Here is a 72,089-nt window from a genome sequence, read left to right on the forward strand (position 1 = left end):
TTATGGCTGGACTTCAGAATGAAGTTGCCTACGTATCCCAAACATGGGAATCAAGCCTTACGTAGTTCGGGGTTAAGGTACACTCGGGTATTTAACCTCTCCTTTTTAGGCTCTAACTTTTGCCAAGGCGCCCGATGCGGGTTTTCGACCTTGCGAGCTTTGTTTTTCTTTTCTTTTCAATTCTTTTCATTTCTTTTCTTTTCATTGATTTTCCTTTTTTGTTCTTTTCTTTCTCTTTTTTTTCTTTTTTCTTTTTTTTTCTTTTTTTGTTCTTTTTCTTCTTTTTCTTGCTCTAACTTTTGCCTGGGTCGCCCTTCCGGGTTTTCGGCCCAGCGAGCCTCTCAAGGGTAAAAGTGTAGCTTGGTCCATGCCAAATGGTTATAGGGTTTCGAAGCCATCCGTATCCAGGAGAGTGGCTGTTGATTTGCAAGAGGACTCATCTTCAGCTCTTCGAGCATATCTGACATTTTTGCCCCTAGTTCCAGGGATACTTCTGATCTAGCTTTGCAAGCTTCTTTTGATGACATCTGATCTTCTTGGTCTGACTTCCCTGCCCCTAATTCATGGGCTGCTTCAAATCAGGCCACACAGGCTTCACATTGTGGTTGATCGTTGAACCTTCTGAATCCAAGTTCAAGGTTTGAAAATGAGGGGTCGAGCCTCGAGGCTGAGAGCGATCCTAAGCTGCACAATCTCAAGAGCGATTCCACACAAGTCTTCACAGGACTGCGCAAAACATTTTTTGAAAGTTTTTAAGAAAGCGACAAATCGCTCGCGCTGAAGACAGTGTGGGACCAATCTGGATCAAGCCAGGATCCTTCTCAGTACTCACATTAACAGACATGATTTCAATCATTAAGGGCTTAGCATGCCTCTCTTTCTCTCAATTGATCAAGTTTGCAAAACCTGAGGAATTCCTTCCTCTTCGTTTTTATCACAATGTTTCGAAAAAAAGTTTTGAAAAACTTAGGTCATTACAATGACTTCAAAGGCACAGAAAAGGCAGGCGAAGAACACTGTCATGTCATTCAAACTTCTGGCACAACTGGCACACGGCAGAAGCAAAGACAAGAGTGTGAAAATCACTGCTGTTCATTCAAATCTGTTGGTGTAACTGGCTCCATGGCAGAAACAGACTCAAAAGAAGGCAAAAAGACAAACGCAAAACAAGATAGTGATGTCCGAGGTAACACCCCCGGAATCACCCGACTCTTAACAAAACAGGACTGACTCGATACAACAAGACAGACCTGACTGACTCAGCATGAAAGGACTGACCCAATACAAAACGACAAGACTGACCCAATACCCAAGTCAGAAAGTACAAAACTAACATTCACAAATGCTCAAAACAGTGCGTGCCATACACCATATCTGGAGTAAACTGAGTGCCGCCCGCAGGTGGTCCAACCTCTGATCACATCACATTATCCCCCCACAAGTTCACTGATCAAGTGTCGATAGACTTCGCAGGACCTGGTGCGGGGATGACCCCGTTGTCAATCAAATTTTGTATCTCGTGGTGGAGACGGAGGCAACTGTCGGTGTCATGACCGGTTTGTTGATGGAAAGCACAGTACTTAGTCGGGTCATGTTTTGGAGCGAGAGGATCGGGTAAAGGCCGTTGCTCTAACGGTTTCAGATGTCCTTTCCTGAGTAGGACCCCCAGGGCTTTAGACAAAGACATATAGAGTGGGGTGAAAACCCTCTTGCCTCGGGGCAGATAGTCTGAAGTTCGGGGGTTTGAAGTGGATGCACCAACAAAGGGGGTGGCTGCTCTTGGTGTGGTGGTGGTGACCATGCCCACTTCAGATGATCTTGCAGCTGCGTCACCGCTGGTGGTCACATTCGAACTACGGGAAAATGCCCTCCTGGGCTGCTCCTTATCCTGGTCAAACAGACCTTGCCTCATTGCATCTTCGATTTGTACCCCCATATCGTGTAAATCTGAGAAAGTGGGAAAGGGGATTACAATCATTCTCTGCATTAGCTTAGGCTGGAGATTGCGCACAATCATCCGTATTTGATCCTTATCTGTTGGCCTAATGGTCATCATTGAGGCCTTGGCCCTCCAGCGGGCCACGAATTCTGAGAAGCTCTCCTTAGGCTCCTGCCTCGTCGTCTCAAGATCACGGGTCGTAACCTCGATTTGGGTATTGTATGAATATTGTGCGACGAAGGCCTCAGCCATCTCATCCCAACTTCTCTTGACGTCATCCTCCAATTTGGCATACCATGCGGCCGCTACACCCGACAGGGTCCGGCCAAACAAAGACAGCTTCTGCAATCTAGTGAGGCCCATTGGTCTTAGGACGTCTGAAAATAGTCGCAGGTGTACCATGGGATCCTCAGATCCGTCAAAACGATCGATTTGTGGCATCTTAAACCGATCTGGCAGCGTCACAGCTGCGTCGATGTATCCGTCTCCAATGTCCGGAATGGACTTCACACCTTGAGATTTTTTGAACAGCTTTTCAAGCTTGTGCATTTTTAATGCCACGGGCTCCACCTCGGGCTCGAAGGGAGAATCTGATTGGTTGATAGGAGTGGGTGCCTTGGAGAGTTGAGGCAGAATCGGGGGTGGAGCTGGCCCGACTGGAATGTCCGTATCATCCTGGACATGGGTTGCCTCTCCGAGTGTGGGAACGCTTGGTGGGGGAGGAGCCTGGTGCGAAGTAGATACTCCAGTTTGCTGCTCCAATCTGGCAATTGTCTCTGCCTGTTGGGCTATGACCACAGCCTGTTGCTTGGCGAATTCTGCTTGACGGACAGTGTCTTGCTGCATGGCTTTCATACTATCCTGGAGTTGGCGTACCATCTCTTCCAGACTCGACATACTGTTCTAATCTAACTGAGCAACCGGTATATCTGTCTCTGTGGCAAAAGCAGATATCTCAACCTAACTGCACACAGGCGAGATGGATAATGACTGTTGATCTGAAGACTGTTGAACTGATGATCTGTGCCTGACTAGCCTGCTCTAGCCCTGATTACCCTTGAACTGAGTCTCTGACCTGACAAAGTCTATCAGCACAAGTCCGATGAACCTCGGGAGATATCAGAGCCTTCTGAAGCTATGGTTCCAGGACTACCTTGCAAAAGGGAAAACAGAGAGCATCTCAGCCTAATTTCACTGGAACAGATTTGAGCATACTAGGATGAATGTACCCAATACTGATCACTGTTTCCAAAATATCTGCCTGTAAACTGATACCCTCAGGTAAAACTGATTCCCCAAATACTGATGCTGATGCCCACAAGCCTGATGCCCAGACTTGTAAACTGGTATATGCATTCCTGTAGAGATACACTCTAAAAGCACATAGCAAGTAAGAGAGAGCCAAAACACCCCTATGTTGGGGTAGGGTTTCCCTGTCCTATTTTGTCAGGAGCTAGGGTTTCACTACGCACACAGCGGTTTCAAACAACCTATTGGGTAAGCAACCTGTCCTAGTTTGGAATGGTCACTATGGATTCCGAATATGCACTAGGTCGAATGGTCAAAAGGGTGCCTCGGTAAACCGGGGTTTGTGTTCCCATACTGTCAGAGCCTATAGCCGGTCAGCCTTATGGACATGCCTTGACAAGACAAGCCTCCGGCAAACCGTTCAGGAATGGCAGATGGCAAACACTGTGTTCCTAGGCGCACCAATGCACATGCAATGCAAAGAAACACATAAATGAGATCAAAACAGGATATCACGAGTTCAAGTCAAGCTCTCTAAAATCCCCAGCGGAGTCGCCAGAAACTGTAGAAGCGCCCGCGTGGGAGGCCTCGTGCCACAGTTCGGACTCGATTTGTGTCACGGTTCTTAATCTGAACCAAAGAGTCCAAATCTGGCAAATCGTTTTGAGAAACAGATTTTTGAAAAAGTAGTGCCAAACATGGACTGCTTTGCCAGATACAGAGTCGCCACCTAAATATTTTTAAAATGGGGAAATTTAGGAAACCCTGACTCGGTGCCGAAGGCCACATGTCCGTCATCACCGGAGTTGTCTCGGCTCGGGAGCTTGGGTACGATCGGGGAAGGTCAGCTATGAGCACCCCCTTTCGCCCGGTCCGAAGACCGGCCTCTACTAACCGTGATATCCGTTTTTGAAAACTTTATGTGTTCTTAAACCAATTGTTAGCCTAGAATTACTATGTTATGCGCGCAGCAAACAAGTATAGACCAAATCACCCAAATTGGAACAAAACATTTCATGTTTGTTTTGAAAATGGTTTGCTACTCGCAAGTATGCTAAAATGCAGATTTTGCCACCCTCAAGTGGGCTTTTAGAAAAGATGATTTTGCCACTATCTAGTGGGCTTAAAACTCACAGTTTTAATGCATTATCCCAATTTAAGCAATTTGACCTCCACCCACAGGCATTCAAGCAGTTATATCACATAAGCATTTAGCCGCATGGCAAGCATACTGTCATGTTAACATTCACACGCATGCGAGATGCTAAAGCGAAAACACTTACATTGTACTCCGAGCCAAAACAGAAAACTAGTTAGCAAACATGCATGCCCTAGTTCATGTTAAAAATGGCTAATGCATCACATGCAAAAATGCAATCTAGGCAGGCTCGGCTAACCCTAAACATGGCATGTGAAAATGCACAATTATCACATATTCGGTTTAGAATTTGAAATACAAATGCAGTTAGCGTGATGTTCCGAGCCTGATGCATGTCAACAAATGCATGAATGCACGCATGCATAGCCTAAGGTATGCTAAAATAAATGTGCCCTAATCTACCATCATAAGCGGGTAAATAAAAGGGAGAAAGAAGTGGGGGTTGGAAGACATACACACACGCACCCACACTTATTACAAGTTTGCCCTCGCTCGGAGGGACCAAATAAATATTACAAATTAATTAACTACGCGAGCTAATTAAATATTACAAATTAATTAACAAATTAATTATTCTAAGAAAACAGTAAACCGCCTCGGGAAATGCGCCGCCATGCATAGGCTGCCTCTGTTTTCTTTCCTCTGCTCCTCTGAAGGCTACCAAAACCTCAGGACTGCTTCCTTGGACACTGAGGAGTGCCACCGGCTGAGTAGAATTGCCACCGGCACTGAGATGTTGCCACCGGCACAAAATTGAAGCTGTCGGCAGAGAAAAGATTGCCGGCCGGCACCTTACACTGCCGGTCGGCAGAGTATTCCTGCAGAACCTGCAACCCACAGCAACAGAGGACAAGGCAAAGCATGGCAGCACATTTCAAGGCATATATGCACCAATCATGTCTCTTATCATTGTAATGACTCAAAGGGACATGTGCCTCGATTCTCGGACCACCAATCACGCATTTCCATGCATGATGGCCCAAAGAACCAAGTATGCAACTTTGATTTCAAATGTATGCAAACCAATCAAACAAAACTCCCAATCCCTATCACCCAAGTCAAGGGACAAGGAATGCATGCAAGATGCAATGCAACCTAGGCATACAAGCAAAGGATGCAACATGCTGATACAAGCAAACATGCAAGATGAGCATGCAAATAAGCAAAGGATGGTCTTAAACATGAATTAGGCAGCTCTAGTTAGGCCCAAAACAGTGGCCAATGGAAGAAAATGAAGTGCCTCGAAATGCGTGCGCACGGGCACGCAAACCGAGGCAAAGGCATATGCAATGCAATGGCTAAAATGGCATATAGAATGCAACATGGACTTATACTAACATGAGAGAGCCTCAGCCACACTCACATAAGAGGCCGATGAATTGAAAATGAAGACATGGCACGCAAACCGAAACAGCGTGCACGCAAACCGAGGACCGAACCTACGGCACGGAATGCCACTCTAACAAGACATGGCAAGATGATATGCTAGCATGCAAATTTCAGAAGCTAAACATGACCCGAAACAGCCTCGAATCATGGCAAAATGGCACCCGATGCATGACATGCGACCCGAAATGCAAAATTAGGCATACACAATGGCCTACAGCTATACAAAGCATGCACAATACGGACATGGAGCATGAAGACAGAAGCAAGGCATCCCTGAGACAAGCATTTTTACAGTTTATGACATGGACAAACAGCAAGCAAAGATAGGGCTAAAATGGCATACGAAAACGGCCCTAAACATGAGGTTATGAAGCAAGTGGTAGATGAAAAACCCAAACAGGAAAATACCCTTCTACAACACTGAAGAGGGACCAAAAATATGATGTTTTTCAGTAGATGACAAGGCTCAAAAACAGATACAAGAATGGCAAACAATTTATGCAAGATTAAGGCCACAAGAGGGCTATAACATGAAGTGCACAAAATATTCACCAAACAAGAAAATATCCTTAATAAAACATGTTCAGGAGATCAAAATAAAGCCACTTTTAGTTCGGACCAAGGTCCAAAAACAGCAACATCAGGGGCTGCCAAGACATACAAAAATGGGACCAAAAAGAGGATATAAAGGGAAGTACAATATGGAAGTCCCAAACAGTGTTGAGCCCTTCTTCAATGTTGAAGAAGGGCTCAAAATAAGCCTATCTACAGTTTACTACAGGCTCTAAAACAGATCATACATAGGCCAAAAAATACATGCAAGATTATGGCATAAAAGGAGGATATTGAAGCAAGTGCAAGCTACTGTCCTCAAACAGCAAGAGGTCCTCAATCAAACATGAAGAGGACCTCAAAATATGATGATTTGAAGTTTAGGTCGGAGCCCAAAGATGCAAGAAACTATGGCTTATGTATTGATCAAGAAAAGGCTAGAAAAGAGAAAAAAAAGGAGCTCACCCTTGTAGACCAAGTCTTGACAGCCTCTTGGCTTGAGTTGCAGCACTCTTAGCTCTGAAAATCAGCCTCAAGCTTCTGGAATGGATGATGGAAGCCTTGTGCTATGAGTTGGTGTGTAAATGGCCAAGGATAATGGACTTTTTTGAGCTTGGAAGAGGAGGGTTGAATGTATAGATATAGGTTTGTATGTATAATGGTGCCTCAGCTGGTTTTTCCTCTAACCTAGCATAAGGAAGAAGAGGGCTTCCTTTATAGAGCCAAAGCCAAGTGCAAAGCTTCTTGAGGAAGCTAACAAGAGTGCATATCCTCCATACACGTGTATGGAGGATCCTGTCTGTGCCCTCCAGCTGGCACAGCTGGCATACACTCTATCTGTAGAATGCTCCGGAAGGTCGTCGGCTAGCAAAATATGCCGGTCGTCTACTTTAAATTGCCGGTCGGCACAATAAATGGCCGGTCGGCACAATAAATTGCCGGTCGGCACAAACATAGTGCCGATGGGTGGCCGGTGAGGTCAAAAAAGTGCCGGTGGATGTCCAGATTGAAGCGTCGGAAGTTATCTTTCCAATGGCGCAAACCTTGCATTAAAATTCCTTCTGTGTAAAAAGTTATTCCCTTTTCCGTGAAGCCGCGCAGATTCGATCCAACCGGGATGATGCCCGACTTCAACTGATCATATCTCCCCCACCCGGACTTGGCTCTAGGAGATTCTTGAGTGCAAAATGAAGCCCCGGAAGTAAGCTTTCCGACGGTGGTGGCCCCATAGCTAAACTCCAAGCGTACAGACAGATAAGCCCGATTCAGCGAGGGCTGCTCGACTTGCTTCTACCCGGATTCATGCCGAACTTTTCCCAGACCAGTTTTCTCCTCTCCTTTCCTCTTTTCTTCAACTCCAAACCCCTAAACAAAGTGTTTTGAAGGATTTTCCTCTCTCCTTGCCGAAGAAATTGAATCTTTGCCCTGCACATCTCTCAACACCGAGCAAACCATCAGTGGTGCCCAAGTCTTAAGGGCGGTCAAAAATGGGGTGTCTACAGAAATATCCGGACATGTTTATTGATTTGTAATCTTGTAGTTAGATTTTGTAATATTGTCGAACTTTAAAGCTTTTTATATATGTCTTAAGCTGTAAAACATTTAGAATGTTTTGGTTAATGGAAATATTTTGGAACTTGCCTCGAAATGGAAGTTTAATGGAACATTGTATATATTGAATATATTGAAAATTGTTGAAATTGAAAGAAAATTGCATAGTGTTAATGCAGGTTGAAATATATGGTTGTTTTGCATATTGTGGCATGCCTCTTTGTTAAGAGATGGAATGGCCGGTGTTGGGTCAAGTTGTTTATTAGTGAGTTATCATATTGTTGGAATTTGAGAAAAACTTGTTTTCGAAACCTTGTGCTTAATTTCGGGGACGAAATTCTTTTAAGGATGGGAGGTTATAGCGACCCCGGTCTTTTCTCTTTAAATTATTGTATCCGGACTTAGGTTCCGTGGATTCTGTCATTACTTATTGGTTGTTGTTGTCCTTTAATCTCTTTGTATTGGAAGTATAGGTTGTGTTGGGCGGGTCTGTTACAGGTTGGTTGATTTTAGGTGCCAATAGGTGATGCCCAGATTTTGGCCTTCACGCTCGAGCGGAAGTTTTAACGCTCGAGCGGTCCCTTCGTTGTTGCTTCTCCGCTCAAGCGGGAATTTTGACGCTCGAGCGTGATTTTCCATCTCCCAGTATTTTGCTCTGCAGTTCTTCCGCTCGAGCGGTAGTTTTTACGCTCGAGCGTGATCCCTTGTTTTTGCTCCTCCGCTCGAGCGGGGAGTTTGACGCTCGAGCGGGTGCCAGCGCCTGCAAAACTTCTGGAAGGGTGCAATCGACGCTCGAGCGGCTTTCTTCACGCTCGAGCATGATTCTGTGTCTTACGCTCGAGCGGGGCTTTCTACGCTCGAGCGTAGAGTCGATTATATCAGTCCGTGATTTCACTTTTTGGATCACTTTTTGACCTACTTTTCCTTCATAACTTTTTAAAAACCGCCCCTGGAGTGTTTTTTTTTTTTATCTCTCTCTCTCTCCCTCTAAACACCTTCTCTCTTTCGATTGATCTACTTAGAGTGAGTTTCTACCTTAGATCCTTTATTAAAAAGTTAGAGTGAGTTGAGGGCTTCATTTTAATCTGAGAAACTTAGGATTTGGAGCACGTTTGTAACGCCCTCAAAATTAACCCATTATATATATATCATTGACATTCATTATTGAAAGAAGATAATCTATTAATTCATTCATCAGAGTATTACAAAATAAAGCATTACATGCATCATCGAATAAAATGCCCTACAAGCTTACATCTTTCCAAGCCAACACTTGGATACAAAAATATGAGTTTTAACTCAATACAAGAAAAGCCCTAGGCTTGAATGTTTACATGTACTAATAATTTAAGACAGTTAAGTAAAAGTTGTCTTCTTCAATCCAGAAGCCAAACCCTCCCAAGCTAATTCCTTGGAGGTAGTTTATCACCTGAACCTGAAAATGATGTTCCCATAAAGGGTGAGCCACAGCCCAGTAGAAATATACTAAACCACATATAAGCAATGAATAAAGCAATAGCATTCAACAGATGGTTAACCAAGATAATCAATTACTTTATTTTACCGTTTCATGACACTATTGTCTAAGATACATTTTACTTTCCAATTTTATCAACATGGCCCAGAATCTGGCCAAACTTACAACTGTGAATCACATATATCATATTCACATCCTTCCAATATCAACTAACAAATGAGACTCAAGCTCAAATCAAACACTTCATACTTCCAGATTGATACACATTTTAGTGCTGTATCAATAAAACACTTCTATATAAATAAGCACACATAAAAGTGATGCTAATGGAGTCCATCCCCTATCTCCTCCCAAACAAAATCCGGTTTAGAGGTCCATCCCCTATCTTCCCCTAAACCGTGGAGTACATCCCCTATCTCCTCCCACACACAAACAATGTATGCAAATGCAATGCTCAATCAATACACGTATTTTCTGTATCAATGCCACACGTATAAATTAATGAGATTTATCCAATGTGATTAGTTCCAGTTATTCCTAATCCACATGCAATGTCTACAACAATCATGACTATCCTCCACCGATAGCCCAAAACAGTTATTTCTAAACTGAAAATAACTATGTCCACAATTCAATAGACAAATGATTCAAATTATCCAATTATGCCATTTAATCAATGAATTCCCCAATTCCATGAATTTAACCATCTTTTCCCAATTTCATGAATTACTTATACAAATCAATTCAATAATTCAACTAAGGTTTTTCCCAAAATTTACCAAAGTATTCCCAACATATTAAAATACCAAAACTTAGAACATAACCTATAAAATGGAGTAGGAAATCCCTACCTCAAAGAAAACAACCCAAAAAGGTGAAGAAAGAGATGAGTGCCCAAAATACCAAAGTGCTCCAAATCGTCAAATGCTCAGATTAAATGGTAGCCCTTGCCTCACTCTATCTTTTTAATGAAGGATCTAGGGTAGAAACACACCCTAAGTGGATCAAATCTAAGAAAGAAGGTGAGTAGGGAGAGAGAGAAGTCGAACCTGGGGTTTTGAATCAAAAGAATATGAAAAAGACTGATCAAATCCCGCTGCTGTGTATATAAACTGGACAGGCTCGCTCGAGCGAAGACTTGGTCGCTCGAGCGACCAGACACAGAGAAACTACGCTCGAGCCAAGGAAGCCTTGCTCGAGCCAACAACTCAAATGCTCGCTCGAGCGAAAGAAAGCTCGGTCGAGCGAAGAACTCAAACCCTCAGGTCTGAACCCAGACACACGCTCGAGCGATGGAACTATAGCTCGAGCGAAGGATGAACTAACTCGCTCGAGCGAAGAAAAGCTCGCTCGAGCCAAGAATGCACAGCTACAGGTCCAAATCAAACACTACCTCTCGCTCGAGCGAACAACTCCTCGCTCGAGCGAAGAACCAAAAACCTGGACAGCAACACTTGGTTTCTAAACCCAACCAACCTGAAACAAACCTGCCCAACACATCCTATAATTCCAAAAGAGAAAATAAGGAATAACAGCAACAACCATTATACACTGACAGAATCTACGGAACAGTCCGGATACAATAATTAAATGGGAAAAAACCGGGGTCGCTATAACCTCCCCCCCTTCAAAGAATTTCGTCCCCGAAATTAGGCACAAACTTGAAAACAGGTTTTTTTTTTTTTTTTTTATACCCAAAGATAGTATATAACAATAATAAACAACTTGACCCAATACTGGTCACTTCATCTTCTTATCAAGAGGTATCCCATAATATATATAAAACAACATATATTTCAACCTGCACCACTATTATGCATTATTCCCTTCAATGTTAACAATTTCCATATCATATTCAATTGCATGATATATATAACACATCCAACAATGTAACTAACATATACAATGTTACACTAATCTTCTATAATGAAACAAGTTTCAAGATACAACCAATTACCAAAACATACTCAATGTTTTACAACTTAAGACATATGTAAAGCTCTTAAGTTCAACAATATAACAGAATCTAGTTATAAGATTACAAATCAACAAACATGTCCGGATATTTTTCGCGGACTTCCAATTCACGTTCCCAAGTGGCTTCCTCCACTCCATGGTGTTTCCACAAAACTTTGACCAAAGGGATGGTCTTGCCTCGCAAAACTTGATCCCGCCTATCCAAGACTCGAATCGGTCTCTCCTCATATGAAACAACCTCATCAACTACTAAATCGGTCCAATCCAACACATGTGATGGATCCGGCTCACACTTCCGAAGCATACTCACATGAAACACGTCATGTACTCCGGACAACTGCGGCGGCAAAGCTAAACGATAAGCAGCCTCGCCAATCCTCTCAAGGATCTCAAACGGACCAATGAACCGAGGGGACAACTTCCCACTCTTCCCAAACCTCATCAAACCCCGTCTAGGTGATATCTTCAGAAAGACATGATCACCCACCTCAAACACCAAAGGTCTCCTCCTACGGTCGGCATACGATTTCTGACGACTCTATGCTGTAACAAGTCTCTTACGGATAAGCTCAACTTTCTCCGTCGTTTCCCTCACCAACTCTGGACCCAACAGAGGTGCATCACCCACCTCGGCCCAACACACAGGAGATCTACACGGTCGGCCATACAAGGCCTCAAATGGTGCCATACCGATACTAGACTGGAAGCTGTTGTTGTAGGCAAACTCTACCAACGGCAAGTGCCTCTCCCACGACCCACTAAAGTCTAGAACACAACCCCGAAGCATATCCTCAAGTATCTGAATAGTACGCTCGGACTGTCCGTCAGTCTGAGGATGGTAAGCCGTGCTAAAGGTCAACTTAGTGCCTAAGGCACTCTGCAAACTCTGCCACAACCTAGCAGTAAAACGAGGATCTCTATCTGAGACGATCGTCACTGGGACCCCGTGCAATCTCACTATGTCCCGAATATACAAGTCGGCAAGATGATCTACCGAATCTCTCATGCGCATAGAAATAAAGTGCGCCGACTTAGTCAACCGGTCTACAACCACCCAAATAGCATCACTACCCCGCTGAGTCCTCGGAAGACCTACAACGAAGTCCATAGTGACATGCTCCCACTTCCACTCGGCAATAGGCAAGGGTTGCAACAAACCCGCTGGCCTCTGATGTTCGGCCTTCACTTGCTGACAAGTAAGACACTTAGATACGAAAGCTGCCACATCTCTCTTCATACCCCGCCACCAGAACTGACGACCCAAATCCCGATACATCTTAGTGCCTCCCGGATGCACCGCAAGGCGTGAATGATGAAACTCTCGGAGTACCTCCTCTCGGCAAGACTCCGGCACAAACAGACGGTCTCGGTATCTCACACTCAGGTCGGAATACACCGTCAAACCTTTCTCAACCTTTCCACTGGAAATCTTCTCACGGAGAGATTCTACCTCAAGGTCACCTCTCTGAGCCTCTAACACTCGAGTCACAAGTGTAGGCTGTGCAACAACAGAAAACAAGGCCGCAGCCTCAACGGATTCGCCCATAAGTAAATCAAACTCCCCAAGTGCACCCAACATCTCCCACTCTCGGATGGCTATGCTAGCTATGTCACCAACAGGTTTCCTGCTAAGGGCATCGGCCACCACATTGGCCTTTCCCGGATGATAATGCAACTCAAAGTCATAATCCTCTATGAACTCCATCCACCTCCTCTGCCTCAAGTTTAAGTCTTTCTGTGTAAATAAATACTTCAAACTCTTATGATCCGAGAACACCTTGAATTTCTCACCATAAAGATAATGCCTCCAAATCTTCAAGGCAAATATCACAGCTGCTAACTCTAGATCATGTGTAGGGTAATTCTGCTCGTGAATTTTCAACTGACGAGAGCCATAGGCAACCACTTTCCCTTCTTGCATTAACACACAACCCAGACCCTCTCGTGAGGCGTCACAATAGACTGCATAACCCAACCCTCTCTCTGGAATAATCAATACTGGAGCGGTAGTCAGTCTAACTTTCAACTCCTGAAACGACTTTTCACAAGTCTCACTCCATACAAATTTGACTCCCACCCGAGTCAGTTTAGTCAACGGTGATGCTAACCTGGAGAAATCTTTCACAAACCGACGGTAATACCCAGCTAACCCCAGAAAACTGCGGATCTCAAATACACTCTTAGGCTGTGCCCAATCCTGTACTGCCTCTACCTTGGATGTATCAACAGACACTCCTTCACCGGATACCACATGGCCTAAGAATTTGACTTCTTTCAGCCAGAACTCACACTTCCCAAACTTGGCATACAGCCTATGGGCTCTAAGTAACTCAAGTACCACCCTCAAGTGTGCCTCGTGCTCCTCCTCAGAAGGCGAATAGATAAGGATGTCGTCCACAAAAACGACTACAAACCGATCCAAGAATTCCCGGAAGATCCGGTTCATCAAATCCATAAAAACTGCCGGTGCATTGGTGAGCCCGAATGGCATCACCAAAACCTCATAATGGCCATACCGCGTACGGAATGCCGTCTTCGGAATATCCTCTTCCCTGACCCTCAACTGGTGGTAACCCGATCTCAAGTCTATCTTAGAGAAACAACGGGAACCCTTCAACTGGTCAAACAAATCATCGATACGAGGCATAGGGTACTTATTCTTAACCGTAGCCCGATTCAATTTCCGATAATCTATACAAAGTCTCAAAGCACCACCTTTCTTTTTAACAAAGAGGGCCGGTGCTCCCCACGGTGAAACACTAGGACGTATAAAGCCCTTAACTAGCAACTCCTGAAGTTGGATCTTCAACTCAACTAACTCGGCTGGGGCAAAACGATAAGGTGCCATGGAAATCGGCGCCGTGTCGGGCACTAGGTCAATAGAGAACTCAATCTCCCGATGCGGTGGCAAACCAACAAGATCCTCGGGAAAGACATCCGAGTACTCACAAACCACCCTTGGCAACACAATCTGAGTCTCATTATCCTCACTAATCAAAAGGTTAGCTAGTAGCCCACTAAGCTCACTCCTTCCTCGCCGAACATACCCCGGTGGCAACACATCACCAACCCGGTCCCCCAGAAAATGAAAATACTCTCCGCTCACGGTACAACAAGTGACCCTCTGGCGGTAGCAATCAATCACTGCCCGGTATGATGATAACCAATCCATACCCAAAATAACATCGAAACCCCTCATAGGCATAACTACAAAGGAAAATGGGATTCTATGATAATCAACCTCTATATCACAACCCCTAACGCCTTGTTTCAAAATCAATTCACCCCCAAGAGGTGATACTACACATATAGGAGATGCTAACTGTGCTAATTCCAACTCCAAAACAGATGCAAATGCAGCAGACACAAAGGAATGAGATGCACCCGTATCAATCAAAACATTAGCAACCGAGTTGCAAAACAAGAAGGTACCTCTCACAACTGATGGTGCTGGCACAAGATCCTATGCGGTAACAGCATACACACGCCCAGACGACCTCTGATCAACCTGCTCAGCCCTAGGAGCATAAGATTGCTGCACCGACTGAGACGATGAAGCCCCCTGATTGGCCTTTGAGGCCTGACCCGACTGAACTGGCTGCTGACCCTGAATCGGCCTCAAACCAGATGCACCAGATGTGCCACCCAACTGCGGGCAATACCTCTTCATATGCCCTGGCTGACCACACTGATAACACGAGAGTGGCTGACCTCTACCCTGACTCTGGCTCTGAGATCGAGCCGAAGAAGATGCTGCTCTCTGAACTCCTCCCCTCTGAGGACAAACTGGAGACTTGTGGCCTAGCTGGCCACACTTGAAACAGGTAATGTCTCCCTGGCTGCCTTTCCCCGAACTAACACTCGGTACAGGAAAAGTCGATCGAGAAAAGCTACCCTGAGACTGCTGGGGATTATAACCCTTCTGTCTCCTACCATCATTCTGACCATCCTGACTCCTCTTGGAGCCCTTCTGCCCTTCCTCCTCCTCCTGCATCATGATCTCCATATGGGCTGCAGCATCAACCATTTGCCCATAATCTCGAATCATAGTTCCCCCAACTCTCAGCTTGAGGCCACGCCTCAACTTCTTCTCAAACTCAATACAACGGCGTTCCTCAGACGCCACCAACTCAGGTGCAAACCTGGACAAACTAGTAAATGCAGCCTCAAATTCGGCCACTGAAGAACTCGCCTGCTTAAGCTGACAAAACTGGTCTCGCAGCTTCTCCCTGACTGCCGGAGATAAAAACTTCTCCTGGAATGCATTCACAAAAGCCTCCCATGTACCTCCTATACGCCCCTTAGTAAATTTCCACCACTGACCTGCATCCCCCTTCAACTGGAAAGATGCCAAGGTCACTTTCAACCCCTCGTCTTCGATGCCAAGCATCTCAAACGTCTTCGTTGTCTGTTCGAGCCATTCATCAGCCTTAAGTGGCTCTTTAGGATCACCCACAAATTCATCCGGATTGGACCGGAAGAACTCCCTCTTCAGAAAGGAAGGTCCTGCATCCGCAATACCAGCCTGAGCTTGATTCTCAGCTCTAAGAATGCCTACTGACTCCCTGAATGCCCCTGCTATCTCTCGGGCAAGAGCGCCCATAGCCTGCTGGCCTACTGGCTCGGCCACATTGGCCTGGCCAATTCCCTCTTGAACTGCCGGAATATCCTCTGGCACAGGCACCTCCTGCCTACCCGGCCTACCACGCCTACCGCGTCCGCGTCCTCGTCCTCGTCCTGACATCCTAATAAAGGAAACAGAGACATTAGCACATTAATAAATGTGCCGAAGCTAAACACTCGCGTCCTAATGCAATGGACAACAATAATTCATTCCACATAAGCACATAATCACATAAGCACCTACGAATTTCATTCCCGGATAATGATAGTCCCAATGCGTTACTATAGTTCCAGTTGGAAGCAGCAGTGATCAAGTGCCTTTCCAACAAGACTACTAGAAACTCAAGGGTCCAATCAGCATCCTAGAAACTACATTCCATACCCACATAATCACATAAACATGTTATCACATAAGCATATAACATTACACTAAGTCTCTATCAAACGAGACGAACCCAATGTGATACTAATCACTTCCCACGTACCCAAAGTATTCAAACCCGGTACGCTCTGATACCAAGTTGTAACGCCCTCAAAATTAACCCATTATATATATATCATTGACATTCATTATTGAAAGAAGATAATCTATTAATTCATTCATCAGAGTATTACAAAATAAAGCATTACATGCATCATCGAATAAAATGCCCTACAAGCTTACATCTTTCCAAGCCAACACTTGGATACAAAAATATGAGTTCTAACTCAATACAAGAAAAGCCCTAGGCTTGAATGTTTACATGTACTAATAATTTAAGACAGTTAAGTAAAAGTTGTCTTCTTCAATCCAGAAGCCAAACCCTCCCAAGCTAATTCCTTGGAGGTAGTTTATCACCTGAACCTGAAAATGATGTTCCCATAAAGGGTGAGCCACAGCCCAGTAGAAATATACTAAACCACATACAAGCAATGAATAAAGCAATAGCATTCAACAGATGGTTAACCAAGATAATCAATTACTTTATTTTACCGTTTCATGACACTATTGTCTAAGATACATTTTACTTTCCAATTTTATCAACATGGCCCAGAATCTGGCCAAACTTACAACTGTGAATCACATATATCATATTCACATCCTTCCAATATCAACTAACAAATGAGACTCAAGCTCAAATCAAACACTTCATACTTCCAGATTGATACACATTTTAGTGCTGTATCAATAAAACACTTCTATATAAATAAGCACACATAAAAGTGATGCTAATGGAGTCCATCCCCTATCTCCTCCCAAACAAAATCCGGTTTAGAGGTCCATCCCCTATCTTCCCCTAAACCGTGGAGTACATCCCCTATCTCCTCCCACACACAAACAATGTATGCAAATGCAATGCTCAATCAATACACGTATTTTCTGTATCAATGCCACACGTATAAATTAATGAGATTTATCCAATGTGATTAGTTCCAGTTATTCCTAATCCACATGCAATGTCTACAACAATCATGACTATCCTCCACAGATAGCCCAAAACAGTTATTTCTAAACTGAAAATAACTATGTCCACAATTCAATAGACAAATGATTCAAATTATCCAATTATGCCATTTAATCAATGAATTCCCCAATTCCATGAATTTAACCATCTTTTCCCAATTTCATGAATTACTTATACAAATCAATTCAATAATTCAACTAAGGTTTTTCCCAAAATTTACCAAAGTATTCCCAACATATTAAAATACCAAAACTTAGAACATAACCTATAAAATGGAGTAGGAAATCCCTACCTCAAAGAAAACAACCCAAAAAGGTGAAGAAAGAGATGAGTGCCCAAAATACCAAAGTGCTCCAAATCGTCAAATGCTCAGATTAAATGGTAGCCCTTGCCTCACTCTATCTTTTTAATGAAGGATCTAGGGTAGAAACACACCCTAAGTGGATCAAATCTAAGAAAGAAGGTGAGTAGGGAGAGAGAGAAGTCGAACCTGGGGTTTTGAATCAAAAGAATATGAAAAAGACTGATCAAATCCCGCTGCTGTGTATATAAACTGGACAGGCTCGCTCGAGCGAAGACTTGGTCGCTCGAGCGACCAGACACAGAGAAACTACGCTCGAGCCAAGGAAGCCTTGCTCGAGCCAACAACTCAAATGCTCGCTCGAGCGAAAGAAAGCTCGGTCGAGCGAAGAACTCAAACCCTCAGGTCTGAACCCAGACACACGCTCGAGCGATGGAACTATAGCTCGAGCGAAGGATGAACTAACTCGCTCGAGCGAAGAAAAGCTCGCTCGAGCCAAGAATGCACAGCTACAGGTCCAAATCAAACACTACCTCTCGCTCGAGCGAACAACTCCTCGCTCGAGCGAAGAACCAAAAACCTGGACAGCAACACTTGGTTTCTAAACCCAACCAACCTGAAACAAACCTGCCCAACACATCCTATAATTCCAAAAGAGAAAATAAGGAATAACAGCAACAACCATTATACACTGACAGAATCTACGGAACAGTCCGGATACAATAATTAAATGGGAAAAAATCAGGGTCGCTATACGTTGGTCTTTGGTCTTCATCTCCATCTTCTCTATACGGGTTATTTTCTTCGAGGTAGGGATTTTCCTACTCCATTTTATATGCTTTGTTCTAAGTTTGGTATTTTGATAGGTTGGGGACACTTTGAAAATTTTGGGAAAAAACCCTAGTTGAATTGCTAAATTGATTTGAGTAATTAATTTAAGGAAATTGGGGAATTTGGTTAAATCCATGAAATTGGAGAATTTATTGATTAAATGGTGTAGTTGGATAATATAAATCACTCGCCTATTGAATTGTTAGTATATTTATTTTTCGAGTCTAGAAATAACTGATTTGGGCTATCGGTGGAGGATAGTCGTGCTTGTTGTAGACAGTGCATGCGGATTAGGGAAAATTGAAACTAATCAATTTGTTAAGTCATAAATTTAGACTATTGAATTAATACAGAAATTACATGTATTGATTGAGCATTGCATATGCATATTGTTTGGGAGGAGATAGGGGATGTACTCCACGGTTTAGGGGAAGATAGGGGATGGACCTCTAAACCGGATTTTTGTTTGGGAGGAGATAGGGGATGGACTCCATTAGCACCATTTTTATGTGTGCTTATTATATTGAAGTGTTTTTACATGATTATTGATACAGCACTAAAATGTGTATCAAATGGGAAGTATGAAGTGTTTTGATATGAGCATGAGTCTCATTTGTTTTGTTGATATTGGAAGTAATGTGAATATGATATATAATTCATTGTTGTAAGTTTGGCCAGGTTCTGAGCCATGTTGATAATAATGGAAAGTGAAATGTGTCTTAGACATTAGTGTCATGAGACTGTTTAATGATAAAATTGATTATCTTGGTTAACCATCTATTGAATGCTATAGCTTTATTCAATGCTTATATTTGGTTTAGTACTTTTCTACTGGGCTGTGGTTCACCCTTTATGGGAACATCATTTTCAGGTTCAGGTGATAAGCTACCTCCACGGACTTAGCCTGGAAGGATTTGATGTTTGGGATTTTGAAGACTTGTCTTTAGTTATATGTTTTATTTTGTTATTTTTGAGATTTCATGTAAACATTCAAGCCTAGGGCTTAACTTGTAAATGAGTTAGTACTCATCCTTTTTGTGTCCAAGTGTTAGCTTGGAAAGATGTAAGCCCTTAGGGCATTTATTTTGATGTTGCAGGATGTTACATGTGATGTCTTTCAATAAGAATACTCTGATGAATAACTCAAATGATTCGTTTTCTTTTATAAATGCATGTTAATGTTATGGTTATTATGGGTTATTTTGAGGGCGTGACAATATTAATTTAAAAAATAAAATAAATTATCAAATTTGACATTACATTACAGTGTACTACTTACAAAATCCATCCAATGGTCTGCATGCACTACTACAAAAACAGATAAAGATCACACTTTTTTTGTGTGATTTTTGTTATTTAATCACACCTTTTAAGTTTTATTGAAGTATGATCTTTGGGAGTGTGATTAAAAAGGGTTATTTTTAATCACCTTTTAAGTGTGATTAATAATATTTAGGTCACACCTTTTAAGTGTGATTAAAAACATTTAGGTCACATTTTTTAAGTGTGATTAAAAACTAATAAAACCTGTGATAATAAACTTTAGATCACACCTTTTAAGTGTGATTAATAACATTCAGATCACACCTTTTAAGTGTGATTAAAAACTAATAAAACCTGTGATAATAAACTTTAGATCACATCTTTTAAGTGTGTTTAAAAACATTTAGATCACATCTTTTAAGTGTAATTAAAAACTAATAAAACCTGTGATAATAAACTTTAGATCACATCTTTTAAGTGTGATTAATTACTAAAAAGATTCGACATATTTGAAGAATAATCAAATTATTTTTGTATGCGCATTTCAAGAATATAATACACAGTAGGAAAATGTTTGGTGGCCACAAATTCTGTGGCTCAAATTGCCCGAAAATGTCAAAACAACGTCGTTTTGGCATTTTCAGAGTTGTTTTGTACCAAAAACGACGTCGTTTTGGCATTTTCGGACCATTTGAGCCACAAAATTTGTGGCCACCAATCATTGCCCTACACACTATATACTATACTTTGAATCATAACCACATATTCAATGGAATAGCGCCATATATTTCATAAATGAAAGTTAAATATGTTCAAAAGTATATACAAAGGAATTAAATAAAAAATTTTAAACTGTGCTTACATTTATTAAAAAATAAAAATAAAAAAAACTTGAAAAATTAAGTCATTGAATTCTTTGATCATATTTTGCATCTCTCCAAAAAATTTCTAACCTGAAAAATAAAAACACAAATTAATTCAACAACTCGGATGAAAAGCCACACCAAACTAAATTAAATAAATTAAATTAATTAATGATTGACTTACAATGACAAAGAGATCCCAACAATGTCAAATATAGTCGGATTATTATAGGGCAGCCACATAAAATTGGGCAAATGAAGTCACTATCTAAAACTTTCGTAACAGATTAAAGAAGCATGAAGCTTAAATATACTTCATTTGACTTTGCATTTGCAATTCCCATGAAGGGCTGCTAAAAGGGTTAATTATGTAATGACGCCCCCAGAAACCACCAATCCATCAAATAATATAAACCTTTACTTATAGTAAATAAGTAAGAATTTCACATTATGATAACGAATACTAATAAGCTGAGAAAAGATTTCAATCTGCATAACCCGCCAAAGATTTGATGATCAAATTTACCCACCTAGAAACAATTGGATAGCAATTATGAAATGATTAATGCCACAAAAAAGGGCAATCTTAGAACCTCATAAACCAACAAAATCAAATGAAACCCAAATCATTAAAATCACAAATCAATACAATACTCATGAAATATGACTAATAAATAGATCAGCTAAAGTTTCAAGACCCATCACCCAAAGACCTTCAAAAGATTCAACTGTGTGCCCGGAAAACAAAAGCTAATGATACAATCAAAGTTCATTCACTAGCAAGTATAAACCACAAAAGAGAAAAAATAAAGAGAAAGAAAATAATTAAAAAAAAAATCAAGAGGTTTACTATTACCCTCAAAATAAGACGAACCCATAGCTGTTGTTGAATAACTAAACCACTTTCACTACCACATTACCACCAAAGCCCAACTTTTCTATACCTGAAATAGACAGATCAGGTAAAAGGTGAATGAAAATATGTGCTGAAAAACAAAGAAAGCATATGAGAGAGAAATGTGATAAATTTTTTGTGAACTCAAGATTATGTGAAGTCCCAACATAGAAATGTGATAAATTTTTTGTTTGAGCACTCTATCTAAACACTATGATCAGATTATCGGATATTTTGTTCAACATGCTTTTTGATTATTTTGTTTAAATTTTTTATTAGACATTGTGCTCGACCCAATTTATTAAGTCAATATGTTCAGTTCATAAATTAGGTCATTCTAATGGAGATAATCTGAGAGAACCTCACTGGTTTATTTAAATAATGCTGATCACACCTAAATATGGCACTATCCCACAAATCCACAATGCTTTGTTATCTCTTCATTGATCACTCACATTAATCAATTTAGAAAACATTACGTAGAAACAATATCTACAAAGAGAGTACTGTATTGAATAAGAAAATATTTCAAACACCTAATTTATCACTCTTAAAAATTACCTCTAATGATATGTTTGACAAGTGTCAAATTTTAAACATTCCATCATGTGGGATCTAACCTCAATATCATATCATTAGATGTAATAAACTATGAGGATGTCGCATTATTGATTAAATAATAAAGAGAGTTTTGTATTAAATAATAATGCTACATATCTACGAAAATTAAAAATGAATGAAGTATTGTCAACACAACATTCTCAATATATTAAAAACAGAAAGTATATACTATTTTCCAATAATAAAATTAAGGAATAAAAATGAAAAAAAAAAAAAAAAACTTTGCTTAGGGAGATGGTAACCATCCAAGTTGAGTTGAGTTGGGGATGCCTTTTAACAAAGAGAGGGAAACAAAACGATAAAAGACAGCTTATCTCCACATGCACTATCCTTTGTTTAATCTTATTTAAGCACTATAACAAGTTTTCTTGTAAATTAAAAGTTGATGTACTCAGTAACATCAAATACAAGCTCGAATAAATTTTTTTAAATTGCTTCATTTTAAATCGGATAAAATATTTACATTTATTTGTTAGTGAATAACTCAAGTTTACAAAAAAAAAAATCGGTCCAATATTGTTGGGTATTTTTTGAGGGGGAGTAAAAATGAGGTATCAACATGTATTATGCATTAAAAACTGGATATGGTTTTACCTATGTTTACATGAACGTCGTCATCAATTTTGAGATAGAAATCTGCATCCCACAAAGCAACAGCGGTAGCAAAATTTATCTTTGTTTTCGCTGACAATTCATTGTAGCCCTCTACATGTTTCTGCCCAAAGAAAATAAACAAAGTCAAGTGCGTGTCTAACAAACACGCTTTTATTTAGTCTTTAACATTCATGCTACTCAAAACAGTTATTGGCAATGGCAATAGAGGAAGTAAAGAAAAAAGAACGCAACATCACCAGCCGCAAGAAGTCCTTGTGCTTTCTATCCTCTGCTTCAATAGCTTTGTCAAGAATACCATCGGATGTTGAACTAGTGACAAAAAACAATTAATAAATTCATTTTCACTTGCAAAATTCCTAGTCCACCGCTCACTGATATGCAAAATGTTACTAGTGACAGAAAAACAATTAATAGATTCATTTTCATTTAGTGCAGAAACCAGCCAAATGTTACATTGTTTGAGTCATGGAATTCCATGCTATGTTAAACTTATTGTGGTTGGTGTTACTATTCTAGGAAACACGGTCCAGACTTCATCATTAAATTGATACAATTTAAAAAAAAAAAACTCAATTTTTTCAATCACATAAGTTGTAGAGAATACATAAAACCACAACTAAAAACCACATACGTATGCAATTAGCTAATATCAGCTCTGAAAAGCATATACTAATTCATACCTGTGACCAATAACAAAGCGTATGACAATGCCCTTCTCTTCCTCTAGCTTCCTTCTTTTCTCACCTTCAATTTTTTTTATCAGAGAACCCATTACTCATTGATCATATACAATAACATCAATCATGAAATAAAAACAAAGCTGCAAGATCAGCTAATGCACCTTGGGGCATCCACGTCTCCCGCAGGGAATCTCTTCGCTTTTGGCTACTAAAAGCTGTATTAATTCCCATAACCATGAAATATTTTTTGTTAGACTTTGCAACCTTTTGGTTTATTGACTTGGGAGAGGCCCTCGGTAGAGATGTATTCCTTGTTTTTACAGCTGCTGATTCATCTTGTGTTCTGCATTCCATAATCAGGAACAGGATGTGAATTTAGTTGACTCCATGCCATACATGAGGGCATCACTTGTAAATTGTATCCAACTCAAACAAGCATTGGGATTGCTTACCGTTTGGGATGATGAGCCTTTAAAACTTCATTGCTTACAAGCTTCTGATGAAAACCAAGGAAAACACAAAGTTTGAAGTATGAACACATCAGTATTATGAACTTGATAATTAAATGAAGCAACAAAACATAAAATGAGTAAATAGTTGATGATGATAAGTCTAGAAAAGAGAATAATTTCCATCAGAAAATTTGTTTGCACACTGTATTTGGATAAATGCTACATTTTTTAATTTCTTGAAAAAAAATATATAGAAGTCAGAGAAGTTGGAGGTTTAAACTGATTCAAGTGGAGGCTGCTTGAGATTATGAAAAAATAACTCTTTGTAGTGATTGAAGACTCATATACCCATGAACAATCTGAATGATCTTTCAGGCCAACCTGATCTATCTCATGAGCTCCAAGTTCAAGCTTTGCTTGAAAAATTTTAGAGTTGAGAAACAGGATTTATTTTCTGCTCGTAAATCTGACAAATATTTTGTGAAACTCCAAAATCAAGTAGATCTTGTAGTCACCATGGTTGATAATAGCTATTCCAAATGAGGAAAAGCCAAATAATGTATCGCCAAGTAAGCTTTTAGCAATTATATTCTAATGGTCACTGAAACCAATCCTTTCTTAGGTTGTGTTTGGATCTTGGATTTGGCGAGGGATTTGTGTGAAGGGAAAAGAAAAGATCCAAACACAGACTGAAAATTGGCTTACAAATGCAGCTAAACGTTAGGTTTTGTTAAAATGGAAGATGCACTCAAAAGTTTGGGATTATAAGCCTCAGAAACTAAGTGTCTTCTTTCAGCTTTGACAGCAGTTGTCCTTGCAATAACCATTGTTTCAGGCACCAGCCATATCCTAATACCAAGTGCTCCAAATCAATATGACATGCAAATATTGTTAATGCTTCATCTTTCATGCATAAAACTAGGTATAGAAAAATTGTACAAGTTGCTAACAACTAAAATAAGATCCATATAAAATATCAAATATGTGGACTTTAGTCCCCACCCCATCGGATGGGGTTCTGGAGGGGTAGATTGGGTACAGGCCTTATAGGGGTCACTGGTCCAGTGGTTAAAACTTGATCCCTCAATCTTGAGTTTGTAGGTTCAAACCTAGAAGGCGGATAAGAATGTCCTGTTTATTTAAGAAATGTTTGATCCCTCAATCTTGACTTCACATAATCTTGAGTTCATTGTTTAAAAACAAAACAATTGCAAAATATAAGAATGTCCTGTTTATTTAAATGAAATGAAATCAGATGAAATCGTCAAAATATATTCAGATAGACAGAAAGATATAAGAAATTAGACCGCACCAGGAACACCGGCAAATCGGAGAGTCTCTTCAATCATGTGAATCTAAGCGGACCAATGTTCTTGAAGCTGAAAGCTTCGAGCCTGCTATTAATGGCTGTGGTGGTCCCTAAGCAGCTCCTTCACCACTGGAATGAGAGCAGCAGAGGGAAAGCCAACGGAGTGAGAAACAAAAGAGTGAGGCTCCTTAACCCCGTCACTCGACGCCATCGTTTGCCGTGCTCACAGTCGCGAGAGAGAGAGATGGGGATTTTTGGTTCAAAAATTAGGGATTTGGGGATTTTTGGTTGGGGGGGGAAACGAGCGGGAATCAGATTTTGTGGTTTTTTTTTTTCGCCACATCAAGCATAACTAGCTCAAATGAAAATTTAAGGTACGATTTGATAACATTTATATTTTTAATTTATGTTTATAAAAATTTTATAAATTAATTTTTATTTATTTTTAAAAAAATATAAATTACAAAAACGTTTGAACAAAATATTTAAAAAAAATTAAAATTATAAACTAAAAAATATGTTTATCCAAGTCTAAAATATTTATATTTATTTTTTTATTATTTATGACAATGAGATCATGCACATTTTAATTGAAAAAAATTAATTGAAAAAATTTTATATAAAAAAAAATATTTAAAAAAATTAATTTAAAAAAATATTTGAAAAAACAATTAATTAAAAAAAATTGTTAGTCAAATTTTTAGATTTTTGTTTAAAAACCAACGTAAACTCATTTTTTGAGAGAGATGAGTGAAAGAGAGGGAAAAGATAGATGAGCGAGAGACACGGGGAGAAAGAGACAGAGAGAGAGAGAGACCCATTTCATTTTTTGACTTTTTTCTCTTTCAACAACAATGGGCTCAGAGAAAAATATGAGTGTGAATGAGAGAAATGAACGATTGAGAGAGAAGAGAGATGAGGGAGAGAGAAATAAAAATAAAAATAAAAAAGAGAAACAAGATGAGCGAGAGAGAGAGAAAGACAGTAAAAAGAGATGAACAAGAGATATAGAGAGAGAATGAGAGAGAAGAAAGATGAGCAAGAGAGATGAGAGAGCCAGAGAGAATAGTGATGAGTGAGAGAGCGAGAGACACACACACACACACGCACAGAGAAAAAAAGAAGAGAGAAACAAGATGAGCGAGAGATAGACAAAAAGAGAAAAAGAGAGAGAGAGAGAAACAGCAAAAAGAGATGAACAAGAGATATAGAGAGAGACATAGAAAGAGAAAGAAAGATGAGCTAGAGAGATACGGAGCAGAGAGAGATAAGAGAGCTAGGGAGAAGAGTGATGAGTGTGAGAGAGAGGCCCATTTCATTTTTTGACTTTTTTCTCTTTCGACAAGTGATTAAGAGAAACGAGAGGTGAGCGATTGAAAGAAGAGAGAGATAGAGAGAGAGAAAAAAAAGAGATCAATAATCGAGAGAGAGATCGATAAATCAATAAGAGGGGATGGAGAGAGTGAGTAACGCGAGCACAGTGTGGGATAGAGAGAGAGAGAGAGAGAAAGAGAAAGACACAGATAGAAAGGCAAAAGTGAAGAGTAGGGGTAATGAAAAAAAAAATATTTTTTATTTTTTTTAGTTACTAAGGTTGAAAATTTATTTGTTTCATATTTATTTTAATGATTTTTTTTTTTTTTTTTTTTTTTTTTGTAGAAGTAAGGGTAATATTTTAATGAAAAATATCTTTCATTAAAAATAAAGTTAATTTTTTTTTGTCAATGAAAAATATTTTTCTACGGCCCCTTTTTTTTTTGTTACTAAAATGAGAGTAGCAGAGAAGGAGTGGCAGTAGTGGTGAATGTGGTGGACAAGAGGTGGTGGTGGTGGTGGTGATGGCGAAGGAGATTAGTGGTGAAGTTGTAGGAGTGGTAGAGGAAATGAAGTGGCGGTGGTAAAGGAGATGTAATGGTAGTAGTAGTTACAGTAATGATAGTGGTGGTAGTGGAGTGGTGGCGATGGTGGATAAGAGGTAATGGTAGTAGTGGTGGCAGTAGTGGTGGTGGTCATAGTTCCACCCATTGATTTAAGTATGATGTTTGTTTTGAGCTTTCAAATCATAATTTTACATCCATTTTTCAAAACTCAATTCAAAATATAATCATTACTTTTCAAAACTCATAACCAAACACATAATTCAAAACTCTTTTCAAAACTTAATTAAAAATATATATATAATCACATTTAAATAAAAAGTGTGGTTAAAATATATATATATATATATAATCATACTTAATTAAAAAGTGACATAAAAAATAAATATGGTCACACTCAATTAAATTAAGTATAATTAAAATATCAATCTAATTTTTTTTATCACACTTCTAATAAAAGTGAGATATTTTCATTTATCAAAGTGTGATCTTTAACTGTTTTTGTAGTAGTGATGTGAAATTGAAGATTCCGGACCTTCCTCCTGCAGGGGAAGGGAAAGATGTGACTAAGGAATCTTGTACACTTTGAAATGTAGAATATTTGTTTGCAAAGAAAAGGAAGCATTTAAGAGACTCTAAAAACAATTCAGTTAGCTAAATGAGCACATAATGCAATAAAAAAAATACAACTTGACGTTTTGCTTTGCTTTGCTTTCTTTCTTTCTACTATAGAAGCTCATGCCGAGAAGATAAACAACACATTATTTTATCCTCAATTCAATAGTTTATTCATTGTATCTTTGTGGATCTTATAATTTTAATTATAACAATTTACCTTTTAATTTTACATTTTGTGTCACATTGATATTGATAACAACCGTGAGGAAATAACTCAACTACATACTCCTCATATGCCATTCTGACAAAATGAAAAACATGAACAAATAATAGTTGTAGCTTCATCTTGTATTAATTTTTGGGAGATTTACGGGTAGGTCCTGATAAGTAGATTTATTGTCCAATAGGTCCTATGATAATTAATGACATTTTTCCTTCAACACTATTAAAAAACGTCACTAATTGTTAACTTTCAGCGACAATATGAAAATTGTCACAAAAAAATGTAACTAATTATAAGTTTTAATGACAGTTTAAAAAAATCGTCACAAAAAAGTGTCACTAATTCACAACTTTTAGTGACAATTTAAAAAATTCGTCATAGAAAAACATCACTAATTATAAGTTTTAGCGACAATTTATAAAAATCATGACCAAAAAAAGTCACTAATTATTAATTTTTAGCGACATATGTAAAAAATCGTCACAAAAAAATTATTAGCGACGATTTTACCAAGACTTATTTTCAATAGGACTTGATGAGAATTAAGTCCAATTATTAGGACCTATTGGTAGTTTACACTTAATTTTTTTAGTTCGATTAATTTCGATTTCAAAAAATTAGCGCTTTAATTTTTGTAATTTGTGTTTAGTTGGTCAAAAAAGCTATGAATTTTATGCAGAATAGGCACATGAGGACGTAACCATGTTCCATTATAATAGGATCAAATATGCACAAACTAAAAGATTAAAGGAAAAAATTGTTGGTCTAATGGATTATTCGGTCCAATGGGCCAGATACTACACAGTAGTTGATGATTTATTAATAAAATGAGTCATTTGTTATATAATTAAAAACTTTAAGAGGCGTGACGTACTTTTCAAAATCACAAGGGACAATCTATATTTTAAACAAATTATATTTTTGTAATTTACCCTATTAAAAACACACTTCTCATCTATTTTCTAATTTTTTTGATAATTTTTTTTTCTTTTAAATTTAAGTTATCAAAGGAGTACAATTCTGCATACATGTAAGAAAGGAGAGAGGGGAGTTAATCAATCAAGATTAGAAAGACATAAAAAAAATGCCAATTTGTGAGTTGGGGGACTAACCTCAGGACAATTAAGCAAAACCCCCAATCATAGTTGTCGTCCAATAGAAATTCCTTTGAGGACGCTGTTGAAACTATCTCAAGTACACCAACACATAAGTGGGTAGAAGGATCAAACAGTGGGATATAGTTTAAATGACCACGTCAACACTAGGTGCATATGCAACATGTCATAACAAAATATTACATTTTTTGTTTATGTTTATAGCATTTTTCTTTTAAAAACTAGTTAAGTTAGTTTAATTGGTTAGCTAAAATAAAGAGTATGGTCAGAGCACATACTAACCAAGTTAGTTAGGCAAAATAAAAGGAGTACTTTTTTTGGGTATTTTACAAGGCATTTTGTCTAACAATCTTGGAGTTGCTCTTAAGAGCATCTCCAACTCACTAGGCACATAATATCTGTTAGTTAAAATGCATAGTATAATTCATTTGTTTAAACTCGAATGCACTAGGTTTATTATTAGACATTTTATCTCAACTCACATTCACTAGTTAAATGAAACTAACTTTCAAAGGCTAAGCAAAATATTTTTGACCTTTATGATTTTTTCCCTCCATCTTCATTACTGATGTGACATTTCTTAAAGTGAGTAATATTTGGATGAATAATTAAAATAAAAAGCACAGTTAGAGTGCAAACATAAAAAAGGTAGATAGGTAAAATAAATTATATACATTGTAATAACTTTTAGATAGATAAAATACCTAATATTATTGAAGATAATCTAACATAGTGACATTTCACATTTAAACCAAATTTATATGTTTTTGCCATTTGCCCTATGGTTCATTTTATGATTGTCATCTATTGAGAAAAAAACAAGTATGATGACAAAGATAATAATACTTCCAGTGACATCCACAGGGCCACGTTTGCACAATGAAGATCATTTAGCATATAGGGAAATTGCAACCATATATCCTATTATAAATTGGTATAATATTATCATAAAAATTCTTAATATCAATTATAAAATATGTAAATTCGTCATAAATTAACGTAACAAAATGTTCAAAATTTAGTGGTTCATGTAACAAAAGTTTGTGATTTGGTTATAATATTTTTTGTTACGTCAATATGTGACAAAATTACACATTTTGTAATTGATATTACGAAATTTTGTGATAAAATTATGCTAATTTGTGATAAGGTGCATATGGTACACAACCTTAGAGGGGTGTGTATCATAAAATTTCCCACAAATATATATATATATATATATATATATATATATATTGTAACACAGGATCCTATAATTAATATACAACAATACTATAAATTCATAAAAAATTACCTAAAAAACTAAATCATTGGATTACATTTATTGTGAGTGATTTTAAATTTACACTATTCAATCACTAACTTTTCAGGATAAAATTTAGATTATATTTTCATAATGCATAACATTTCTTTTTTCTTTTTTCTTTTTTTTTTTTGTTTGTTAACAATGATACTCTATTCAAGTTCTGAACATTTATTTTTGAGTAAGAGGTGTTGGATTTTTTTATTAATAGTTTGTAATATTAAGTGTTATTTTTAATTTGAATGATGTTTTTTTTTTTTAATTGAAAAAATGTTTTTACAAACTCTTACTCTAATTTAATTTTTGGATAGAGGTTTTTTTAAATAATTACACTGACTTCATTTTTAGTAAAATTAAAGAGACCAAAATTAATGCAAATGGTATAAAGACAAAAAGATTTACAAGGCAATATATATATTTTAATGTAAGAGAGATGAAAATAACATTTTTTTCATTTATACGACTAATCAATTTCTTATGAAAAAAGAGGTAAGAGTGATATGAATTAAAACTATAAAGGAGTCCAGTATAATTATAAGACTTACTATATTTTCTCCAAAACTTAGTAGAGGTTAGTGTAATTTGTTAGGATTAAAACTGTGTGTTGAATTCCTAAACCCTATGAATCTTGGAAACTATGAATCACAAAAAAAAAAAAATAGACAGAACACACAAATATACGAAATTCAGCAACGTGCCTATGTTCTCAGGAGCCACACCAATTCACTATGTTGAGTATAGAATTACAAACACTCTTCTTCTTTCTCACACTAAACAACAACATCAATATCTCTTTTCTCTCTAATCCTAAAATGTATAAACACTGTTACATTATATAGGGTAAAACTCTGAGAAATTCTATTTCTATACACCTACCTACCTCTGTGCACACACTTGATGATTTATTTTTTTTATTATAGTTTTGCCCTAAAATAAAATTACTAAAGTGCCCTTATCTTTTTCACCAAAACCCAATTTCTTAACCCTAACCCTATCTCCCACCCATCGCTATTGCCGCCGCCACTGCCGTCAACTCCACTACAACTTCTTTGCCGCAAAACCACCATCCCCTCCTGAGGATTTAGATTGCGTTTGGCTAGGTTTATTGATAGGAAACAATGCATGTTGATTTGAACAATTTTTTTTTTTTGGTGAATAGATTTGAACAAATTTAATCCTACAGAATATTTACAAAAAAATTCATTTACAAATAGATGCATAACACATGGTAATTAAAACATATGAACTACATATCCAGAAACATAAGTGAAATATGATTAATTAAGCTCTGTAATAGGTCTATCAATGGCTGTGTATTTCAAATATCAACCAAATTTAACCCAAAAATCAAAAACAAACCAAAAAAAATTTAATAACTTATAAATCCATAATTAAACCATAGCTCTAACCAACATGCCATTTACAGTGCCTCAATGTAACAATTTTTTAAAAAAAAATGAACGAAAATTCTTTTCAAGACCGAAGCAGTGGAGAAGAAACAATACTTACCAATGGGTGTTGGTTTAGGGTTTCAATGTTAAAGAGAAGGATATTTTTGGCAAAAATGATTGTGCATTGAGTAAAATTACAAAATTCAAAATTAATTGGTGTGTGCATTGAAAGAGGATGTTGAGTAAGATGTTTTAGCGTGTGGAAATAGAATTACTTCAACTTATGGGCCAAAAATAGCCTAACAGGCCTGGAAAAAAATTCTGTTGCGGGGGCCCACCCCCAGGCTTGGGCTTTCTATTGAAGGTTGTCTACATACCCAACATAATTTACCCTAAATTTTTTTGCAAGCTTTGGTCTCAACCATAATCAATTTAAGCTGTTTTTGTGCTTCACAGTATGTTTTGCCTCTGCATTTAATTGAGTTTGAATTTTTATGGGGCTTTTGTATACTGCCTTTCATTTCTGTCCTAGCTATAAAAGGTGAAAATGTTGATGATGGAATCAATTGCTTGACATGCCAACTCAATGAACACTTCTGCTATTCTGCATTTTCCATACAAACAGGAAATAACTGCATCATTTGAGGTTCATTCTGATGAAGTGAACGTAATTTTTTTTTTTTTTTTGATTGATCAGCAAAGAAAGTAACATTTTATTAATGCCAATAGAACATTACAAAAGGGGAGAATGAAATAGTTGGCCAGAATCCAACTGCCAAGAGGAAACCAAAAAAACCCAAAACACTCCCAACCTTCTTGAAACAGAGGAAACAAGGCATGATAGTCCAACAACTATCTCTAGAATCAAAAGATAGAACAAAAGAAAACATAGCAGCAACAAAAAACTGAGATGATTCAAGTTGGTCAGTGGTAATTGACTACTTTGGATCAATCAATACCACGATGGAAGTTCCCAGCAATCTGTAAGTGCTAATACAATCCTGCAAGTCGTCATCGCAAGCTATTAGAATTGTTTGATCTTCCTCATCTTTATACTTGACATAATAACTTCCAGCTTCTAAGTGCAGCCTCTTTGCTATTTGTTGTTGCAACTCAACTAGTCCTGATGACAAAGACAGCCGAAACTTTATTGTAATATCATTTATATATTTTGCCCTTATGGTCACAGTATTTGCATCTTCGATTGCTATATTATGTGGGTTTGCATGAACAACAGTAGCTGAGGCTTGAATGAAAGGCAGATCAAAACTTAATTGTGATATTTGTTGATGATCAACACCCCGGGAAGATTCGCTAGGCTGAGATTGACCAGCCATATTCTTCTTGCGTGGTGGCCACCTCGAGAAACCATAATCCCTACAAACACGCTTTAGTGTAGATCGACTAACTGCAAAAGGAAAAATCTAGTTAAGAGACACAACTTAATGTTTGTTAGTGCAAAATGTCAAATATTTCTTTACGAGAAGAGTGTCAAGTTGAAAATAATAAGTAAAATCACAAGCAATATTTTATTTTAATTTGTTAAAGAGTGTAGATACCTTTGAGGTTATCTGCAGCAACCTGGATGCTCTTTTTTGAATTTTGTAAGATATCATCTAAAGGAATTTCAATTTTAACTCCAGTCTTATTGTGCACTCTTTTTGGCCTCTTTGTTTTGCCTTTCTCCCGTGAACAAGTAACATTAATGTTGCTTTGTTCTGCCCTTACAACATTGCTTTCATTGCTTAATGCATCCATTGATTGTTGATTCGATAAATTCAGCTGTGTCATCTCTCCTCCACTTTGTAACGGCTCCAGCCTAGGCAAAGATTTAGTAGTTTGGGACATTTGAACAGAATCAATTTCTTCAATATATAAATGTCCCCCAAGTTCTTCTCCAGAAGCAAGCTTAAAAGTATGAAAATTTTTCTTCATCGTTTCCAATATTTTCCTCAATGCAGTCTGTTGATTACCATAGTAGTCTTTGTTGCTTGGCGGCATAAAGCACTCTAACACGTAAATGTCATTTCCGGTGCAACTACTTTGCAAGCATATTGCGAAACAACAACCTAATTTATCATATCGTGCATAGTGCGCCAATGGGTGGTCAATTATGCTAAGTTGGGTTACATCCTTGCACAATAATACATTAGGGGAGTAGAATGCTCTCCCAACAACTCCTTGCCCCTTTTTTAAGTGAAGTTCAACATTGACCATACCGAGTAGTTTGTAGCAGTCAACTTTATCGAATTTGAGTATCGCATGGAAGATGTCACCCTTAACCAGAGCCCTGCATCTCCAGGATACCCTGCACGGGGCCCATACTTGAGCAAAATGTAAACCATGAACTTCCCGCACAACTTCCAACACCTTGCTGATTTCATCTAAGGCTTCACTTTTTTCCACATTCTGAAACTGGTTGAAAGTATTGTCACGTCCAAGTGTTGTCAGAAATATTCCTCATCATATTAATTAAAAAAATAAAATAAAATACCAAATTTGACATTACACTACAATGTACCACTTACTAAATCCGTGTCATCTGTGTCATGGTCTGCATTTGAAATTGAAGATTCCAGACCTGCCTTCTGCAAGAGAATGGAAAGATGCTACTAAGGAATCTTGTACACTTCGATATGTAGAATATTTGTTTGCCAAGAAAAGGAAGCATATAAGAGACTCAGATATAATGGAAAAACCATTCAGTCACAGCTAAATGAGCATGGAATGCAATAAAAAAATACAACTGGACGTTTTGCTTTGCTTTCTTTCTTTCTACCATAGAAGCTCATGCTGAGAAGATAAACAACACACTATCTTATCCTCAATTCAATAGTTCATTCATTGTACCTTTTTGGATCATATAATTTTAATCATAACAATTTACCATTTAATTTTACATTTTGTGTCACACTGATATTGATAACAAACGTGAGGAAATAACGCAATTACATACTCCTCACATGGCATTCAGCACTGACAAGTTGAAAAAAATGAACAAATAATGGTTGTGCTAATGGTCCATCTAGCTTCATCTTGTATTAATTTTTTTAGTCCGATTAATTTTGATTTCAAAAGACTAGCGCTTTAATTTTTGTAATTTGTGTTTAGTTGGTCTAAAAAACTACGAATTTTATGCAGAATAGACACATGAGGAGCACGTAGCCATCTTCCATTATAATAGGATCAAATATGCACAAACTAAAAGATTAAAGGAAAAAATTGTTGGTCTAATGGATTAGTTGATCCAATGGGTCAGATACTACACAACAGTTGATGATTTATTAATAAAAGGAGTCATTTGTTATATAATTAGGAACTTGAAGAGGCGTGACGTACTTTCCAGAATCACAAGGGACAATCTGTATTTTAAACAAATTATATTTTTGTAATTTACCCTATTAAAAACACACATCTCATCTATTTTCTAATTTTTTTGATAATTTTTTTTTTCTTTTAAATTTAAATTATCAAAGGAGCACAATTCTGCATACATGTAAGAAAGGAGAGAAGGGAGTTAATCAATCAAGATTAGAAAGACATAAAAAAATGCCAATTTGTGAGTTGGGGGACTAACCTCCAAACAATTATGCAAATCCAGCAAATCAAAGTGGCAGTCAAATAGAAATCCCTCTGAGGGCGCTGTTGAAACTATCTCAAGTACACCAACACATAAGTGGGTAGAAGGATCAAACAGTGGGATAGCCCAAGATAGTTTAAGTTGGCAACGTAAAGCATGGTCGCGCAATGGATACTCTTTGATAGAGTAATATTCTACATTGGGAGAGAATTCGGGAAATCCATGGTTGAACACACGGCCAGGAACCCCAAGTTGTTGATCAGAACTCTCTCTATCCATGTAAAATTTATAGTCCATAGAGATCATCCTATACCCACAAACTCCTTTAACATCATCATCAAATCTTGTATCAAATGTAGAAAGAGCGAAAGGTTGGTTTTGAGTTGTAAGATAAGACCGGCCCTCCATCGTCATCGTGGGTGCCCAAAATTGAATTAGTGTTGGATATTTAAACCAATAGGGTAAACACTGTCGAAGGACATCTTTGATCTTCTGTTTTAAATCCAATATATCTGATTAATAATAACAAAAAACAAAATTGGAGGAGAGAAGTGAGATTTGAAAGGCAGGTAGTAGGTAACTGTGTTGATTTAAAATTGACTTATAAATAAAACTCCATTATTACAAATTAAATAAATAAAACCCATATTCAAAGGAGGAGGAAGAAGAAGAAGAAGAAAAGAGACATAAAAGTCCCACTCACTCGGAGGATGTTCGGATTGGTCGTCTTCGCGGCTCCAGAAAACCCATCCACATAAGATATCTCTACCATCCACCACTGGGCAGCGGTTGAGTTGGGTGTCCACATATTGCTTGAAATCGTCAGGGAAATATGCTGGTACTCTTCCTTCTTCATCGCTACTGAAATCAGAAGGGATATATCCATCAGATTCGGCCATTTTCTGAGAATAACTTATCAGGGAACCTCAACTCAACTCAACTCACACAAGCCAGCCCAACCCAACCCTACCCTACCCTAACCAGGGTCATTAGCTTTATCTATAGATAACCAAGAGAGGGGGCCACTATATATACATTAGTGGTTGTCATATATATATATATACTAGCATTGGCCACACGCGACGCGTGTGCAAATTCGTTTAAAATTATAATATAAATTTGATATTATTTTTCTTAATAATATACATGTAAATCATATGAATAATTATATATAATAAAAAATTGCAATATTAATATATTTGATAAATAAAATATATGCACATTAAAATATGTATACATCTTTTAAAAAATGCAATATTTACTAATCTTAACTAAAAAAAATGTACAATGAAACTTCATATAAAATATAAATTTGATAACATGAGACTTGAAATCCTGCAAATCTTGCCAAAAAAAATATGTATATATAAATAAGATATATGTAAAAATTAGTTTGCTAATAATAAACATTGATTAAATTAAAATTTTATGTTTTTAAAGTGAGCCATAATTATACATATGCATATTTTAACAAATACACTACAATAATAACATTGGTTTTGTAATTGGCTTATTATGTATAAAGACACACAAAGTAATTATTTTGTTAATTTTTTATAAACAAAATTAAAAAATTAAAAACTTACATATTGACATAGATTGACATAGTCCATATCAAATGTCACGTTCAATAATCTCTTCAAATTGTTTTGATGCAATTTTTGCTATAGATCTATGACAACATTAAATTACAAAAAATAAAATAGAATTGACAAAAAATGAAGTACGTAAATAGGTGTCGATAGAGAATAATCCGAAAAGTTTATTCGGAACAACATAAAGTTATAAAGCAACCTGCAAAAAATATAAACAAAGGAAAATAATAGTCAATTTTTTTCTCCAAGAAATCTATTAACATAATTTTTTCTCTTTTACTTTTTAATGAAGAAAATAAAAAGTGTAAATAATAATGGTGCACACAAAATAACAAAACAGAAACCCATATTCTTGGAACATTTACAGTGAAAAAATTTGATATAATTATAATATGAAATTCATATTTTTTTTAAACACACGCAAAAGTAAACAAACAAATCATTTTTATTTTTTTTATTTTTTTATTTTTTGTAAAAACAAATAAAAGCTTGAAAAAGTGAAACATGAAAAACCCCAAACTATTTAAGTCTAAGTCGGTGTTTGAGAAGTGAGTTTTTTTTGTAGGTTTTTTTAGTTATAGGATATTATTGAAGAAAAAAAAATTTTGTGTTTAGGAAGATAGTTGAGTTTTTTTGTGGTTGGATGTGATATTTGTGAGAAAAAAATTAAAATAATTATGGAGTTTGATGTAATATTTTGTTTAGATTGGTTTTTTTTTTTTTTTTTTTTTTTTTTGGTTTTGTAACCAATTTGTCTTTTAGTGAAAAAAAATAAAAAATAAAAACCACAAACCAAACTTCCCAAAAGTCTAAGTCTAAACAATTAAAGTTGATATGACAAAAAAATCGAAGATACTCATTTTATATAATTTTTTTAAGAGCAATGAGTTTTATTTTAAATAAAAAACATAAAAAAACACATACACAAAATTAAGCAACCAAACAACCTAATTTTTTAGGAAAAACTATTGATAAATCCCATTTAGAAGTGTTTTAACTCAAGAAGTTCATCAATGAATTTTTTAACCCATTTAGTCCCATATATGTCTAGTGTTATTCTATCAAGTCATTTTTCTTGATTTATACTATTTTCTTGGACACTTATGCCCTTATATTTAATTTTGATACCCTTATAAATATTTTTTGAACGGTTAGTAATTTTATGATTTGAACATTCATATTTTTAAATTCACAGTGGTAGGAATGTAAAATTGGCCCGTGGGCGGCCCGAAACCCGTCTGCTAGCTGGGGCGGGCCCGGCCTGTTGACAATGTGAATATTCACATTGACATGTGAACATTCACATTAATAGGAGTGTAAAATTGGCCCGCGTCCCGTGGCGACGCGAAACCCACCCGCGGCCCATGGGCGGCCCGGGGTGGGCCCGATCCGGGCCGTTGACAATGTGAATATTCACGTTGACATGTTAACATTCACATTGATAAGAGTATAAAATTGGTCCGCGGCCCATGGGCGCCCAAAAGCCCGTCCGCGACCCCGGGCGAGCCCGGCCCGGCCCGTTGACAATGTGAATATTCACATTGACATGTTAACATTCATATTGATAAGAGTATAAAATTGGCCAGCATCCCGTGGGCGGCCAAATGCTCGCCCGGGGCCCGGGATGGGCCCGGCCTGTTGACAATGTGAATATTCACATTGACATGTTAATATTCACATTGATAGGAATGTAAAATTAGCCCGCGCCTCGTGGCTGCCCGAAACCTGCCCACGGCCCGTGGGCGACTCGAGGCGGGCCCGCCCCGTTGACAATGTGAATATTCACATTGATAAGATTATAAAATTGGCCTGCGCCCCGTGGCTGTCCAAAACCCGCCCACGGCCCGTAGGCAGCCCGCGGCGGGCTCGGCCCGGCCTGTTGACAATGTGAATATTCACATTGACATGTTAACATTCACATTGATAAGAGTATAAAATTGGCCCGTGCCCCGTGGCTGCCCGAAACCCGCCCACAACCCGTGGCGCGGCTTGAGGCGGGCCTGGCCCGGCCTGTTGACAATGTGAATATTTACATTGACATGTTAACATTCACATTGATAAGAGTATAAAATTGGCCCGCGACCCATGGGCGGCCAAAAGCCCGCCTGTAGCCCGGGGCGGGCCCGGCCCGGCCTATTGACAATGTGAATATTCATATTGACATATTAACATTCACATTGATGAGAGTGTAAAATTGGCCCGCAGCCCGTGGGCGGCCCGAAGCTCGACCGCAGCCCGAGGCGAGCTTGGCCCGACCCGTGACAATGTGAATATTCACATTGACATGTTAACATTAACATTGATAGGAGTGTAAAATTTGTTCGCTGCCCGAAGCTCGCCCGCGGCCCGGGATAGGCCCGGCCCCGGCCCGTTGACAATGTGAATATTCACATTGACATGTTAACATGCACATTGATAGGAATATAGAATTGGCCCGCGCGCCCGTGGGCTGCTCGAAGTCCGCCCACGGCCCGGGGCAGGCTCGTTTGGGTCCGGGCTCGAGCATGTTCGAGACCCTAGGCTAGGGCTTAGGCCATCACTTTGAAGCCCGGCCCGGCCCGGCCCATCGGCCTGCTTAAGGCCCATTCAAGGCTCGGTCCGAGGCCCAGCCCACTTGAGGCACAACATCTTTTTTTGTGAAAAATGATAAAATTTTGGTAAAAAAAATTAAAAAGAATTAAAAAAAATGGCCAAGCCCGGCCTAAGCTCGAGCATAGGCCTAGGCCCACCGGCTCGACTCGAGGCTGTCGTCTTCGGGCCGCGGGCCAATTTTACAATCCTATCAATTTGAATATTAATATCTCAATGTGAATATTCACATTGTCACGGGCCGGGCATGCCCCGGGCAGCGGACGGGCTTCGGGCCATCCACGGGCCGCAGGCCAATTTTACACTCCTATCAATGTGAATCTTAATATGTCAATGTGAATATTCACATTGTCACAGGCCGGGCCGGGCTCGCCCCGGGCCGCCCATGGGACGCGAGTCAATTTTACACTCTTATCAATGTGAATGTTAACATGTCAATGTGAATATTCACATTATCAACGGGCCGGGCCCGCCCCGGCAACGGGCAGGCTTCGGGCCACCCACAGGTCGCGGGCCAATTTTACAGTCCTATCAATGTGAATGTTAATATGTCAATGTGAATATTCACATTGTCACGGGCTGGACCGGGCTCGCCCCGGGCCGCCCACAGGCCGGGGCTATTTTTAAACTCCTATCAATGTGAATGTTAAGATGTCAATGTGAATATTCACATTGTACATGGGCCGGGCCCCTACACATTGACGGTGTGAACATTCACATTAGGGGTATTTCGGTAATTATGTCACCCATAAGATTTATTGAAACATAAGAAAATAATATGAACTAAATAGAATATAAGTAGATGAAAATGGTATTTTGGTCTTCTTATCTCAAATAGGACCTAATGGAATAGTCAAAAAGAATATGAATTGGATGGAACATAAGTAATTAAAGATGGATTTATAGAAAAAGCTCCCAATTTTTTACCTATATTTTAAATATATTTTTTTTATCCTTTTAAATTTAGAAACCGCAAACAACTTTAAACTTTTCTATTTTCTTCAAAATTGGAAATTTTTTTATTTTTTATTTTATTTATTTGTCATATTGGGCAAAATCAAATCCTTCAAGTTCTAGACACGTCCATCCATGCTCTTAACATTCGTATATTTTTACAAACGATTAAAACGCTGATTATATTAACAAATAAATCAAACCAATAATTTTTTTTAAAAAATTATGAACACTGATTGTATTAATAAATAAATCAAAGTAATAATTTTTTTTTCTATAAATTGTTTTTTAGAAAGTATGATTACACAAAAAATTATGAACACTGATTGTATTAACAAATAAATCAAACTAATATTTTTTTTTAATTGAAAATATGATTACAAAAAAAAAAAAATCCAAGACACTCATTATATATATATTTTTTATGGGCTCTGAATTTTATTTTAAATAACAAATACACAAAATTAAGTAAACAAACAAATCAAATTTTAAAATACTGAATTTATACACACACAAAAAAAAAAAAAAAAAAAACCTTAAAAAAGTGAAATGAGAAAAAATCCCAAACTGTTTAAGAACAATGAATTATTGAAGAACATTGAATTTTTTAAACACACACCAAAAATTTAAGAACAATTTTTTTTTTCTTTCTTTTTTAAACACACAAAAGGAAGACAACAAACAAATAAATACTGATTTTTTAAGCAGACACTGAAAATTTTAGAACCATGATTTTTTTTTTTTAAACACACAAAGAAATTTTATGAACATTGATTGTATTAACAAATAAATTAAACTAATAATTTTTTTTTTTCCTCATTTTTGGGTTTTAATTTCCAGAGCAGTACATCCTAACTGGTTGTTCATGCTATTGTTTCCATTCCCTATTGAACAGCTTTGGCCATTAAGAGGCTCTGTTTGGATCAATAATTTGAGGGAAGGATTTTGTGATGCGAAGAAACAAAAATGAAGAGAAAAATGACTGAAATAGAAGTTAAATCTCTATTTGAATATTGCATTGGTTGTAAAAAAAAATAAATATAAATAAATAAGTAAATAAACTACCACTGAATTTTATTTTAAATAACAAACACACAAAATTAAGTAAACAAACAAATTTAATTTTAAAATACTGAATTTATACACAAAAAAAAAAAAAAAACAAAAGCTTAACAATAGTACACTTACAGTGTTAGATGATTAGTCCATGGGATTGAATGTGGTTGATTAGTCTTTCTCCACCAAATAACAAAAAAGGAAAAAGTTGTTTGAATAGTTGAATAGTGTTTTCCCAAAAGAGAAGGAAAAGTTTGTAAATAGAGAGGGAACTCAAAAAATGGCTACCAGCAGCAGTTGTTTTGTAAACGTGGAACTGCAGCATTTTGTGAAACGTGGATAGTGGAGGTTATTCAGTTTGTGAATTAGTAATTTATCATGCTACCCTTAATTAGAAACTGATATAAGTATAAAAATAGTATAATTATTTACAAAGTAAAGGTCATTTTAGGAAAAATGGGAAAAAAATTCTTAGACAATGGCTTCAAGACTCCAAGAAAGTTGTTCCCTTTTAATAATAGAATATATATATATATATATATATATATATATATGGGCATTGCTTCCGACCCCCAGTGGGGTGACCCCAGTGGCACCCCAATAACGTGGCAATATGTGGTTGGCTGAAATTTAAAAAAAAAAAAAAAATTATTTTTGCACCAATTAGGGACGATCCCTAGCACTCCCAGTTGGAGGTCTAAGTCATTTATATATATATATATATATATCAATGGTTGAGATCAAAGGGTTGTAGGAGTCTCCAAAAAAAAAGGTCCCAAATATTTTTCATTTTTTAATTAGTTTGTGGGATGAAAAAAATTTATGTTTAGAATAATTTGTAAATTATTTTTATAGTTAAATAGATAGTTGTGAAAGAAAAAATAATTGATTGAGGTGTATAATATAACATTTTATTTTATTAGTTATTTTAATCAAAAAAATCAAATTAAACAAATTCGGTAAATGTAACGATATTTTAAATAGTATTTGAGTTGATTACACTTATTTCTTTTCTCTTGGTTTTTTCAAAAAATACATTAACTTTTAAATTCGCACAATTATATTTTACTCCTTTCTTAATTTTTAATTTTTAATAGGATAATTACACGGAGACTTTTCATTATTAGCGAATATCACTTTATTCTATTCATCTATAAATTCGTATATATTAATCAGATCAACTATAATAATGACTTTTTCCATCTCAAAATATTAGTTCTTTATTTCATTTTTTATTGTCTCAAAATATTAGTCTATTTTCAAAAATCAAGGACAAAAATAATATGAATTTCCTATTTTACCATTCTTTTAAATTCATTAACAACATAAAAAATACAATTATGGCAATTGATATTCCCTAAAAAATGTATTATTAAGGGTAATTTTGAAAATTTAATTTTTTTAAAGTGCAATAATTGTGCTACTAAAAAAAATTAAATTTCCTAAAAGAGAACATTATTTTGGGACACAGAGTATAATATTATCCGATCAAAATAGAACAATTATTGGACTTCACCGACCAATGATTAACAGTCCGTCATCATAATCATTTAGCAGATTTAGTCACAACTCCAGAAATTACAAATGAGTCACCTTACATGTACGTTAAACATATTCTATTACAAAAATAAATAAACTAAGTATTTAAAATTTTCAAACTTTAAATAAACTATAAAACTATTATATTATTGTCTTGAAAAAGAAAAAAAAAAAAGAACATAAACTTTTGCAATTGCATTGGATGATATTTTATTTTTAGAATCGTTGCATAATAATCTCATTGTCGATAGTGTCAAATACATCATTTTTCTATGTAAGAACTCATTCATCTATTAATTTCTCATTCAATTACATAACCGACTCTTTATTATTAAATAAATAGTTAGGCTTTGAACTTGAGGTTTTGTTTTATTGTTTCGAACCATTCATTTTGTAAAACTCTTGATTTTTATCATCTATAAAAATGTTTATATTGATTCGATAATCGTAACTTATTCATTTTATCTCATGTCTTTAAAAAAAAAAAGAAAAGACAAGTATATTTTTAAAAATAAATCATTCACTTTTGGTAAACAAACATAATAAAATAAAATGGTTACAATTATTAGATCGATCTCAATTTTTCCATAGATGATACACACTAAGGCCACGTTTATTTGACGGATTAGATTGGATGAGATTGTTAGTGAAATGATTGTTAGTGAAGATATTGTTAATGTGGGGATCGTTTGTGAGGAAATTAAGTAAAAGTGTGTTTGTTTTGATGATAGTGGGGAAGATGATTAGTGATGAGATTGTTAAATTATTTATATATAAAATAAATAAATAAATTATTTCTATATTTAAAAAAATTAAAATAAATATTAAAACAAACAGGTGCACTTGATAAAAAAAAATAAAATTAAAAAAATAATTTTTTTATATAAAATAGACTTAATTCTCTCATTATTTTCTTAATCCCACCTAAAATTCACCGAAGCTAATCCCTTTAGGGAGGGGGATTACTTAGCCCTCCCCACTAGCATCCCCCTCCTCCCAAATCAATACCAAAGAAGCTATGGGTGGGATCCATAGCTATCTTAATCAAATCCGGCCTCTCATCACGCCAAACAAACATAGCCTAAGAGTCTTACAAAATGACGAAACACTTGATGAGACCCACAGGCCCTCCAAGTTATTCAAACTAAACTTGAGTAAAGCTCAATCTTAAATAAAATATTTAGTGAGACCCTAAGGTTTTTTTTATTTTAATGAGAGTTTGTTTTTAGGGGTAATTTGGGAAGATAGTAAAAAGTTAATTTTTAGCTTTTAATTTTGAATCACATCACTTCTCATATTTTTTAGAATAAAGATTGGGACCCCCTTTCCCCCCATTCCCTTTGACCCCCTTTCTTTTTTGATTGGTCACTTTTTTTTTTCTTCTCCTTCAATCACCACCCGCCACGTATGTGTGGGGTAGTGGGTGTTGAAGTTTGAGGAAGTCTAAATCACTGTTGTATTTTTTATACACAAAAAGACAAAAAAAAGTCAAACCAATTTTTAACCAACTTTCCAAATCACCCTTTAGTGGTGGGTGTAGAGTTCTATTTGGAAGTCCTTTAATTTTTAATAGGATTAGACTATTTAAAATAAAATATTAACAACATAAATAAATAAAAGTTAATAACAAAACAAGAAAGAGGCTTGTCTTAATGTAAATATATTTTAATTTTAAAATCATAATTTGCAAATAGCCATCATTAAATAACTCAAAACGTCTCAGATTGACACAACCATTCTCAGGCTAGCATTAGATTGATCTATGTTTATTTGAAGCTAATTTCAATTTATACAATAATACCTAAACAGAACGTGTCTGTTCTATGATCAAGCCCACTCATTGCTTGTTACACTCGTAATCAAGCATTCTTGAAAAAAATCAATTCACAGATCAGTTCATTTCTAAGTTTTAAATACGAAAACTTAGGACCACGTAATAATTGGTACACAAGAAAAAAAAATCCCAAGTTGTAAAACACATAAAATAAGCTTAATCAAGTAAAGTTGGTTATTACTAAAGCTTAATCACGCAAAAAAATTGAAACTGACCTCACAAACATTGCATCACTAACACTACTTTGACAATGTGCTATATATATATATAGAGAGAGAGAGAGAGAGAGAAAGAGAGAGAGAGGATTCTTAATACAATCAGCCATTCAGTTTAATTTTCTCGTTCTCCTGACACAAAGATTGCAATTAAAATAAATTGTGTTCCATAAATGATAAGAAAGAAAAAGAAATCAAGTATTCAATTGAGGGGAAGCCAAAACAAAATGCTGTGAATGCGCACTGCAGACCGTCAACAAATTTAACTACAAAAAGTGATCCTAACATCAGGGAAAAATTCAGCAAAACATAAGTTTAGCATCAGGAAGTTGGACCATAGAATCGTGGTAGCATTGACAACATCGGGCAGCATATCTTTCACACTATCCACTCCAACTCCCTTGCATAACTGAGTGTCTGATTGATGAGTTGCAGAGACGGTATCTCCTTGCAAGGTGCAGATTCTTTTGCCTTTTGGAAAATCACAAACCCGTTCTTTATATCCCACTCAGGATGTTCCTACAAATTGCATATAAAACGATGCTTATCAAAGAACCCTTGCATTGGACACCAAATCAAGAACAAGGCTTCCATGTTGGTGGATTTTTGTATTATCATTAATACAAGGTTAATATGCTATCACTGAAGTATAGAATTTAAAAACCATAAATAATGCATATATTGCAACTCCACAAAGCCCTTGCATCTAGGCTCCATTTGATTCATTGATTTGGTGATTAAAAAAAAAAAAAAAAAGGAAAGGAAAATATAAAGGAAATCATTTGTCTTCGTTTCGTTACCTTAGAAAATAGTGCAGAAAAGAAAACGCGGTGAAGAAAATAGAGAAATGTCAACTTTTAAATATCATTTTTACCCTCTGATTTTTGTTTTCTTACCATTTCTTATGAATTTTTTTAATTTAATATTTATTTATGAACGACAAAATAAGGAAGAAAAATTAAAAAAACTTTTCTTACACATTTATTTCTACTTTCTTCCTGCTTTCCCTCACCATTTCCAAGCACCAAACTGAGACCTAACAGACTATTGAGAAGCAGATAGAGAAACAACAAAAATTAAAACAGGATGTAGAATCCAATTTTTATTGTGTACACACTGTAATATTCCATATCATATTACCCAACAAAATTTTGCTCAATACAGCTCTTGGCCAACAGGGGGCAAGTAAAAATGATGGGTAATAAAGAACAAAAAGAAAATAAGAAAAATAAGAGTTGACTTCTAATTAGATGGTTAGTACTTCCCTTTAACTAAGACCACCAAAGTAGATCCAGCCATTAATGTATTCCATTGGTTAACAATAATAAGAATGAAAATGAGCATAGCAGCAAGAATTTTACCTCTTTGACATACTCAAAAAGTTCTTTGTCTGAAGAGAACAACAATATTTTCCGGACATCATTAATTGAAAGTGAATCGTAGGCCATTTCACAGCATCCAGCTATTTCATCTCTGCGAAAGACAATGAACTACTAAGGGCACAAAACTAACCACACTTTCTACCAAGTAGAAAATGTGTGTATCTAAAGCAGTAACATACCAACCCACACTTTCCAAAGTGGTCCTGCTACTAGAGTTGGAATGAACAAAATAAGAAACGACAAGAGTGAGCGATCTCTCCGCAGTGCATATGTATACATAAAGAATGTATGCATAAATCCCACTTCTCAGGTCGCTAACTTGATATTATGAACAGATGTAGCAAAAGAGATATCAAAATGTGATAACCAAAACAAATTAACATAGGTCTCACTTAATATAATTCAAATTTAGCAGGAAAGTCAATGTTGCTACGAAGCAAACAATGTGCATATGTAAAAGCAGTAATACCAACCAACACTTTCCAAAGTGCACATGGTACCATAGTTGGAATGAAAAAAATAAGAAAAGACAAGTGTGATTGATCAGTCTGCAGTGCATATGTATATAGAGAATTTGTGTGTAAATCCCTGCTCTCAGGTCACTAACTTGATATTATGAACAAACGTGGCAAAAGGGATAGAAAAACATGTTAACCAAAACAAATCAACATAGACCTCACCATAATTCAAATGTAGTGGGATAGTCAATGTTGCTACCAAGTAGACAAAGTGCGTATGTAAAAGCAGTAATACCAACCAACGTGCATTTAATTTCCATCACTATTTCCGCCCAAACGAAATTCAACTATTGGCTGCAACTGTCCACCAGCAAACTCTCATAAATGCCCCCATTTTCCTCTACTTAAAAGAATACATGATATTATATGAACGGAATGAACAACTATAATCAAATAAAACACCTAAAAAATCAGATATTATTTCAACTCTTGCCTCTCCTTTTAATCTCTGACATAAGTAAAGTCACACAGTTTACCTGACTGTCTTTGCCAACAGATCCATGAAATTAACATAAGTTTCATGGGGTACAGTCTGTCTTGCACTCAAGACACGGTAGTAAGCCCCCTCCATAAAGGATTGCTCGAGCTCTACAGCATGCTTGATACAATTATTCGCCACAGCACTGGCTGAAAGCAATTCCAATTCAGTGTGGAATTCAGCAATTCTATTCTGCACAAGGAGTCTCAAAAGGTTGAGACCTAAGATAGGATACTCCTGAGGAGATTGTGGAATGCGGCTACTGCTCCATCAAAGAAAAAAAGGTCATGACCATTACATTTCAAATTCAAAAGGTAAACAAGATAAATAAGTCAGCAGTAAGCTCACTCTTCGAACCAGACAGAAATCAACGATGGCCATGCCTGTCTCAATTGCATTATTGAACACTGACTACCCAATTTATCGACACATTGTCAACCACATTACCCCCGCTATATGCCACTAGAAATAGAAAAAGTTGTTCACAATCATGAAATTAACGTGTAGGATGTTTTGCTTTATTGTTAACTGCTTGAGGACTTTCTAAAAGCGGCACACTTGGACACATGGATCAGATAGGAAGGAACACAAACAGACATGTTCCAAAAAAACATATACAAAAATCCTTCATATACCTTAAATTCAGTCTAATTGTTTGGACAAGTTACTGTGCATTGAGTGTCACATGTACACTAGCTCCTCCATGACTGCAACTAGGATTAGCTAATTCAAATTAATACAGATATGAAGCACATAGAAGTTATAGCTTGAAGGCAATGCATTTAAAAATATGTTTCTCATCCAACACAATAATTCATCACATAGGTATGCAGCAAGACAACATAAACAGAAGGTGTTTTTGTCCATCAAATCCAACTGCTACTACTTGCACCACCAAAAAAAAAAAAAAAAAGTCTGATAAGAAAAATCTGGTTTCAATCTGAAGAAACCAAGATGTTAACATAATAGCCCACACAAATTAGAACATATAAGCAATTCATTGTCTGGTTAGTTTTCTGAAGTCATCTAACCTGTGGAGGGGGAAAAGAAGCATAGCTAGAAATTCTCCTCAAAAAATGACTCCAAATCAACTCAAACATGGCAAAAAAGTATATGACCTTTTTTATACAGCCTGAAAACATGTGGTCCTCATTTCATCTTTTGCCACCCATTTTTGTCAAGGATATTTAAAATATAAAGGTCATCCAAAAAAAAAATAAAAAAATAAAACCAGAAAAGACATGAGAAGTTACTGTGCATCTGTATAGTAAGGTTTCAACTGGAAAAAATCCCTTTCAAAGGCATCCTGGTCCTCAATCTTCACACTTCAAACAACTGCATGCTCATATATATCCCCTGTAAATTGTCAGTCAGAAACATCATCAGTGAAACAGCTTCAGAATTGAAAATGGAAGTAATTTGACAAAATTTGGTACACATAATATTCAAATTTCCTTAGAATGTAAATGTAAAACTTATACATTAGTCATGACCAGCATGCCATGTTAACCAAATCAGATGTTTTAGTCAAAATGCTAGGACTTGAAATAGTAAATCTTTTTAAAGCTACAGTTGTTTAAACAAACTCAGTCATCAGTGATTTCCATCTTTTAATTTTCCTAATCCAATTTGCAAGTATGTTTCACAAGAGCATTCACCTAAAGGGCTGTGAAAACTCGTCTTATGCGATCTTCACTATTGATCAACTTTTCCATAGTGGTCATCACTTTTCATACCTCAGAGCATATTGTTATTACCATCGTACCTCAACTGAAGATAGAGCTGACAGCGCTCTTAAATGTCACAATACTTGGCCAACTTATGTTGCATGAATTGCACACAGGGATGTGTTGGGTCTTGTGGACCTTGATAAGTATTGTACAATGAGCCCTGGGTCCAATGGCGGGTTTGGAGGGTGGTGTAGTTAGAACTAGTATAGTTGTTATGTTTAGCACCATAAGAGTTAGTTAGAGTTAGTTGGGCCTTTTATCCTATAAATAGGTGGTTAGGCATCTCTAGTATTCAGTTTTATGATATTTTGATATCGAATATTTCAGAGCTTGAGAGCTCTTGTACCCATTTTGGGATTTTCTCTCTAATGAAATCTCTTCTTGATTGGCTCTATCATTTTGGTATCAGAGCCTTAGAATCTGACCTGGTTCTCCTTGACTGTATGAGGCTTCATCATCCATAGAAATGAACAAGTTGCTTTGCCCATGTACTGCCCTGAGTTGAAGTAGCAATCTGACCTAAATTCCAAAGTCACGACTCAACCTGGGGTTCAAATCTTGATTGCAACATGAAAGCTTGACCTTCGATCTCTTGATCCTGTTCACCTGGATCGTCTTCGACATTCTTGTTTGTAAAACCCAGAATCTGCGAAGATCATTCTGATTTGAAGAACCCATTTGCGAAAATACCGTGATTCAAAGTTGTTGTTTCAATCGCAATCGCGATTTCGAAATCACAGAGCCCATAAGTTTGGAATTTCTGGAACTTCTTGCAACGCAATCTGGTTTCTTGAATTGAATTCGCAGGACATCTCGGCTTTGAAGTTTGTACTGGCCTTGCGACCAGGGTGTTTGAGTTCGAAGCCCAACTTTGATCCAGAAGCTTTGACACAGTTGTGACTCTCATCCTTCAGATTGCATCTAAGTTGATTTGTGATTTGGAGTTCTTCACGAGATTCGAAGTTGCTATCTCACGCAACTCCTGATTCAAAGTCACAAATGGGTTCAAGCGTTTTGAGATCGCAACCTACTGGATAGTTACAATCTGACTTGGTGGTTGAGATTCGAAGTAGAGGGTTTGATTCTTGCTCGAGTTCTGAGATTTGGATTTTCTTCTTGATTCGAATTCTGGTATGTCCACATCAGTTGATTCTTGAATCTTGGTTACTAAATTCTTGATTCTTGAAATCGTAATTTGATTCTTGAATAAACGCTTGATTTTTGGCTGATTGATTTCCTTCTGGACTGTTCAAGTTGAATTCCTATGTGGGTTTGTTTCTTGACTGGAATATCTGTGCCTTTGGTAGAATTGTTGCCTTCAAACCAAAAGGTTGTAATACTTGTGTTATTGCTGTATTAGTTAATTTGTCAAAGACTATTGAGAAGTCGTCCACTGTTTTGTGTCATATTGCTGTGACTTCTAGGCTCAACGAGTTTTTTGTAGAGGTGGTCGAGATACGGTTTATGCTACGAATTTGGGTGATGATGCCGAGGTCAATCCTCCAGTTGGAAGGGTTAATGAGGTTCCATATCAAAGAGAAGAAATGACTGAGATGAGAAGGCAAATTGTTGCTTTAACCGGGACTAAGGTTCTGAAAAGCGTTTGCGGTCACCATAACAGTATTGGCGGTGGCGGTGGCGGTGGCGGTGGCGGTGGCGGTGGCGGTGGCGGTTGCGGAGTGTAAAGGCCATAGTATAACGGTTGCGGTAACCAAAACCGTGAATTTTTTTATTTTTTGTACAATTTGAAAAAAAAACTTACCGATATGCATTTTTTTTTTCCAGAATCATATTTATTGGGTTTTAAAATAAATTTTGATCAATTTTTGTTAATTTTTAAGTATAATCCAATATATTTCATATTTTTAAATCACTACAAACCGAGTGTTTTACATTTTATTTTAATAGTTAATGACTTTATATGTCGTAAATCTATATTACACTTGTGGTAAAATTTTCTTTTATTGAACTTAGATGTAAAAAATTATTTTTTTAATTATTATATTTGTGGAAGCATATGCAAATTTTAACTTGAATAGTTTTAAAAAATAAATTATAAATGCTAATGTAATCATATAAAAATTAAATATATATATATATAAAGGAAAAAAAATTCTTTAGGTTTGGATCACTTAAATATTCATTTTCTTTTTGGATAACCTGTAAATAAAAATAAAATAAACTAATCAACAAAAATTGACATGTATAAAATATGTATTAATATATAATTATAGGTGTTATATTTTAGATATTTTACAAAAAACTCAATCACTAACTATTATATATAAGATAAACAATGACAAAAGCAAAAGAATAAACAAGAGCCTAAATATATACATATATATATTTTTAATCAAGTCAAATAAATAATGACTACACTTATTACTATTATTATTTTCAAACAATGTATAGATAGACACACGCAAACAAAATGGTTGAGTGATAGCAGGTGAGTAGAATAACATCGGTCTTACAGCTTCAACAAATCAATAATAGGTTCTTCATCTTCCCTCTTCTCTCTCTCTATCTCTTACTCCTCCATCTTTCCTTTTCTCTCTCTATCCCTCTTCCCCCCATTTTCAGTTTTTTTTTTTTTTTTTTTTCCCGAAGGAAATAGTTCGGAACTATTACGTAACAATGCGCAACAAGCCGTTATAGCGCCGTTATGGCAGCTATGGAAGCTGCTACAGCCGACACACCTGTGAATCTCAATTACACCACAAAAGCAAGGGTAACACGTGGTGCCTACCGTCGCAATCGTTACGTAACGCCGCATTTTGAAACCTTGACTGAGACGGTGCAACGTCTCCTACCTCCTATTGAAGGTAGTAATGGTTCCAAAGATTGTCAATTTGATGATTCCTTCGATGCTCCGCATAGGCGTAGAGCACAGTCACATGAGTTTGATTCTAAATGGAATGACACCGTAAAGGATTTAGAGTTTCCCGAATTCTATGGAAGCTACAATCTGGATGTTTTCAAGGAATGGTTGAAGACACTTGAAAGTCATTTGGAGTGTTATGATGTGCCAGAAGCAAGGAAAGCGAAATTGGTCTCTCCAAGCCTCAAAGGTCGTACCGCTGACTGGTGGAAACAATTACAAGTTGGTAGGCGAAGAAATGGCCAAGAAAAGGTTAGAGAGCGGAGAAAGATGAGAAAGAAGCTCAAGGAGCACTTCTTGCCTTCTAGTCACGTGCCACCTTTGTTGGTTGAGAAGCACCAAAAGAAGGGCATTTCAAATTTCGGATATCACCGAAGAGGCTTGGCAATCCGACAACCATCCTATGACTATGTCCAAATTGGTTATTCAACTAGTGTGGGAATGAAAGAGACTTTTGATGATAGACGTTATCATAAGATGCTCTTTAGTGACGAGGTGGTTCAACCAAATTACGATGAAGAAGATGTGGAAGAAAGTAGTGATCATGGGCAAGATTATGATCCGGATGTTCCTATCTTTGATGTTGGAGCTTCCATCTTTAGTGGAGAAGATTATGAGCAAACACAAGGTTGTAATCAAGATGTTCCTATCTTTGATGCGGAACAAAGATATGATGAAAATGTTTCCATCTTTGATGAACCAATGAGTGGGGCGTTCGATTACGATGAAGTTAATGTTTCATGAATATGAAAAGAAAGTTGATGTTTGTGCGTATGGCAGAGCTCCAATCTTTGACCACTATATGATGATGACAATAACTTTCTTGTAGAGAGCAAAGGTGTAGTTTTGTAGATGAAGCAAGTTTTGCTCTTACATTGCTTCCCATGAAGGAAGTTGTAGCAATCCCTCTTATTCCTTTTCTAGATTCCAAGAAAATTATGGTGAAGAATCATAACATTGAAGTTTCATGGGTGTTGAATGATCTTTGCTTCCAAGAAATGCCTCTTATGCTATCTTCAAAGCCATTTGTTCCACTTTGTGCTGACTTGGTACCCAACCGGCTTCGTGGAGGAAGGATGCGTTTATTTTGGGCCCATGCGAGAAGCATTATTTTGATGACATCTTGTTTCCAAAATGGCATGCTACATGGGTGGCCTATTCACACCTCAACATGGCTTCAGTTGATGTCTATAAACAAGAACTCGTTTTGATGGAAGGATATTTGCAAGGATGCTCTTGAATATAGACTTGCAACTACTTAGTCTTGTTCGCCATTGCATGTCCATCATGCTTCCATAAGTCATTGTTTTGAGTCATTTTTTATTATTATTTTGTTGTCGAGTCAATTTGTTGTAGTTCCAACTTAAGGACAAGTTGTTTTTCTTTAGAGGGGAAGTCTGATGTAGTTAGAACTAGTATAGTTGTTATGTTTAGCACCATAAGAGTTAGTTAAAGTTAGTTGGGTCTTTTATCCTATAAATAGGTGGTTAGGCATCTCTAGTATTCAGTTTTATGATATTTTGATATTGAATATTTCAGAGCATGAAAGCTCTTGTTCCCATTTTGGGATTTTCTCTCTCTAATGAAATCTCTTTCTTGAAAACCACAGTAACCACAGTAACCGTGGACGTAGCCCTATTCTGGAGTGAACTACGTAAATCTTTGTATTCTTGTGTGTGTGTGATCTTCGATTCGTTTTATCTTTCTTGTTTGTTACCAATCCTTGTTAGGAAGAGACGATTTCCTAACAGGGCGAACACACGAATCTAACTTTGTTGGTGCAGACACAAATTTCGAAACATAAAGTGTTTCAACACATTTCGAAGTTCATGTCACAAATGTCCACTGGTTAATTCTTGGACTAAACAGTGTTGATTATTTGAATAGCAAGTTCCTATTTCCGATCTGTATTTCAAATCGTTAATTACACATTTTTAATTTAATGAAATCTCTGATTAATGAAGAACAAAAAATTAACAGAAAATAATCTAAGGGAAAGAAATATTTTATTGAAATTGTTGTGGGTTTTAAACCCTTGAATACAAAGTACCATTCTTGGGCTTCGAACCCTTTACCTATTGATCGCCATTATGCGTTTGTAGCGTAAGCTTTTGAGTTCTCTGGGTTTCTCTTCTTCTTTCTTGTGAAGACTTCTTTAACTCTTGATTTCTCTCTCTCTCTCTCTCTCTCTCTCTCTCTCTCTAACTTTTGATTTTTGATCCTTTCTCTTGTGTGATGGTCGTCATATTTATAGAGGGCCATAAATATGTGATAAGAGTGCCTCATTTCAATTTGAATTTCAAATTGAATGATAACGCCATTTGAATTTAGGTGTAATCATATCTGATTAACAGTATTGAGCTTTTAGATTTCATCCTGTGTGGTGTCCTTGCCATAGGCTCTACAAGTGCCATCCTTCGTAGGCTCCACGTGTTATTTGAGTATCTTGAGTAACGTCGTTGAGATATGACGTCGTTTTATTTATGCACTTCAACAAATTAAATTGATCATTTTAGGAAGTGATTACCTACAACAATCCTATCATAGGCTCTATGCGTGTCATTAACTGCTTGACTGTATTTGAAATCTGAACATAAATTTGGTTGAAATTTATGTGCCAATAGGTGGGGCAAAAGCACATCACTCCTAAAAAAGCGGGAGGGGGATGGGCTAGAGAATAAAAAAATAAATAAATAATCAATGGGTTCAAATCACTTGTCAAAACTTTGCTAGTTTTTTTAATCCAACATTAAATTCCAGCCTCTTGTTAAAACCCGTCACTGAAACACCTAATTTTCAAGGCATGATAACGTATATGTTTACAATTTTTATGTTTATAAATAATTTAAAAACTATATACAAAAACTCATTTGGTGCCTAATTTTGTTTCTAAAAATTATAGACAAACTACACTAAATTTTTTATTATTAAAAAAAGAGTTTATTCTACTTGTTTCGAAAATAAGTTTTCATTCTTTCCACTTTCTCCTACCCCCTTTGGTCACTGCCACCAACAATCATATTCAGCAAACACTCGACACAAAAATAAAAAGTAATAGCCAAACCTTGTGTATGTGTGATAAAGATATGATATGAATGACGATCTTGTACAATTGTTAGATGAGAAAACAACAAAGATTTTTTTTTTTAATTACAATGTATCTTCATACAAGGAAATAGAATGAGTTCATAATTACAGCATAAAACACAATAAACTGCCAAAACGGGAGACATCCCAAACAAATACAATAATTACAACATAAAACACGATTATAAATAAACTCCCAAAATGGGAGTGACATCTCAAACAAGTACGAGGGGAATAAATTTCACATGCAAGTGTGAAAAGTCAAACTCTTAGGACATGTTTGATTAGTAGGATTATAACATGGGATTGGGATTGGAATTGTTAGCCCATGGACTCACAATCCCATATTTGATTGCAAATTTTATTAACCGGATTGCATGTACGGCGTACATTCAATCCACCAAAATTGGCAAAGTTTTAATATTGACGGGAGTTGGGGATCCTAATTTCAAGTATGAAAGAAAAAAATAAAATGTATACATAACAAATGGTTATCTCACAAATTTAATTGGATAACTAATCCTACACTAATTCATGAAATTATTAATCCTTTCATTACTAATCATGTTAATCAAACAAGGCCTTACCCTTCTAATAAGGTATAAGAACTCTAGCCAACAGACTAATCTCTACAAAGAGAGTAGTTTGAAAGGTATAACTGTAAACAAATAATATACTATAATATTGTAAAAATATAATTGCATAATGTTTTTATTGGAACCAGATGCAAGTAAAGAGTGTTCAAGTCCAAGTAAGAGGGTTTGGCAAAAATTCAAAGGACTCAATGTGCCTGTTTGGCAGAACTTAAAAGCAGCTTATTTCAGCTTTCAGCTTAGGCCCCGTTTGGGAACTTACCTTTTTAGCCAAAAAGTCAAAAAGTTACTAAGGCCAAGTTTGGGTACTTTCAAAAAAGCCAAAAAGCCAAAAAGTTACTCAAAAAGTTAAAAAGTTAACACTATTCATCAAAAGTCAACAATTACGGCTGCACAACTCCCAATTCAAATTTTTCCTTACAAATCAATTTTTACAATTTTTTATTACACATTTTTCAATAAAAAGTCAAAAAGTTAACCCAAACATCCATATTTTCAACCTCAATTTTTTAGTCCAAAAAGACAAAAAGTACACTTTTTTAGTCTTCCCAAACTTGGCCTAAATTAGCCAAAAAGCTAACAACTCATACCAAAAAGTCAAAGATTCTATTTTCTTTCTACTTTTTGTACATCTTTTCGTAATTAGTCAAAAAGTCATCCTAAACATACAAGTTTTTTTTAGCTACCTTTTTAGCCAAATAACTAAAAAGTTACTAAATTAACCTGTTCCCAAACGAGGCCTTTATTTAAGCTATTTTGATGTGTTTGGTTTAGCTTATAGCTTATAGCTTATAACTTATAACTTTTTGGAAGTCAGAAATCAGCTTATTCTTTGAGTGGGGCTGGAGATGCTTAATTTATAAGTCAGAAATCAGCTTATTCTTTGAGTGAGGCTGGAGATGCTTAATTTATAAGTTAGAAATCAGCTTATGTTCATAGTTATAAGCTATAAGCTGTTTAGGCATAAGCTATAAGCACTTTCCCACAGCTCTACCAAACAGGGCCAAGGAACCTATAATTAATATGAGCAAGTAAAATTCATTTGCTTAAATAAATAAACAAATTTAAGTGGGTTCAACTGAACCTTCTCAATTAAGTGTAGTGTCGCCCTAAGCACACTCCATGGATTGTCATGCAACATTACTAGTTTTCTTTCTTCAACCCTCAAAAGACCTCCTATTGTTGTCCCTTCAAAATGTCCACAGAACCCCAAACATTGCAGTCTACCGCACCTTTTTATCCGAGTTCTTAGGAAAAATGAACTCCAAGAAGTTAGAAGCCCACCTATTGAGAACGGCATGACCCACTCAACCCCAAAAACTGAGAAGATCAAACTTCACAGCTTGTCAGCAACAAGGCAATGAATAAGGAGGTCATTGACATTCTCCCTGCCTTACGTATATCAATATAACTAATTAATCTATTCCATATATCTTAAAAGTTTGGCAAAAACGACTTTGTATCATGCATTATGTAAACAAATTAAAAATAGAACTAAATCGTAAATTGAATCGTACGATTCACTCCATTTTTTATTCAACAATATGATTTAAATCATTTTTGTTGAAACTCATATCGAATCGTATGAATCAAATCATATCATGAATCATAGCATTGTAACGACCATGAACACGATATCACCTCCACATCACAAATCATGGCAAAAACAGCAAACTAAAAACACTCCCGCCTAGAAAGTCTCCAAGACATGCATTTTTTCTCTTCTCGAAAAATCAAATAATCGTAAAGGTCAAAATAAAGCCTTCACAGACTAGATTTTCCAAACTTCCAAGACCCTTTGAAAACATGTATTTTCAAAACATTGTTTGAATACTTTGCATTCCCTCAAAGTTTTGTCATCCAAACCCATCCAAATGCAATATAACTGCCACTCGACAAAAAACAGTATTTGTAACTATGATGAAGCTTTTTTCTTAGCACAGAGAGGAAAGACATGAAAAATTTAGCCTCACCAGCTTAGCTGTTACATTGCTTCAGTCACTTCACAATGCAGAATATATAGGCAACATAGAAAGAGCTAAAACAACCTGTAGCTCACAAACCAAGTTAAGAACAATGGAAGAGATAAAATTCAAGAGCCAGCAAAAAGGGATAGCAGTAAATGGGCTTGCTTCTCTGTTCATATCCTAGTCTTGCACAAAAACACACAACCCAAGAGGATAGAATCATGTGAATCAACAAAAGAGTAGGTTTATCAACAAATAGCAATACAACTAACTAAAGGAACGCAATATATTTGATAGATAAAGTCAAGTAAGTTACTGGCTATTGTCAACTCATGAACTGCATTGGGAGTTTCTTCAAACAATGGTGGAAGGCTTCTAAACTCTGTCAGCAAGACCTGCAAAATAAAAGAAGATGACTCACACCATACTGCAGCCAATACGAAGTCATCTTTGATCAAATATATGGAGATTGGGAGGTTCCATTCCCTGTAATTCCATCGATTCAGTTGAGTATTAGGCATTGTATACAGACAACTATGTCTTATCTCTGATACATTCCATAATTTCTTTAGCGATGGTATTGAAATACTTGGAACTGTTTTGAAAAATTTCTCACTGTCCAAATCATATACAAAAGATTTGAACAATTATGCCCAAGGCAGACCCATTTCCATACAATGTCACTAGAACGGTAGCATTATTGATAAAAAAATAAAATAAAAGAGTATACCGAATACCATCCGAATTCGACCAATACATAAACAAAGATGTCCAATTTCATACCGTATACCATCTAAATTCGACCAATACATAAACAAAGATGTCTAATTTTCTGGTTTTGTATCAAATTCCCAAATGTTGCTCGCTATTGTCAATAAACACAATATATAATAGTTCAAAACTTACCTATCAAAAAAAAAAACTAGATAACAAAAATCAGTAATTAACAAATTTAGGCCTTACGAAAGTGTAAGAGGTTCTCAAAAACAAATATTAAAAACATGAAATTGAATCTGATACGAGATAAAAATTAGGGTTTTGAGAATTGTGACCTTGAGCTGAGAGAGGAGCTTGGAACAAGTATCGAAATCGTTTCGAATAAAATCGGCTTTGAATCTCTCGAATAGCTGCGAAACCTCTGTGAGTTTCGGATCCATCTCTCTGTGTCGCTTTGAAAGCTTCTCTTCTTTGTGTGCAAGAAAGGATCTCGGGGCGGTTTGATCCGGGAACTGTGGGCTGCCAAACTTGCCGTTTCGATGGATCCGGATCTCTTCCCTTTTACTTTTTTTTTTTTTTTTTTCAAACAACTTTGGGAGGGTTCAACCTGAGCAATCTCAATTCAGTTTGAATATTTTTAGGGTTTGGATAAGATATTTTTAAATTCAGAACGGATTTAAGTAAAAATTCAAAAATTTAAATTAAATTTGGATGGACTTGAATAAAGACGCCGAATAACCCGAAACCCGAATTTAAAAATGTTAAATATACATATAAATTATTAGTCATTACATGATATTAAAGTAATTTAGATTATTAAATCATATTGAATATATATTAGATATACAAATAACATAAAATCTTACATTTTTTTTTATTTTCACTCATAAATTGTAAGGACTACTATTGTGACATCTCTCTTACATTATATAAATTGTTTGTTTTGATGGTATTAATGATTTTCTATATAAAAAATATATAAATATAGTCAAATTTTAATAATTTAATAATATGGTTGCTAAAAAAAAAAACTAAAATTCATTTACAATTAAGACAACTCGACCAATACGGAGTTTAACTCGGATCAGGTTTGGACAGGTAATCTCGGGTTATAATTCGGACCTGGGTAGGTCTCAGCACAATTTGGAATGGGTTTGGACAACCTCCCAACCCAACCGAACCCATCCGAATTGCATTGGTATTTTATTTATTGTAATTATATTTTTTAAATAATTTTTTTATAAATAAACAAAGTGTACTTACTAATTTCATATTCGATGCCTTTTAGATAATATAATTTTGTACATTTTCTTATTCATTTGGATTATATATATATATATATATATTATTTATGGTTTCTCATATGATGATGATTCATTTAAAATTAAATAATTGCATATCATTTTGAAACAATATTAGTTATATTTAACTTTTTAGTTGAAAACAATATAACAAACTCTTAATACATAGTATCATACAAATGGTGTTTCTATTAATTTCACACAAATATCTAGAATTCACTTGTAAATATCACTGTAAACCAAAAAAAAAAAAAATCAAAAATTATTTTGGCATCATCACATAATGTTATCTTCACAAAAATAAGTCAATAAAAATCTTTCATGGTTGTTTTGGAAAGTCTTGGTAATGTGATGAAAGTATTTAATATGCTAACTACTATGACAGGTATATGTTTGAAACTAAGATGGAACAAGTATACCGCATACCTAAAGAGTTTTGTCCCTTACTATTTAACTTATTCATTTTCTAAATTCAAGAATGGCTGGTGGTGATTAAGCACTATAAATTTTAAGGCATAATATGAAAATAATTAGAATTAAGCAGAATGAAAGTGAGATAATGCATTGTTGTAAATTATATGTAATATTACTATAAAATAATATAATATTAAACACAAATGAAAATATTGTAAAAAAATAAGTTAAATAAAGAAAGATTCACTTAGAGCATCCCCAATGGCAAGCCATTGGAGCTACTATTGTCATAATTTGACAGCTGCAACAAAGAAGTGTGCTCTAATGGTTTGAAATAGCAACTGCTATTTGTGTCAATTAAGAAGAAAAGTAATTGTTTCCCTCTTTCCCTCCAGTTTTTGTTCATCTTCTCGTACCATTTTTGTCATGACCCGAATCCGTCCCTATGGGTTAAGGCCATAACCGGCCAGTAATCACGAGATTACTTACGGCGTCAACCCAAATAAGACAAAACTCATCAGAGAAAGGGGCCAAACGGAAGCAAATTTAAAACTTTGCCCATAGAGCCGTGCTTATATGCACATCATAACATTCCATACATACATATGTTAATAACTCACAACAGAAAGTATAGTAACATAAAGTTCTATACAGACAGGATCATTCAAATCTAAGTCAGCCAAAACAAAGCTATATACAGACGTACACCAAAGTCCTCGCCAACATGACAAAATAACATAGAATGGCAGAAGGGTGAAGACGTGTCTCGTGCGTGAGACGCAACGACTGACTCTTTAAAACCTTAGTTGTTCCATACAGACTTCATTGAGGCTGGGTCTGGACCTCTCTTGGCTCACCTACAAACACATGAATGAGCGTGAGTGAAAGCCCAGTGAATAATATCAAATAAAGAAAATACATTGGAACAATATACATCAAACGGCCGTAGACCCAATTCATATTTCTATCTAGCATATAAATAGATATAGATCATATTGGCCTCTGGCCCATTCATTCTATCATGTTAGACTAGCCTTTGGCCTATTCACACTTTCATGTCAAACTGGCCTTTGGCCCATTCAAACTTTCATATCAAACTGGCCTTTGGCCTATTCAAACTTTCAATCATGTCAGACTGGCCTTCGGCCCCATTTATTCATTCGTACCAAGCTGGCCTTTGGCCCATTTATACTTTCATATCGAACTGGCCTTTGGCCCATTTATACTTTCATGTCAAAACGGCCTCTGGCCTATTCATTCATGTCAAAACGGCCTTTGGCCCATTCATATTTTCGTATCAAACTGGCCTTTGGCCCAATCATTCACATCAATCGCCCTTCGGCCCAATCATTCATATCAATCGACCTTCGGCCTAATCATTTACATCAATCGGCCTTCGGCCCAATCATTCATAACAATCGGCCTTCGGTCCAATCATTCACATCAATCGGCCTTCGGCCCAATCATTCATATCAATCGGCCTTCGGCCCAATCATTCATATCAATCATTTAGTATAGCAAACATTTGTTCACAATTCAAATCAACAGACTTATAGGAAGATAAGCAATTGGATAACTAACACATTTCAGATATCTTTATTAAGATACTACTCACAGTGATCGGTTGGTTGATTTGCCCTGGAGCTTGACCCTACACATCACATAACACATATGGGTCACAAATGATTCAATCCGTTCCTTAATTCACACAGTCCTCTTTAGGCTTCATTTTTATCTCTTTAACTCATTTACAATACTCAATGTATGCCTAAGAGTGCTTACAAGTGAAAGAGAACGGAAAATGAAACATAGAACACATAAACAAAATTTCAGAAAATAGGGTCCCCGCTCGAGCGGACCCTTGAGGCCTGCAAAAGTACTAGTTATGCGAAATTTACGCTTGAGCGTTAATTTTGACGCTCGAGCGGAAGGCCTCTCTACATGGCTCCCCGCTCGAGCGTTAACTTTTCCGTTCGAGCGGACGCCATGTCTGCAAAAATATGCTGGGAGCTCGTATTTTACGCTCGAGTGGTGGATTCCCCACTTGAGTGGACACCATGAATTCTGGGTTTTCCAGAATGTGTTCTTGAGCTCAAATCCGACTTTCCAAGGTTCAAAACCCATAAATTTGGTCTCAAAGCATGCAAACACAATATACATCATATGGATGTAACCAACATGAAGTCAATTATTCAAAATCATAGCCCAACCTTCAAAATTAATCAACATTCCTTTTTGCATGATCAAAATCCATACATTCAAACTTCATACCAATTTCATAATCTCTTCAATCATGCATGCATGTCAATTTTGACTTCATTTTTGTTACAAATGGTATAAATGATGCTCCAAATCACAAAGCTACACAAAACTACTCATGCATGTAAGGTTTGGTGCTCCATTCTTCATTTTTAACATGCTACATGCTAGAACACCCAAGATTGTAACAATTATGTACATACATGTTCATTCTAACTTCAAATTCATTTTAATTCTTGCTCTTGATTACCCAACTAACTTGAATACACAATTTACAAACTTATACCCATGAATTCATGCTCAAATGCTCACCTAGAGGTTCAATCTTTCAAATAGTAGCAAGTTCTTGAGCCTAGCCCTTCAAAGCTTGAGCTCCCTAGCAAAATCTTCAAAATTGAACCCTCTCTCTCTCTAAATCCGGTTCTCCCTCTCTCTAAAGAGGAATTTCGGATGATGAGCTCAAAAAGGAACAAAGTGAGGGTGTATAATGGCCTCTAAAAGCCCCATCTCAAATACATTATTTTAATATAAAGTAATTGGGCACTTAATCCATTAATTTAATCAATTTAATCTGATCTGAATAAATTTTCAATCGAATTTCACCGTAGGCTCTAAAAATTATGCCAATCACAATGGCGCAGTCAATTTCTGTTTCTGTGGCCGATAGGGCCTTCAATTTAATTTCCAAAGCGGATAATCAAACAGATATTCCTACGGTGAACAGATAGAAATTCAAAACCACATATTTTCACACAAATGGCACACGAAATCATATTAAACACATCATCACATTCAAAATAAGGACCAATTAGCATAATACGGAACAGGGTTATCACAATTTTAGCAACGGTGGACCAATTTCTACATTTCTTCTTCTATGCGTCGCATTGCTGTTGCGGAAGATGAACAAAAACTCATTGCCAAAATGACAAATGAAATGACCAATCCGGTGGACCAATTTCTACGTTTCTTCCTCTGTGTGTCTCATTGCTATTGCTGAAGATGAACAAAAACTAATTGCCAAAATGACAAATGATCATTGAAGCATCATTGCTATAATTTGGTAATTTGTTACTATTCATTTCCAAATTATAACAATGGCAATGCCATAATTGCATTTGCCATTGGAGATGCTCTTATTGATAGAGGCATGTAATCACTGTTTTATGTGAGAATTTTTGCCCCTCTAAGTGTGAAATCTGATGTAACAAGTTATAATGTCCTATTTCTAAAATTTAACTATTGTTTTCCAACAATTATGCATTCATAAAAGTGGAGAAATATAAAATTGCTCTTAATTGTTCCCAAATTAAGTAAAAACACATTACAAATTATGTGAATTTATAAACCAATATACAACAAAAAAATAATATTTCATAATATGAGAAAAGTGAGAGTAAGAGGTTCGGTATTAGAAAGTTGTAAACCAACTAATATAAAGTAAACTGATGATGTACAAATGTGATTTGGTTGATAATATCAAAACAAAAATTGCAAGAAACAAGAAGCTTAAACTTATAATTCACTAAGAATCTTGATGAATGATCTAAATTCAATTCTTGAATTGTGAATCTTACATCTAAAATAAAATCTTCACTGCACATATATTTTCTAGATAAATTCTTGATAAAATTTTTTGAGTTTGTAAATTTTCGTAACATTGATAAATATGATTTGTCAAAAAGTTGTTAGATTCTCTCTTATTTGGTAAGCAAAAGTAAAAATTGTATGGGTTGACAAGCTGCATGTATTCTCTCTCTCTCTCTCTCTATATATATATATATATATATATATACACGATACTATATATCTCTTTCCCTTTCAAATTGCATCTTCGGGAGGGACCATCCAAACATTTAAACATTTGCAAACAATAATTTCTTCTCCATTTGTAGATCACCATAGAAACATGAAAAAACATAGACCCTTTAGCAAACAACTTTTGGAAAACTATGTTTTAAAAAAATTCAACCATAAACAGAAAAAGTCTCCAATGACAAACAAAAACAACCCAAAAGAAACAAATCTGAATTTCGAATCAGTAACTATTAATCAAATAGGCTCTCTCGAAATTAATCACCATCCTCAATCCATTACAATTGATCAGATGAAATTAATTAAATGAAAACCCAATATCCATTACAATTGATCAGATGAAATTAATTGAGTGAAAATCCAGTTGAGAGAGAGAGAAAGAGAAAGAGAAGTAAAAGGAGAAAAACATAGTTCAAAACATAGAGTAGAAAAAAGGCTAACATTGCCATTATCACTATTGCTTTATGAAAATTATTGATGGATAATTTTACACATTTCAGTGAGAGAGAGACTTAGAACTTGGGAAATAGAGAATTTGTCTTATATAGAAGATGAAGCGTCTCTTAATGAATATATATGTCTATTCAATTTAATTTTGTACTAATTTATAGAAGTATGACCATTCGGTTTCAATAGAAAATACTAATTCCTAACTTTTAAAATTAAGGTTAAGTTTATTACTTAAAAAAAAAAGATTTACCTTAAATTTAAATTTAAATTTGAGAGAATTTGGGTTCATGGCCCCACTAAAGGATTTGTTTTGATAATCCGAAACATTCATTTTATAGTATACATCGTTCAGAGAAAAAAATTAAGTCGATCTGATGATCGCAACTTTTTCATTTTATTGTGTCGTAAAAAATATATGAATAGTCTCAAAATATGTTTGTTGTGTCTTTTTTTGAAGACAAATACTATAAATGAGATTATTATGATTATCGGATCAACTTGATTTTTTTCATGAATGATGTACATTATTTTTACTTTATTGTGTGTCTTAAGAAAAATGAATAGTCTCAAAATATGTTTGTTGTCTATTTTTTAAGAGACAAATACAATAAATGAAAATATTATGATTATCGGATCAACTTAATTTTTTTCATAAATGATACATTGAGAATCTTATAAAATGAAAGATTTGAATCATCAAATCGAAACCTATGGTGGGCTTCATGGGTCCATTAAATCCTTTGAAGTTTAAACTTGAGAGAAACTCAACTCTAAAATTATGTATTATTATATGGGAAATGTTAGGGACCTAGAAATTTAAATCTACAAATTCATCCACAATAATGTTACAAGAGAGTTAGACTTTTAATGATTGAGTGTATAAAAATCAAAATTTGGCAACTATTATCTCACATCATTGTAATGAGAAAAATTGTAAATTTTTCTATGTGTAGCGGTTGTAAATTTAAAAAAAAAAAAAATTGTAAATATGTTATATATATATTTTTGTTGTGTCTATTAGTCTAATGGTTGAAAATTGTAAAGTGACGGTTGACAAAATCTTCTATATGTAAGGACTATTGCTAACCATTGTGCCTTTTCAAGGCAATGTGGCCAACACATTTCGGGAAGGTTATTTTGCAAAGAACAAGAAAGTAGAAAACAAATGAGGATGCTCACTTTTTTTAAAGTAGAGTAGATAATCATATTATGATATTTGAAGATGTTTGATGTTTGAACGTGTTTGAAATTAGGACAGTGTTTGTGATGTTTAATAAGTTTGAGAGGGTATTTTTGGGATATGGAAAAGTAGAAAATATATGTTCTTTTCAAACTTTTAAAATAGTAATAGGGAAATTCTATTTCCACACATTACTTCTTCTCTTTCCACATCTTTTCTCAATACACACACTAAATAAATTTAAATTATCAACTTTCTCTCAATACACATCCTCCCACGCCAAAAATACCCTTACCATCTTCATCCTCCAAACCCTAACCCTAACAACCTACCACCACTTTTTATTTTTTCAAGGTAACTGGTATTGAGTTTCATCATCTGTGGATGACATAAACATTTTTTTTTGTTACATCTATGCAAATTAGCAATACCTCTTACAGTTGAAATGTCACGCCCCGAAAATAATCCCACATAACTATTACATCAACCCATTTCCAAAATGAGATATTAACCAAAATCATTTACATAGTTCCAAGTGTTTACCAAAACATTCTCACATGCCATTATACATTTATTTACAAACTAGTACAAGGATCTATAGCATGTAAAAGAAATCATCGAATCACAAGAAATAAGGCCCTCAAGGGCTTACAAGTTCCAAGGCAATAGCCTGGTTACACATAATGGTCTCTCGGACCCAAACACATTAGCCCTTGGCTTACAAAAGATATCACAACAAGATAAGAGTTAAACTACTCTTCTTCAAAACATCTCCATACCCTTAGCTTGGCGGGGTCACCACATCTTTACCTACATAATTCCCATAGGAGTGAGCATAAAGCCCAGTAGAGATTCCTCACAAAGTATATACAGTTATGCCAATTCCATCAACGTTAAAAAGCCTATGTAGTGCCATGCAAGTGCCAATAATGAAGCAGAATTTTATTTCAATGCACGATTTCAAAATCATCATGTTCTCAATGATATTCAATGCACTATTTCAAATCATCATGTTCTCAATAATATTTTGTAATCTCATCAATTTCAAACTTCCAATATGTAAATCAACAGGGGTGGTAAATACGACACTGGTAATCCCTAGGCTGGTGCCTGCAAGTAGACTCTACGAGTGTAGAGACCCTAATTTTTGGTAATTACACTTGATACCCTAAGCCTTAGGTTAATTACATTTTAATCCCAAATTTTATAAAATTTTACAAAATGGTCCAAGAAAGAATTATTTTTCTGTATTTTATTTTGTATTATAATTAAATCATAGAATGCCATTTTTATATTTGGAAATACCCTAACACTTGGCTTTTATTTATGTACCTCCTAGTTTCTAAATTAATTCATCAAATTTATTTTTAGCCTAATTGAATATTTATAAGTTCTTTGAATTTTTATTATTTTCTTTGAACCTTTATTATTTAATTGAGCAAATAAATATCTTTAAATAAATATCTTTAAATAAATATCTACACATATCTTTAAATAAATAGTTTTATTATTTATTTTAATACTTATTTGAGCAATGGAAAAATATCTAGATTTTTATGCTTTTTCTTAGTCATTAAGCTAGCCATATTTCATGGCTTATAAATTGAGAACTTTGTCTCAATTTTCACCACACATTTTCAACAGCCTAGGGAGAGGGTGAGAGGGTGAAAGTGTGATCAAAGGAAGTAGAGAAGAAGAAGAAGAAAAAAATAATAATAAGGGTGACTCTAAAAAAGGTAAGAACATACCCCTCCTTTGTCTTCTCCGATTCTTTCACCATCTCCTTCTATTGTCTAACATGCCTCTTGTGTTGCAAATTAATGGTAAATAGGGTTTTTGGTGTATGTTGAAGTGTGGATATGATCAATTGCCATTGTCTTACAAATTTGTGAAATTAGGCACTGCTGCAACTTCCCTAATTTAAAATAAATATCAAATCTATTTAATTCTCAAATCTGAATTTATGGTAGGATATTTGGTGTGTTTAGAGTCTTTGAAAAATTTATTAGCTCCAAATTGTTTGTTTTTAGGGCTTGGATAAATTGTTGAAAAGTCTGGTCCTGAATCTCTGAAAAACAGTTCACTTTTAGCAATTTTATAAAATTCTAGAAAAATCACCTCACGTTGGTTCTTCTATCAAAATTTAGAACTCTGAGCCCTCTTTCCAACAGATTTTATTTGAGTGAAAACCATCGGGTAGATTGAGAGAAAAGTTAGTTTCCCCAAAGGGTGACAAATCTGGACAGGTTTTCGAATATAGTTTGTAGATGAATTTGTGGAGTTGCTGTGCAACTTCTGAAAATTGGAACTGAAACTAGACAGATTGAATATTGTTTCTGTGGAATTTCAGCCCCTAATTTGACCTATAAGTATTTTTACCAAAGCGTTCTTGTTAGCCCTGCAGAACCGAACAGTGCTGGAAATGGTGTTTTGTTGTGTTGTTTGTCTCTAAGTATTTTAAAGCATGCCTAATGTTATTTTCTTGCCTTACCATACCTATGTATGATTATCATGGGCTACATTTCATTTCTTATGTTTGTCTCATGTTCTTTCATATTACCGAATTACCGAATGTGACTAGCTTGCTTGGCAAAAGATCTAATAAATGGGAAATGGAAAGGGGTTGGTAGTGGGTGACGTTCACCCTTGTGCTTCAGAATGATTTATGTATTGAACGTGTGAATGGAATTAAAACCAAATGAGTTAAGTCTTGCGCAAGTGGTCTAAATGAGCCCCTAGGTTGACACGGATGTATTCAGACTCTATGCGGTGGTTTCAGGGTGTAAGCGAGCCCTTTGGTATGATATGTGCAGGGTGTAAGCGAGCCCTAGGCACGATTTGGTATGGTATGTGCAGGGTGTAAGCGAGCCCTAGGCACGATGTGGGTGTAAGCGAGCCCAATTGTTTGGTCGTTCCTTTTGAGGTCCATCAATGTCACTAACCGGTAAATAACCAGGAGGTGGGCATAGGTGGTAAGGTCTGCAAAGCAGCAAAAGGGGGAGTTTGAGTAATCCGGTGTTCAGCCTTGTGGTTGGGTAGAAGGATCTCTTTGGGGGATCCTAGATGTCTAGGCAAACTCCTAATTCATAGAATCTTTGTTGTAATTTTGCATGTTATGTTACCCAATTTGTCCTATGTATGGTTGATTGGTTGATAGAAGATATGGGGATGTGTGTGTTTTTACTGGGCATTCCAAGCTCATGGCGTGTTATGCCAGGTGGTGAAGCAGTTATAATGATGAAAGTTATTGCAAAGGCAAATACGATGAATTGTTGGAGCGGTGGTTCATTTGAAGACTTAGACTAGTTGTTTTTGTTTTCAATGTTTTGTAATCCTGTAATGGAAAATAAACGAATGATCCATGATACTAACTCTGGTTATATATGTATATTAAGATGTTTTGGTTATCTATCCTATTTGTGTGGTAATATTGTACTTAATTAATGGCCTGGAAGTTGGGGCGTTACAACGAGCACTACCAAACTGTCATTTTTACCGGTATTAACTGGAAGGCTCGACACCTATCCGCGCGGTTTTCGGGTCTTTCACCCTGGACACTCAGGCCAACTTATCAAATTCATCTACACCCCTTATTCGAACGTACCAGCGTATTTACCCCATACACATTTCCATTAGTTCTCATTATAATGATCTTTCTCAAAATGAATGTTTTTCCAACTCATGTCATGATATGCAATAATGACTTTAAAACAATTGAGAATATGATGCAATAACTACTAACTCATAGCATTCTTTTATATTCAACAAAAAAACATGTCTATAACCATATTCAACATCACATTTTCATTTCTTCCTTACATGTTCTTCCACAAGATACGCATACGTCTCCAACGCATAATTACACTTTCTCATTTCACACAATAGCCATGTGTCTTCGACACACCACAATAATTCCTCAACATTAATTCATCATGACCAAATTTTCAATATGGCTAACATGCCATCATTCATTTCACTTTTCCATTACACTATGATTAAGCATTTTCACATCACTTATGGCACTCAACAACTTGCCATCTTACCACTTTACACAAACATACAATTATCAATGGATTTTAAAAGAGGACTTAGTCTCCAACACATATATATATCATGAAGTTGCTATCTTGTTAAACATTTGGTGAGACTTAGTCTCTTACATGCTCTTGATACAAGAAAATATGTAATTTCAAAGGCACATTCATTATTTTTCAAAAGCCCAATTTCTAGGGTTTTCATAGGAAATAAACTTTCATCATTTTCAAAAAGAAACTCCATCTAGAAATTTTCTTTGAGTTTAGTAGAGGGAAACCCTCAAGAAACGATAGAAGATTGAGATATAAACCCCCATTCAAGACTCTCTCTACATTTTGAATCAAAACCAATAAAATCAACACAAAACATCAAGAACATTTTTAAATCAACAACAATGTAGCAAAACTTGTATATATAACTCTAGAAATCCCTACCTCAAGCTTGTTGATGAAAGGAGAGATGAAACCCTGGCCTCAAAGATGAGAGAAATTTCGGATCTCTACCACCCAAGTGAAGCTCTAACTTTGGATCTTCAAGATTTGAAGGAAGGAGATGGAGATCTTGACCCAAAAATTTGCAAAATCAAAGTGTTTTGATGTTTGGAGAAGTTTTCTAGAGAGAAGGGGGGAGAGAAATAGGGTTTAGAGTGAGAGAGGAATGTGTATAATGGATGATATATTCGGACCAAAATGTTATATAAAAACAGGGCTCGGACTGCCCGTTTGGCTGCTCGTGCGGCCTTCTCCACTGCTCGAGCGCCTCACCTTGACCGCTTGTGCGGCCCATTTTCTCCGCATGTACGCTCTAGACAGAATGGAATTTCCTGGGTCTTAGCCTCTACCGCTCGAGTGGCCTAGCCCACCGTTCGAGCGGCCCAGCCCCGCACGTGCGGCCTAGGGCCCCACACGTGTGGCCCAAGCGCAGCCACCAAAATTTTTTGCTTCGCTCCCGGCACTCCGGACTCACCCGCGCATCCTCCAGAACAAGCAAAATTTAACACCGAACAGAAAAACACTAGAACTTCAATCTAGGGAACCATCCCAGACATTTCAATCCAATGATGGCAAATAGAGAACGAAGCGAAGAAGGAAAGAAAGAGAAAGGGAAGGAACCCGGCCATCACATGAAACAAATTGAAATCTACATAACCATTCAAGAATCAAAATTGTTGATTTTGATTTTTCTTCTTTTAGTTCCAACTGCCCATCAACAAGACCATGAGTAAGCAAGTTCTCAAGCTTCTCACAGCAAGAACTGGGATTACCAAATGTCAAATATTCAGTTATGGCATCATCTGGGTTTTGAAAGGAAGATTCAATTGTATTAAAGGATATGACTAGCAGGAACAAAATAGTGATTGCAAGTGAAAGACAAAAAAAAAATAAAAAATAAAAAAATAAAAAATGAAAAACTCGCAAAGCAATGAAAGGTAAAATTTTTGCAACAGTTTAGATAATTCTCAGAGTGAAATATGTCATGGAGTAAACAAAAAACGAAAAGGCTACTACCAGAATATGTTTGTCAGCTAGAAATGATGAGGCACAAAGTCAAAAAAGAAGAAAAAGAGATTGAATGAGAAAAATAAAATAATAATAATAATAATAAATTATGAGATGGATCACAGACTCACAAACATGGTTTGAAAGAGTTAGAGTTAGGGTTTTGAGAAAGGGATATTTGCTAATTTAATTTTACGACAAAATATAATATAAAAAAAATCATTAAGTGTGTGGAAATAGAATTTCCCATAGTAATAGATATAGTAAATTACACTTCGCCCTTTTAGTATTTTTTTTCACTTTGTCTTTTAAAATATATATTTTTTTACTTTAATTCTTTTTAATGTTTCTTTTTTTTTTTTAATTTACACCAACGGTTAATTTCTTTCAATTTTGAACAAAAAATGCACCATCATCAGCCACATGGCACTATATCAGAAGCCACGTAGCATAATATACTATCTTACAAATTTAAGTAAATTACACTTTGACTCTTTAAATTTTAATATTTTTTCGCCTTTCACCTTTAAAGTTTTTTTTTTTCCTGACATTGCCCATAATGTTTTTAAAATTTTCAATTACTTCAACAACCAACATTAGTTAAAAGTTAGAAGAAGATGCCGTATTGACATCCTTTTGATACAATAATCAAAATTCATTGTAATGCCCCACTTTTCATTACTCGGAATCCATTACTAAAATTA

General features: G+C 36.0%; 3 protein-coding genes across 13 annotated transcripts; all 3 read right to left on the reverse strand.

Annotated features, from left to right (window-relative positions):
* Positions 1-20,520: 20,520 nt before the first annotated feature.
* LOC114281468 (beta-1,3-galactosyltransferase 7) lies at positions 20,521-25,559 on the reverse strand. Of its 5 annotated transcripts, XM_082902634.1 has the most exons (9): positions 25,194-25,534; positions 24,263-24,730; positions 23,882-23,925; positions 23,591-23,772; positions 23,430-23,493; positions 22,986-23,058; positions 22,729-22,849; positions 21,475-21,562; positions 20,521-20,708 (listed from the first exon to the last, which is right to left on the reverse strand). In XM_082902634.1, exons 4-8 carry the CDS (start codon positions 23,664-23,666, stop codon positions 21,513-21,515), a joined length of 384 nt encoding a protein of 127 aa, XP_082758760.1. In that variant the 5' UTR covers positions 23,667-23,772; positions 23,882-23,925; positions 24,263-24,730; positions 25,194-25,534; the 3' UTR covers positions 20,521-20,708; positions 21,475-21,512. The 5 variants fall into 5 exon arrangements, with proteins under 5 accessions (XP_082758760.1, XP_082758759.1, XP_082758758.1 ...); XM_082902633.1 differs by lacking the exon at positions 24,263-24,730 and having other exon boundaries at positions 23,882-23,922; positions 25,194-25,559; XM_082902632.1 differs by lacking the exon at positions 24,263-24,730 and having other exon boundaries at positions 25,194-25,553.
* A 6,787-nt stretch (positions 25,560-32,346) lies between these two features.
* On the reverse strand, positions 32,347-36,347 carry LOC114281465 (protein NLP6). Of its 2 annotated transcripts, XM_028223909.2 has the most exons (5): positions 36,001-36,347; positions 35,295-35,809; positions 34,246-34,305; positions 33,277-34,132; positions 32,347-33,125 (listed from the first exon to the last, which is right to left on the reverse strand). In XM_028223909.2, the coding sequence occupies exons 1-5, from the start codon at positions 36,194-36,196 to the stop codon at positions 32,656-32,658; spliced, it is 2,097 nt and encodes a 698-aa protein (XP_028079710.2). In that variant the 5' UTR covers positions 36,197-36,347; the 3' UTR covers positions 32,347-32,655. The 2 variants fall into 2 exon arrangements, with proteins under 2 accessions (XP_028079710.2, XP_028079711.2); XM_028223910.2 differs by lacking the exon at positions 34,246-34,305 and having other exon boundaries at positions 36,001-36,329.
* Positions 36,348-45,172: 8,825 nt separating this feature from the next.
* LOC114303180 (26S proteasome non-ATPase regulatory subunit 8 homolog A-like) lies at positions 45,173-58,991 on the reverse strand. Of its 6 annotated transcripts, XM_082902628.1 has the most exons (8): positions 58,768-58,991; positions 58,032-58,110; positions 48,711-48,813; positions 47,806-47,919; positions 47,456-47,719; positions 46,441-46,552; positions 46,057-46,123; positions 45,173-45,598 (listed from the first exon to the last, which is right to left on the reverse strand). In XM_082902628.1, the coding sequence occupies exons 4-7, from the start codon at positions 47,853-47,855 to the stop codon at positions 46,088-46,090; spliced, it is 462 nt and encodes a 153-aa protein (XP_082758754.1). In that variant the 5' UTR covers positions 47,856-47,919; positions 48,711-48,813; positions 58,032-58,110; positions 58,768-58,991; the 3' UTR covers positions 45,173-45,598; positions 46,057-46,087. The 6 variants fall into 6 exon arrangements, 4 of the variants coding, with proteins under 4 accessions (XP_082758754.1, XP_082758751.1, XP_082758752.1 ...); XM_082902625.1 differs by lacking the exon at positions 46,057-46,123; XM_082902626.1 differs by lacking the exon at positions 46,057-46,123 and having other exon boundaries at positions 58,032-58,201; positions 58,768-58,934.
* Positions 58,992-72,089: the final 13,098 nt, after the last annotated feature.

The sequence above is a fragment of the Camellia sinensis genome, chromosome 13 (assembly GCF_055761805.1).
Source record: "Camellia sinensis isolate YWXY chromosome 13, ASM5576180v1, whole genome shotgun sequence".
Classification (NCBI taxonomy): Eukaryota; Viridiplantae; Streptophyta; class Magnoliopsida; order Ericales; family Theaceae; genus Camellia; species Camellia sinensis.

Excerpts from the sequence above, each read along its gene's own strand:
- LOC114281465 (XM_028223909.2), bottom strand. The coding sequence starts at position 36,196 with ATGGCCGAATCTGATGGATATATCCCTTCTGATTTCAGTAGCGATGAA. Across the intron at positions 35,810-36,000 it reads CCAATCCGAACATCCTCCGA|ATATATTGGATTTAAAACAG; the intron begins GTGAGTGGGACT and ends ATTATTAATCAG. Across the intron at positions 34,306-35,294 it reads ATTTGCATAATTGTTTGGAG|AAGGCAGGTCTGGAATCTTC; the intron begins GTTAGTCCCCCA and ends ATTCTCTTGCAG.
- LOC114303180 (XM_082902625.1), bottom strand. The coding sequence starts at position 47,855 with ATGCAATTGAGACAGGCATGGCCATCGTTGATTTCTGTCTGGTTCGAA. Across the intron at positions 47,720-47,805 it reads ATTTCTGTCTGGTTCGAAGA|TAGCCGCATTCCACAATCTC; the intron begins GTGAGCTTACTG and ends TTGATGGAGCAG. Across the intron at positions 46,553-47,455 it reads CTGTTGGCAAAGACAGTCAG|AGATGAAATAGCTGGATGCT; the intron begins GTAAACTGTGTG and ends TGTCTTTCGCAG.
- LOC114281468 (XM_082902633.1), bottom strand. The coding sequence starts at position 23,666 with ATGGTTATGGGAATTAATACAGCTTTTAGTAGCCAAAAGCGAAGAGAT. Across the intron at positions 23,494-23,590 it reads GGAGACGTGGATGCCCCAAG|GTGAGAAAAGAAGGAAGCTA; the intron begins GTGCATTAGCTG and ends AAAAAATTGAAG. Across the intron at positions 21,563-22,728 it reads CGACGTTCATGTAAACATAG|GTATAGAAAAGTTGGGCTTT; the intron begins GTAAAACCATAT and ends TGTCTATTTCAG.